Below are 72,089 nucleotides of genomic sequence, written 5' to 3'. Positions count from 1 at the left end.
TCACTCTGCACATGTGCAGATGGACTCCTGGGTCATAAACCCGGAAGTCCACGGCGCAGGGCAGATCACAAAAGAAAAGCTCTTTTGGAAAAGCTGTCCTTTGCTGTACTGATCGCATATGTTAGTTCATATGTGATCAGTACAAATGCGAAGCATGGCGGAAAGTGGCGCACTGTTAGTGCATCCCGCCCAGTAAGTGAAATGCTAATAATGTTAAAGTTTATCATGCAAACACAAAGGGCTAACTAACTCCGTATGTCATGTATGCAGCTGTTGGAAAAGTGATATAACAGCACTTTGGAAGAGCTGAGAGTGTGACAGTGTGTGTATGAAGCCAGTCCCTCAGCCCCAGAACCTGTGTAATTTAAGAGTGTCCCAGTTTTATGGGCTCATGTGACAGTGTGTGGCCCTGCCAAAGATCAAACCTAGGCAAAACCCTAATTCTGGTCAAACTACATCACCATAATAAAACTTTGTGGAGCTAGGTACAAAAATCTGTCCATGCATAAAGGACAAACAGACACACTTTCTCGCTTATTATATAGATAAAATGCAGTAGGTAAAATGTGAGCGGGATTAGTCATGCTAGTATAGTCCCATTACATTAAGGGAATGATCAGACCAGAACAATGCACCTCTCAGTAGACAAATATCTTGTGCATGCTCGACCACTGGTACAAGATGCTCACTGATAATGATGACAATCGGAAGCCAGTTCTGATTGGCTCAGCATGCCTTCATCCCTCCCTGTGTTACTATATAAATTATGAGTGTGGCTGCTGAGGCATATTCGCAATATTTAATTGCATTCAGGTGCATAGTGTGGCAAAGTATCAGGGATGTATATAGCAGGCACAGCGTCAGGGATCTCATGTGAGAGTACACCATACTTGCCAACTTCACGGTACTCCTCTTCGGGAGAACCCGGAGATTCTGCTAATATCTTCAGGGGTCAAGGCCAGGCTTTAGACATTATTAGACCCCGCCCATAACAGAAAAAGGCTGCGATTTGCAGGTCCGCTAGGAGGGGGCGGAGCTAAATGACGTGATTCGTGTAATGTTAGTCCCGCACTCTCCCTACTGCCCCGTGAAATATCCCCATCCTGCCCACTTCACAAGGAAGTGGGCGAGATGCGGGAGATCTCCTGAAAAATCAGGAGCCTCCCGCAACTTCTGGGAGAGTAGGCAAGTATGGAGTGTATTCATTACATATAGCAAGCTTGCCTATTGTTTGTTACTCAAATCATAGTATTTCTAATTGGTGTGTGTGTGGGCTCCTATGTACAAGCCCTAGTGTAAGAACAAAAAAATACAAATACTCATGGGGCTTTGACAGGGGTGACAGATCCACCCCCATGCACACCTGTGAGATCTGTAGGAGCCGTGCTCACTGTTACTATGGTAGTTAAGCTTTTGAGCTCTCTATAAAATCTGTTGGTAGAGATACTGGCTGTCTAATCATGTCACCAGCGGAAGCACTAATCTGCTCTATGGGTAGATACTTACTTATGTATATCTACTGTATATCAGTAAAATATTAGCCATGCTAGTGTAAGATTTCTTAAACTAACCAATAGCAATGTATAAAGGGTTTTTAGTTTTTTATATAAGTGAATGGGTATACTCACATATTTTTGTATCTATAGCATAAATACATGCATGTTTTTATCCTTGTGAGCGTAAAATATAGCCGATTTACATGTATTATAAGTGTGCTTTAACCAGTGGCATCCCTCCCCGTGGTGACACCCGGTGCCGTGTGGGTTGTAGTGCGCTTTGCCGCATGCCTGCAAAAAGAGGATGTAGCCTCGTGGACAGTGGCATGGCCTTGCAACCCAAAATCTGTCTTAGTCATTCCGGTGGACCACTCTGTGTGCAGTGCTGGCTCCCTCACTGTGTAAGGAGCCTAGTGCTGCACATAATTTTAGAATGTAAGCTCTTATGAGCAGGGCCCTCTACCCTCTTGTGCTTCTCCCTACTTTAGTTTCATCTACTTCTTACTCACCACTAGGGCACCTAACACTTGGTTGCTTATGCTCTGTTGCTTATCTGGGTGTTATGGTCGCTAATGTAGCAATGTATATTATCCATGTCCTGGTCCTGTAGTATATTGTTCTGTAAGTCGCTTGTCTACAACTTGTTTATGTACTTTGTAAGGCGCTGCAGAACATTTGTGGCGCCATATAAATAAATGATAATAGTAATGCCACAGTGCAGCACCCGGCTCCTGTCACTGAGGTGACACCCGGGTGAGGCCCGCACCCCCTTGTGACGCCACTGCTTTAACCCATTTCAATGCTGCAAACGAGTGTGACTCATTCACGACATATACATCAAAAGTGCTAAGGATGAGTTCCAATTGTCCTTAGCACTAATGGAGTAATAAAAAACATACTTTTCAGTTAGGGGAGGGTCTTAGCACTGCACTGTATGAAAAATATGCTGAGAGGATGAGGAAAGGCAATAAAAGTGCCTGCTATCCCTTATACTGACACCCACATACTCCAGGGGCACTCTCATTTGTATGAGGTGCACCTAGTATAGTTTGTTTCTGTTAATCATGTTTGGCCAGCAGTGTTTTCAGATATGTTGTTTTTATTAGATCTCAAAATGTATCTGTGTGTGTGTGTATACTGTACATATATATATATATATATATATATATATATACACAGTGCATCCGGAAAATATTCACAGCGCGTCACTTTTTCCACATTTTGTTGTGTTACAGCCTTATTCCAAAATGGAGTAAATTAATTTCAAAATTCTACACACAATACCCCATAATGATGTGTAAAAAGTTTATTTGAGATTTTTGCAAATTTAATTTAAAAAAACCCCTACGAAATCACATGTACATAAGGTGATTCCCAGTGCTTCCGCAAATGTTAGTCCGTGTGCACGTTCCTCTCCTATCTGTCCTTTACTATACCTGAGAGTCTCTGGGGGTAGCAATCTTCTCCCTGTTCCACGGGTTGCTTTCTCCTTCCGGGTCTCAGCTTACCTGCGGCGTTTGAGATATTACGTCGGCAGCCGGGTACAGTGCGGGTTTAGCGGTGGAGGGGGGTGCTCAGCGTGACTCCAATCTCTCCTGTTTCTCCAACGTGTTTCGGACCTCGCTGGGTCCTTTGTCAAGGACGCAATAGGGCTGTCTTTTGGCTCTATTTATACTGCTCTTTATTAAACAATTGTGTTAAAACAGGAAGTCCAAAACCTGAACTTCCTTCTCTTTTTGGTGGCAGCCACGTGTTCCCAAAAAATATAAAATCCATTTGGAAAAATCAAAAGGTATATGTTTTTCTTAAAAGATATTTTGCAATTTGTATAATTGATTAGTCCGCTGCTCATTCTACAATTTAGTGTATATGTGTGGAATTTAAAATATATAATATATAGTTCTAAAATCGATAAATTAGTCTATAAAGAATATGTATATATATATATATATATATATATATGGTGTAAGGGAATTTTTTATCTAAAAAATTAATAGGAAGGATAGGAATAAAAATATTCTTATAATATTATAAAAAGCTTTCAGCTCAATATTGATATTAAGCCCAAGTTTTTAGGGCAAAAATCCATTTTGTGTCGGTTTTCTTTAGTAAGGTTGTTATATTCTCGCCCCTCCAATTGGGGTTGACTTTCTGGATGCCTAAAAGTATGGGAAATAACCAGGGACGTGCAGTCAGGGTAGGCAGAGCCATCCCCTGTCATGCTCCTGAGGTTTTATATAAAAATGATTAGAATAATACAAAATATGAGACATGGTAAGAACTTACCTTTGTTATCTCTATTTCTACGAAGTCCATAGGGTTCCACAGGATACCTTGGGGGTATAGGTGATGACGTCAGGAATCGGGCACCATAGAGTTAAGTTTCAGCCTCCCAGGATGCACTAGGGTCCCCCTCCTATACCACGCCCCCGAGCCTAGGCATCTCAGTTACGTACCAAGCCATAGGCCGGAGGAGGAGAAGGAAGAGAGAGAAAAAAGATCTGGACACACACAAGAATCACATTCTCACCAGAGGATGGGCTTTGCACTGGTCACGGAAAAAACGGTGACCAGAGCAAAGCCCATCTGCAGCACAGGTGCGACAGGGCGGGAGTCCTGTGGAACCCTATGGACTTCGTAGAAATAGAGATAACAAAGGTAAGTTCTTACCATATCTCATATTTTCTACATCAGGGTCCATAGGGTATCCACAGGATACCTTGGGGATGTCCCAAAGCAGTATCCTTCAAGGGTGGGGATGCTCCTTTGGTGAAAGGAGAATCCGCCGCCCGAATGAAGCATCCTGAGAGGCAAAGCTGTCAAACGCATAATACCTCACAAAGGTATGAACAGAGGACCACGTGGCAGCCTTGCAGATCTGGACTGCCGAGGCACCACGTCGGGCTGCCCACGAAGGACCCACAGACCTAGTGGAATGAGCCCTCACAGAGGAAGGAACCGGAAGGCCTTCATGAAGATATGCTTCTGAAATGGCCATAGGAATCCAGCCTGCCAAAGTCGGCTTTGAAGCAGGCCAACCCTTTTTACGGAAGCCATAGAGGACAAACAAGGCATCCGACTTCCTAAACGAAGAAGTGCGGTCAACATAAATCCTTAAGGCCCGCACAACATCCAAAGTGGCCTCACCAACGGAAAGGTCAGGTGAGTTAAAAGCCGGCACAACGATTTCCTCGTTGATGTGGAAACTCGAAACAACTTTGGGAAGGAAACCAGGACGAGTGCGCAGCACCGCCCTGTTCCTATGAAAAATCAGAAAAGGGGGTCTACAAGAGAGAGCCCCTAAGTCAGAAACACGTCTGGCCGAAGCAATGGCCAGAAGGAAAATTTTAGCTGTCAGCAATTTAAGGTCCACTGAGCCCAGTGGTTCAAACGGCGGTCCCTGGAGAGCCCTCAGGACCACAACTAAATCCCAAGGCGCCAATGGTGGAACAAAAGGTGGCTGAATTCGGAGAACACCTTGCATAAAGGTGCGCACATCAGGGATTGCAGCAATCCTACGATGGAACCAGACGGACAGGGCAGACACCTGTACCTTCAGAGAAGCAAGGCGAAGCCCATGGTCTAGTCCCGCCTATAGAAAAGACAACTCTCTAGACAGACGGAACTCCCGAGGTGCATAACCTCTCGGCCGACACCACTGGAAGAACGTATGCCACACACGATGGTATATTCTTGCAGAAGAAGGCTTCCGAGCTCATAGCATAGTCCGTACTACAGAGCTGGAAAACCCCCTGGACCTTAACATGGCCGTCTCAACAGCCACGCCGTCAAAGACAGCTGAGTCAGGTCCGGGTGAAGACAAGGACCCTGTGACAGAAGGTCCGGTCGTAGCGGCAACCGCAGAGGAATGTCCACGGACAGACCCTGAAGGTCTGAGAACCAGTGCCGCCTGGGCCACGAGGGAGCTATCAACAGGAGCGTCCCTCCTTCCTGTTTGAATTTCCGGATTACCCGTGGAAGAAGGGAAAACGGAGGAAAGAGATAAGCAAACCGGAACGTCCACTGGACGGACAGAGCATCCACCAGAGACGCCATTTTGTCTCTTGTGCGAGACCCATACACCGGCAACTTGTTGTTGTGCCGTGACGCCATGAGGTCGATCTCTGGAAGACCCCACCTGTCCACCAGAAGTTGAAAGACGTCCTGGTGCAAAGACCATTCCCCCGGATGAACGTCCTGGCGACTGAGAAAGTCTGCCTCCCAGTTGAGAACTCCCGGGATGAATACTGCTGATATGGCCGGGAGATTGCGCTCCGCCCAGACCAGGATGCGGGACACCTCTACGAGTGCCGCCCGACTTCGGGTTCCTCCTTGATGATTTATGTAGGCCACGGTGGTGGCGTTGTCCGACTGGACCTGCACGGCGTGACCTTGGAGAACCCGCTGTGCCTGCTGGAGAGCATTGAAAATGGATCGGAGTTCCAAGATGTTTATCAGAAGCTCCTTTTCCGCCTGAGTCCATCTGCCCTGGAACAAGTGTGGACCAGTGACAGCTCCCAAGCCCCGAAGGCTGGCGTCCGTTGTCAACAGGACCCAATTCGCCACCCAGAAAGGATGACCCCTGTCGAGATGGGTCATCTGCAACCACCAGGCTAAGGACAGGTGATCCTCCGGAGTGAGCACCATCATCTGGGATTTTAGACTCTGAGGCAGTCCATTCCATTTGGACAGGATCAATTGCTGCAGAGGTCTGGAGTGAAACTGGGCATATTCCACCATGTCGAAGACCGACACCATGGAGCCCAGTAACCTCATCGCCGAGTGCAGAGACACACGGCGATTCTGCAGACAACTGCGCACCCTCAACTGCAAGGCAGAGATCTTTTCCCCCGTCACAAAGATCCTTTGCTGTCCAGAGTCCAATAAGGCTCCGAGGTGCAGAATCCTCTGAGACGGGATCAGGGTGGACTTCTGCCAGTTTATCAACCACCCGTGCCGTTGTAGTACCGCAATGGTCAGGTCCAAGTAGCGTAGAAGGAGCTCTGGAGATCCTGCCACCAACAGAAGGTCATCCAAGTACAGCAACATGCGGACTCCCTGCAGCCGCAGGGAAGCCGCCATGACCGCCATCACCTTGGTGAATACACGTGGTGCTGTCGCCAGCCCAAAAGGTAACGCCCGGAACTGAAAGTGGTCATTGCGGATTGAAAACCTGAGGAACTGTTGATGGCGCAAAAGAATAGGGACATGCAGGTAAGCGTCCTGTATGTCCAACGACACCATGTAATCCCCAGGTTCCAGCGCCAGAATGATGGACTGTAGGGTCTCCATCCGAAACCTCGGCACCCGCAAAGACTTGTTGAGTGCTTTGAGGTTGAGGATCGGACGATACGACCCATTGGGTTTCTGCACCAAAAACAGATTGGAATAGAAACCCTGGCCCCTCTGGGAGAATGGAACAGGCACTATAACTCCAGCCTGGAGCATAGTGTGCAAAACCATCCGCAGTTCCATGGCTTTGTTCCGGTCTGATGGAAGACCCGTGGTGAAGTATCGAGACAGGGGCCTGTGCCGAAAGGAGAGGGTGTACCCGTGAGAAACCACCTCAAGAACCCAAGTGTCTGTCGTGGTAACCGACCAACACTGGGCAAACTGCAGCAGGCGGCCTCCAACTTTGGAATCCCCCAAAGGGAGGCCCGGACCGTCTGGTACTCCAAGCCTGTTTCCGGGGCTTGGACGATTTTTTGGGGCCAGCCTGTTTTGAAAAAGACTACGTCTTAGGCCTACCCTGGGCCCTGTAAAGCCGAAAGGACGACGTACCTGAACCGGAAGGAACTACAGCAGACGGAAGACATGCCGATTTGGCTGCCGCCAGCATGGCTACGATTTTGTCCAGATCCGGACCAAAGAGGACTTCTCCATTGAAAGGCAAAGCTTCCAAGCCCTTCTTGGAATCAGCGTCCGCCTTCCAAGATCGCAACCATAAGGTGCGATGAGCAGCTACAGCCGCCGAAGAAATCCGAGATGCCAGGATCCTGATATCCAAGGTCGCCTCATTGATATAAGTGGCCGAGTCCCGGAGATTGCCTATCAACTCGGTCTGTTCAGCCGAACAGTCGGAATCGAGAGACGCCTCCAAACTATCAGCCCAGCGCTCCATAGCCCTGGCTACCCAACAAATGGCCATAGCCGGCCTAGCTGCCCCCCCCCCGCAAGGGAATAAACAGACTTTAGGCAGATCCGTAGCATCCTTCAAGGAAGACATGGAGGGCATGGGCAATGTGGCACTTCGGACTAGGCGTGTCACATGAGAATCCACCTGTGGAGGAGATTCCCACTTAGAAAAATAATTATCCGCAAACGGATAAGCCACCGCCAAACGCCTCTGAGGCTGATACCGTTTGCCCGGATGTTTCCACGCCTCCTCCACTAACTGACCCGAAAGAGGAAACACTGTGGCGTCACCCTTAATATCCTGAAAAAAGGCATATTTAGATTTTGACACCGGAGGATTTTCAACCTCAATCACTAAAGCTGTGCGGACTGCCCGAATAAGTCCAGGAATATAAACCATGGACCTAGCGTCCGACTCTTTAGTACGGAGAGGTTCCTGGTCCGAAAGATCCAGAATCTCCCCATCATCAGACGTCACGTCATCATCCTCATAAGGAATGGACAGAGACGCCACCGACCGCTTATGTGGTTGCAACACAGACTCCCCTTGTAACACGTCTGACAAATGCTGCACAGAACTTGTCAGAGAATTAACCCACGCACGCTCCTGAGAGACTTGGGGAGGGGAAATAGGGAGACTGTGTGGTACCATCAAATGTCTTGGGAAACCCTGCATGGGTGACGACACCACTGACTGCTGGGACAAGCCCATCTGTGAGAACGCAGGCTGCGGAGCTAACTGGCCCACGAGGGTCGTAAGCGCTTTGGCAAAACAAGCCCAGGGCGGCTCCTGTACCGGGGCTGTGACAGTAATTGGCCGCGCCAATAAATAACACTGCCCTCCGCGCTACCCTCCCCCTCCGCTATTGGTACCTTACACGTAGTACACATAGGCTGGAGGGGAAAGTCACTCTCAGACATGATGGTAAGTATGTGACCCCTCTCACTGATACTTGTAGTATAGTGAGAGACCACCCTGCAATCACCGCACCGCAAGGGCTTTAGCAGAAAAAGATCAGGGACAGTGAAAAGGCTGACAGTAGAAAATGAAAGTACAGGCAGCAGCGCTAGCAGAAGTCACATACAATGTAAAGAAAATCAATTCCTGCACTAACAGCGTTGATAATCAACTACACAGACACGGAGCCTGGTAGGACACAGCGCTGCATACACAGACCTGAACCAAACGGAGGAGAGGTATGCCGGGGGACCCAGACGGCGATGCCACCGCTCCCAAGCTTCCAGCAGGGTTCACCATGCATCTTGTAAAGATGGCCACCGAGGAGCATAGAGGCCGGCCTGGGGGAGGAGCGCTCCCACAGGGCCAGTCAGCACAGTGCAGAGAGGGCTGTGTGCAGCGGGGGAGGCGCCGACTGTGTACAGGGAAGGCGCGCTCCCCTGGCATGCAATTAACCCCTGGGACGCTGCAGCGCTACCGCTCAGCCGCGGTCCGCTGTCCCAGGGGGGTAGTGGAAACGCAGGTTAGGTACCTGGCTCCACGCTGCAGCCAGTCCCCAGGAAGCCCCCTGCCTGGGGACTCTGGGCCATGTTTCAGCAGGGTCCCACCGCGGGACCCAGCTGCTTACCTGCTACCCCCTTGGATCCGGCCATGGTCCCAAACTTCTGGGGTCACCGCTAGCTGTGACCCCAGATGCTTACCAGCATCCCCGGATCGGTACCGGCGTTCTGGTACCGGCGGGGGTGTAGGGAAGACAGCATGGACGTCAGGACTGACTGTCCATGCTGTACTTCCAGATGTGCAGCCGCAGCTGCATTGAAGAAACTTCAGGGGCTATTCTTAGCCCCCCTTTAACAGGTGCATCCGACTCCGGCCGGGCACCAAACGAAACTGAGATGCCTTGGCTCGGGGGCGGGGTATAGGAGGGGGACCCTAGTGCATCCTGGGAGGCTGAAACTTAACTGTATGGTGCCCGATGCCTGACGTCATCACCTATACCCCCAAGGTATCCTGTGGATACCCTATGGACCCTGATGTAGAAAGAAGATATATAAACATATTCTTTGTTTATTGTAATCATTTTTATAGTTAACACTGACCATCTTTGTGGAGCTCCCTGGGACTGCTGGGAGACAAGAGATGAGGCAGCAACAGCTCAGCCTCGCTTCTGTATAGTCAGTCACTGCTTGCAGAGCTGGGGGTAGGTCCACACCATGGGCAGTAAGCTGCACAGAAAGGGAGCTAATAGAGGCATGCTTCTGAGTATGGGGCCGTGTCTTGAGTACTGATGGACACCTTGGATGTGTCATGTGACCAGGAAGTGCACTGCTGTGTTTAGAGATCGGAGCTCAGCAGCAAGAGAAGACACAGTAATGCAGGTAGGAGAATCAATGGACACTGAAGCTTAGTGTAGTGAGGGGACAGTTACAGTGAGTAGGGGGAGAGACAGGCTCCCAGCACTCAGACCCATCTTCATGTGTGCCTCCCCAGCTATTGACCTCACCGCATGTCACTGGAAATAACAGAAGTGTTTGGAGATTGTATCTGTGTGTTATGCCAGGATTCTCTGGAAATAACATCAGTGACATTAACAGAGTGTACAGTATCTAATGCTTCTACAAATTAGGTAAGGTCTCTAATGGAAAGTGTATCTTACCAATTCTGAAAGTTAGGTAGGAACATATATTTGAAAAATAGACAATATAGGGGCGATTCTTTTGTCGGGTGCCTTAACTAATGGGCTCCCAACGGTGCTAAACCTGGTGCTGTCAGGCGCACACATGCAGCATTGGCGCCCGAACAGAGCAACAATTGAATTGCGCTGTCGTGTGCCTATTAGTTAAAAGAGTTGAATCGCCCCCTATGGGTCTGATACTGATACGTCTTTTTGCATAGGTCTAGAGCAGTGAGCCCCAACCTCGGTCCTCAAGGCACACTAACAGTCCTGGTTTTAGTTATATCCGTGCTTCAGCACAGGTGGTTATATCAAAATAACTGAGGTACTAATCAAGTCACCTGTGCTCAAATATGGCTATTCTTAAAATCTGGACTGTTAGTGTGCCTTGAGGACCATGGTTTGGAACCCCTGGTCTAGATCACAGGTTCTCAAACTAGGTCCTCAGGACCCCACACAATGCATGTTTTCCAGGTCTCCTGACAATCACAAGTGAAATAATTAGCTCCACCTGTGGATCTTTCAAAATGTGTCAGTGAGTAATGAGTACACCTGTGCACCTGCTGGGTGACCTGGAAAATGTGACCTCTGTGGGGTCCTGAGGGCCGAGTTTGAGAACCACTGGTCTAGAGCATACTTGCCTACATTTTTAATGAGATGCAGCTTGCTACTTCTCAGAGCGGGGGCGTTTTTTTGAAGTAACACAATGTCAGCAGCCAGACGCTTAAAACATTGGAGAGCCATCGGCAGCTCATTAGGGGAGTCTAAACCATTTGCATTTAAAGATTCTTAGCGGTGGAAGGACATTTTTCAGATTATACAAAGAAGTGGTGAGCTAAAGTGAGATTTAGAAGCTCTGGAGAGCGAGAACATATTTACATGTGTTAAGAAAACCTTGCCTTATTCCACAATTAGTCACCTGGTGGCGCTGGTAGGCTTTTCACTGTATACTGCAATGGTTCTCAAACTTTCTTAATATACGGCGTCCTAGAGTATCAGATTTTTGTCACGGCACCCCTAGGCAAAAAAGATTCTTATTGAGAAATTCTGCAACAATGATTAGTAAAATTGTGCTTACCTGCCATGCTTAGGTTCATTTATGTGGTGATGGACAGGGTTGCGACTCTGTTTCTCCACATATTTTTTCACTGCCAGCCACCAGAACTGGTTTTGCCTGTCACACTGACCATAAATATTTAATTTGGTCCTGGACAACCACCCTGTGGCATCTCTGCAAGTGCCCCATGACACCCCATGGTGCCACAGCACCCAGTTTGGTAATCAGTGGTACTCTACACTGGCATAAGAAAATAAACTGTAAAGCTTGGAGATTACAGAAAAAAGATTAGTTATTTCCAAGTAGATGTATATTTAGAGACAGGGAAACAAGAACAGGTAGAAATAGCATGCTGCAGGCGAGAGGAAGGATGTGATATATAATTCCAGTTGCACAGTTGTAGTTGGCTACAGGGCCGCTGCAAGGTTTCCGGGCGCCTTAGGCAACATTTCACCAACCGCCCATGCTCCCTCCAATTCATAATATACCATGAATCAGTCTCCCCAGTTTATAATATTCCACACAGCAGTGTCCCAAATTCATAATATTCTATATAAAATTTGCCACACAGCAGCACACCAACATCATAATGTACGGATAACACTGCAAATTCATAAAATGCCACATAGCGCTGTGCCACAAATTCATTACATGCCACTCAGCCATGAATTAAATTTTTTGTATGGACTCAACGGCGCCCTCTTGTGGCCGACACCCCTAGGCGGCTGCCTAATGGTAGCACCGGCCATGGTTGGCTGTGAAGCAGCTGAGATACCGTCTCAGAAGAGCAGGAAATGTAGGCAGTTGCAGCTGAGGAATCAGAAAGAAGCAGAAACTGGTGGAGTTGGCACCCAAACCCCACTGCCTCCCATAGTTTGTGTTCTGCTAGAGCATTTATGAGGTCCCATTTACAGCACCCAGCCAGCCGATTCACTCCTCATCTCACCGCTGGTGAAGGGCAGTGGATCCAATCAGTCCTTTGGGAGTCGCGGGGTTGAAATCAAAGGCGTGGCATCCAGGCTTGGTTTAGGCTGCAGTCAGAGGTGGAAGCAGGAGTTCCTCAGAGATTGATGGATTGCGGGAGGAGAATAGGCGGTAGGCAGTCCCTGATGAAGTAGCAGGCATTTGGAGTGCGGTGAAATCATACTAAAAAAGCTTTATCAAAGGGCTGGCAGTAGGAGACGAGGAGAGATGCGTTACTGGTCAAACCATGCACTCCCTATAAATATATATTGTATCTCTTTGTCATCATTGCTTCTCTTTATTTCACGAGTTACTGTATATATTGACAATTGCCAAGGTTATGTCAATGCCCCATTTATACCCAATAAACACTCATGTACCTTTATTACTATGTCATTCATAGGACCATGGCTAATATCCCTGCAACACTAACACCATCATCACACTGGTTAAGAGAAATAACTTAATTGCAACTAAACCATACTTGGTTAAAGAGGATATAATTATACACAAAAGGGGGGAATTCAATTGTATGTATGCGGCGCAGCTACCGGATTGTACTGCTGGGCACAAGTGCCGTGGGCGCCCATTACTTATTGTGGATTTCTTTCCCAAATGCATCAGGATTAGTAGTGGTGTAAAGGGGCCAAACCCATGCTACTGGGTGAGCTGGTAGTTTGGGCACCCAAAAGCCAGACTTTGGATTTCTGCTAACCACCTCAGGATGGTGCGAGTAGAAATAATGAGCGCCCGTGGCACTAACAGTTGAATAGCTCCCGTCACTTTAGACGGGGATATAAAGATGTTCAATTTTCAAACAGGAGGTGTAGCAAGATAACAAAGGAGACATGAAATGTGAATATTCCAGGTTAAAAGAGATGAACAGCATGGATCTCAAAGAAGAAAGTAGAGCTCATATATTGTATATGTTGGCAGTTCCACATAGGTTAGTTATGTGGTGTTTCATACTGAATATATTTAATAAAGGATAAATATAATTTACTGCGTCCCTGCTCTGATGGATTACCAGCAATGCAGTTTAGGCTCCAACCTAGGCCCCAGGTAACTCTAAGGGCCTGAATTTCTGAGCTTTGCTGCTGTTTCAACTTTTTGATGAAGCGCAAAAGATGTTTGAAACAAAAACATTTAGTTGACATCTTGTGCTACACCTATCCTATGGAATTCTCTCTCTCACTACCAATCTCCAAGCTTATAAATGCTCCTTCAAAACATAGTTCCTCACATGAGTATATATCCTGACCTCAAAATATTTCCACTCACTCATCTGATCGATCAAAACTTCTCACCCACAATGTAATTTACATTATACACTGTTACATGGGGATGCAGTCAGGAAGCTGACGGTCGAAATGCCGACCGCTGGCTTCCCGACTGTCTAATCCCGGCAGGGGTCTAATGACAGGTTAGGGGCTCCCGGGGATGACTGAGGGTTAGGCACCCCCCCGGGAGGGTTAGGCTAGGGGAAGGGGGGGTTAGGCACCCCCGGGGGGAGGTTAGGCACCCCCCTGGGAGACTTAGGTTTGGACTGCGGGGAAGGCGGGGGTTAGGTTTAGGCACTTACAGGTGGGGTTAGGCACTTGAGGGGGAGGTTAGGCACCCCTAAGGGAGGGTTAGGTTAGCAAATAGAGAAAATATTCACCTGTCGGGATCTTCACTGCCGGTACTCCAGCATCGGGATTCGAATCGCCGGGCGTTTCATACCGATCCCGTTACACGTACCCTCACCTGACCTGATATTTCTCTCCCTTTTCCTTGGATTGTTTGACCTTTTCACACAACTCCGTATTTGTGTAAATGTTAAAATCGTTTACATTTTTAGGTGGCATATTAATAAAAACATATTTATTTTTATGGGCTACCCACAGATGCCAATTGTCCCAGGATGTATCTATGAGAGCAGCAGCATATATCTGATGCAATCGTCCATATTAAGATGCAAAAGCAGCCTCCTTTCTATGGGGCCTGCTAAAATTCAGGATCTACCAAGCTTGAGATTGGGCCCCCGTAGTTAACGTTATTGTAGCCAAAGAGCTACATACCACAAAAGTTACCGGGAGAAGCAGAGCCGTAACTAGATTTTTTGGTACTCTGGGCCAGAAAGAGCATTTTTCAAATAGGGACATAAGATATGCACCCAAAAAAGGGGCGTGACCTCATGGGGAAGGGAAGGGGCATGACCAGTCTGATTTGTCCCACACAATGATGAAGGGGTAACAATCCCGTGGTACCACTGTTATCCAGGCGTCACTTCCAAATACAGTGTGAATCCAATGGCTGCAGTAATGATACTAAATAATTATGCTGTAATACCAGGTCTAGATGTAGGAGAGAGCTGGTGAAGCTGCTCCTGCAGCCGGATATATCTATAGAACAACCATGCACAAGCCTGGAGCTGGCAGTGTAGGTCACCGACTGAAGGTACAGAAAGAGTGTTACTTGCAGCAAATATCAGCGGCTGGAAGATCCGTGTATGTACCCTGCGCCGGCAGCTGAACTCACTGGCAAGGATAATTGAGGTGTGCTGGTAAAACCTGGGTCAAGAATCGTGGCTGTGTTCAGGGCTGCCATCAGAAATTGTCGGGCAGAGTATCCTGCCCCATCCCAGCCTGTTGGATGCAATCCTTTTATACCACATTCAGGTACTTAACTTGAGAACTCCGTGTCATTCAGGCCTGATTCATCACGCACACACTCCGCCGATTGTTGCGTTCTGTGCATACATCACAGTGCGCGTACCAGCCAGATATCAGGACTGCAATCACTGCAGTGACTATGCAGACCCATCGCAGAGTGATTGACAGGAAGTGCCGTTTTTGAGGTGACAGGGGTAGTCGGTGAAACGCAGTCATGCCAGTGCGTTTGAAAGCCGTTGCTGGGACGATGCCATACACAGCTTGGGCTTTCACTGCGTGCGATGAGGTTAGCAATTCGAGTAAGGTTAGACCTTGTGCAAGTGTGCGTGAGGCTGCAATGGTACTCGATGTTATCAATGTTTTTGCAGTCTTGCAACGTATTACGGATGTAAGGTAAGGTGGGCGTCCTTATGTTGCGCTGCGATGGCATAGTGATCACAGTGGATCAGCATATCATCGCAGTGAGACTGCCCAGAACTTGAACCCAGCACCTCTCACATTGACAGGCAGGAAGGCTCCTGTATGTACAGGAGAATATGTGCACCCTCAGTCACATACTTGGGGAGGTTTTCAGATGTTGCTTGGAGAGGTTAGATGGAGGGGGAGTCAGCCAGGGAAGAGATAGGGGTGATCAGGAGACACCAGGGATAAAAGAAAGAAAAGCTACAAGTGAGCATGATTATAAACAGAATTTGCCAGGCGCTGCCAAACAGCCCCCACTGCCCTACGCCATGCCACATGTCGCACCACCCTAGTTATGGCCCTGTGGAGAGGGATCTGTAGGTTTCGTCCCAGGCACTCTCTGTGCACAGAAGCACTGCCGTGCCACTTTACTATTACACATCGCAGGATATGAACTATGGTAAATGCTGGCAATCCTTAAATTGGGTTGGGTACGGGATGCCGACAGTCAGAATCCCGACACTACCCTAACCCTTACCCCTCCCTCCCCGATGCCTAAACCTAACCTCCCCCTAGTGCCTAAACCCCTCCCTGCACCCTACACCTAACTCTCCCCCTAGTGCCTAACCCTCCCCTAACAACCGATACTTACCTCCGGGATGCTGGCGGTCGGGATACTGATGCAGTCGCTGACTACATCCTCTTCATTTCTTATTGCCAATAATTAATATACCCTTTAATGTCTTTGTAGACTGTACTTTAGTGCCTGAGTGCGCACAGTACTTACAGCAAACATCTTTATGAATGTGTACGCTTAACTAATGTTCCACTATCCCTGTAAATGCCAATGCACTCTGGGCCTGATTCAGAGCCGCTCGTAAGCGGCCGCTCGTTCGCTCCGAGCGATGTTCGCATATCTGCGCATGCGTCGTAATGCGCATGCGCCAACCAGTCAGTGCGATCGGAAATCGAGTGCTCGCCAAATGGCGAGTGCCTGCTAATTTGAGTGACAGGATGAGGCGTTTGTGGGTGGTAACAGGGGAAGGTGCTTGAAAACGGGGAGTGGAGATCCGAACGCAGGCGTGCCAAACGGTCAAAACGGGCATTTTAAGGGTGTGCATAATTAACAAAGCAGCATCATCGACCACGTCACTTGGTTGTCTCTTAGCCTGACCTGCTCGCATGATTGCGGTAGGAAAGTCCTACCACAAGCACTGCGAGCAGTTCAGACGCCTTTTTCGATGTACCCGATTAATCAAATAAATAGCGGAGATGACGTAGGATGCGAGCGACCAGGGGGCGTCTTTACAAAATAGCGAGCGCATGTTTCGTTCCCTCGATCAGACATAGAGGCGTCAACAGACTGCAAAGAGCTCAATTTAAATAGCCGGCCCCTTTTTCTGAACGAGCGAGCGCAAATAGCGTCCGGCTCTGAATCAGGCCCTCTCTCCCCATCTCACAATCAGTAGCTGTTGTGCACTGTACTTGTTCCAGCGCATAAAGTGTTAAACCAAAGCTGATAGAGGGAAGTATTTTAAAAGAAAACCCAATAAGCCATTAGTAGTAACTGATCCTGATATCTCTCTTACCCTGCATGAGAAATTGTGCAGACTGTGCGTTATTCATTCCATCGTGATCATAACAGGAAACCCATAATGTAGTGTACAGAATGAATAATACATGCAAGGGTAATATATGGGGCTGATTTGTGTAGTGTTGTAGCCCTTGGCTATGCATTATTAACCATTAAAACTCCATAGCTGTCAGATCTGTGCAGTCACCGCAGGCAGAGGACCTGTCAGAGGGAGGAACACAAACAGGTACATAAACACAGAGAGCAGCACCTCTCCCCTCGTTCCCCTGCAGCAGCAGCAGCAGCAGGATTTACAGGAAGAGTGGAGGGAGGCGCTGCCAGGGAGGTTGGGATAGTGGCCAATCAGCATCCAAAATACAAACTTCAGCCTCTAGGGCATTGCAGATCAGCCAATGGCAGAAAGGCTTTCTTTTTTTTTTATCCAGGAAGAGGCTCTGCTCTGGGTGGATGTTCCCTTGTCATTGTTTAGGCAGCAGGCCGGGTACAGTGAAGGCAGAGAGAGTCCCACTGTGTGCATGCATCAGCAGACAGACACTGACAGCCATGGCACAGCAGCAGCAAGGGCCGGTCTAAGGGCAACACTCGGGGAAGGGAAGAGGATCCTCTGCTCTCTGTATGCCTCTGTTTTATCAGGTAACCTGGGCAAGGACAACTAGTAACTGGGCTCCTCTAGGATAATGATCTGTACTTCAACTTGGTCAATGCACTTCCTGGCAGGCTATCAGTAAAGTCAGGTTATAACCCATGTCTGATACTGGTGTGGGGGGGTGGGGGTTCGTGATTTAGAAAAAAAATATTTTTTCTTACTATTATGTTTATCGTGTTATAATCTTATTTCAGTATTGTAGTTTATTCAACTCCAAACAGATCGGAATCCTCTCTATCAGGCACACAAAAGTTTTTATCTTTATTTATTTTACATAAATCAGATCTTCTCATCATAACATGCATGCTGAGGGAGAATACCATTATTCATCAAGGTCACATGGGCTGGCACTGAGCTCCCTACAATGCTGACCTTTGATCCCCTACATAATTATACCCCTTTCAGACATACAACCTGGGAAATTTCCTGCTCAGACCCGGGAATTTCTGTTGTGCAAATTACCGGGTATTTGGTCAAGACCCCCCTTTCACACTACAGCGTCTACCCAGGAAATTCCCAGGTAGACCCCTTTCAGACATAAGCAGGGTTTTTTTAGTTTTTAATATTACCTGCCTCTCCGACTGCCGCTGATGATGTCATCATCATGCAGCAAGCAGCCAACCAATCACTACAGGCATTTTATTTTATTATAAATTATTTAAATGTGCCCTGGTGGTCCAGCGGGAGTGCGGGCGGCCCGCTGTAGCAGAGACCCGCTGGCGGGTGTCCCCGGCATCCGGCGCTGGGGGTGGTGAGCAGCAGCGCAGAGCGTCCTATAGGATGCTCTGCGCTGCCAACTCAAAGCAGCAGCGCTGAACGTCCGTGCTGCCAACTCAAAGCAGCAGCGCTGGGCGTCCTATAGGACGCTCTGCGCTGCCAAATCAATGTAAAAGCTGCTTGGTGCAGCCCGGGAGTAGTAAATTCCCGGGTAGCACCATTCAGACATAAGCAGGGTAATTTCCCGGGACTTAAGTCCCGGGAAATTCCCTGGTCGATTGAAGGGTCGGCTACCCGAGAACGTGTTCCCAGGTAAGTACCTTGCAGACATACGCGGCAACCCAGGAATTTGACTGAGGCAGGCCAAATTCCCGGGATTCTGGGCATGTCTGAAAGGGGTATTAGTCATTGCTAGTAACTGCGGGGTGTATGCTGTAGTGTAGTACACGAGGAATAACTATCTCTAATTATGCTATGGTGCGTCTGTCTGTACACTAGCACTAATAGTGTGTTATGTAGAATTGGTCTGAAAAATACTCGTCAAAATTGTTTAAATTACAATAGCTTACAATCACCATTAAGTGCCATTGTAAAATATTTTGTTTTACTACTGCATTGATCTTTTTTTTATTTTTTATTAAGGTTTATATTTTAGAACGTGTAAGCCTGTTAAAGTTGAATGAAAAACACGTTTGATTTCTTATTGTTTTACTTAAGGGTGATGCAAAACCTGAAACAATTGTTGTACATACCATTAAATTCCCCTGTCAAACAAATAGGGCCTGAGTGTACATAGGGCCTGCCTCAGTAGCAGACGCAAATGCAACTGCAAATGACTACGGATCGCAGTTGCTAAAACATGCTAATGCCGGCCAAAGCACAGTCGACATAAAGACGCCCACTGCTGCCTTCTCAGATCTATCCAATGCCGCTCTTCTGCGTGACCATCGGCGTACATCGGCAGTCACGCAGCATTTACAATACAAGAAGTTTGACCAGCCGCAGACACTGCAAGTTTCCCCGCACGTAGAGAGCTGTCATGCTGCGTATGCAATCTCAGTGGCTAATTTATACACGCCCATGAAACGAACGTCATTCATACGGCCAGGCAATCCTGCGTTTTTCCGACCACCTCCCGTCACTACCCCCAAAGGTTGACAGCCTGTCACTCACTTTGCTATGGATTCCTGTGTGCTTCCGTAATCGCAATGCAATTGCTGCGCATGTGCAGTGCGGCTTATTCGCAAGCGCGATGGCAAATAATAAATCGCCCGATCTGCGTCTGTAATCACCGTTGCATTCACTGCTGAATCAGGCCCATAGTGTTTGGCTGAATGAACAGTCGTGTTTCCAAACCCTTGATGGTTTGTGCCATCGTTCATACAGAAGTCTTAAGGTTATTTAAACAGATGGTAATCATTATTCCCTCGCAGCGCTTTTGTGATGTCATGTGTCTTTTTTTTTTTTTTTTCTTTCCTGCACAAATGCACCCACCCATATTAATAGGAGATGCATGGATCTCTTTGTCAAGATGGCGGCAATTACCATTTAGCATCTTGTGATGGGTAGGAGCTGGGTGAATCGTGGGATTCCTAGGTAAATACAGTCTTGTGTATTTTTTCTTTGCATGATGAGCTCTTTAACATTCAGGGGACGTAGATGGCACACTTATCAGGCTGGTCCTGGTTAGTGGGCGGCCCACGCGCCTCTCTCATCCTACAAAAACATAATTTTATTCTGGATTTGTTCCTTGACAGAAATAGTCCCGTTTGTGCATCTGCGTTTTTGTAAACTAGCTTCATTCTGTTTATACATTATCATTGGCACTTACATCTACTCCATTCTAAGTCCATGAGATATGACTATATAATACCCCTTTTACACCGGAGCTAAAACCCGGGTTTTTGAAGGGTTAACCCGGGCAGCTCCCTGGTGTAAAAGGGGAGAGGGTTGGATCGCCGGGTCGAGTGACCCGGCAATCCAACCCAGGTAACTAGCAGGGTTATACACGGGCGTAGCCCGTGAAACCCTGCTATGAGAACAGCGCACTCCGGGTCACGATGACCTGGAGTGCACTGCTAGCCGGCCGATTGGTCCGGCTTCAGTGGCGCTTGGAGATGACGTCATCTCCAAGCGTCCACTTTCACTCCGCAAAAGCCGGGTCTATGCAGACCCGACTGCGGTGTGAGCGGCGCTTACTCGGGAATATCCCGAGTCAGCGCCGGCAAAATTCCGGGTCTGATCCGGATAGGAACTTTGTTCCAACTCCGGATCAGACCCGGAATTTAGGTGTAAAAGGGGTATAATAGGCGTTCCCCCAGCATCCGCCTGTGTTGTAACCCTGGCTCCACGCCTATGAGATAATTCTCACATGTGTACATGCAGCTGACGCCCAATAACACTCATTTCATTACAGCCAGGAAAATGCTTTTTGCTGGAAGCAGAGGGGCGTCAGGTGTGCAGCCATTGGAAGCTTTTCACTGATAGAGGGAAACTGCTGAGATGCGCAAAGATGTGTGCGTTCGCTGCGGTGCATGCGCAGTTTTGGAATAAAATAGAATAAAAGGGCTGGTCACTATGGCCAGAAAGTGCACATGGGCTGGTAGATATGTCCTGTATAGCAGAGCAGTGGTGAATGGGTGGGGGGTTTGCTGTGGTCTAACGTTTCAAATGCACTAGGCGTCCCCCAGTTGTCCGGTGCTCCAAAGTTGGGGGGGGGGAACGTTTATTTTATTTATTGTTATATGGTATTAGCCATAGATCTCAAGGACCAGCACATTTAATTGTAAACTACATAAACTTAACAGGGTTAGACATTTTTCATTATCCTTTCGAGCCTGATAGCCTCAGGAAAACATTATTTGAGGACTTTCTTGTGATTGTGGAATGATGTGCCAGAGCTAGAACTTGTGTGCTGACAAAGTCACATTTATACTAACAGTGCTGGCCTAATCAGGCCTGATTTGTTGCATAATGAATTGAAATATCTGACCCCCTACTAGACAGTTGAGTTTTTTGATTGCATGCTTGATTACCTAGCACACAAACAACTGGAATATGTGCCAAACCTTTGGTGCTATTTTTGTCTCCGATCCCCCTCAGTATAAACTAGTACAGTCCTGAAAAAGATATTATCAAATTCACTGTGAAATATATTCCAGATAATCAGACAGGGGGCACGTGCTTTTGACATCCCTCTGTAAATAGCGTGATAGGCCTTGCATTATATAGCTGGTGGTCAAACACTTAGGGGGCGATTCAGTTGTTTGTAGCTCCCGTCTAAAGTTATTCAATGGTTTGTGCGAGCGTCATCTTTCTCCAGCGAGAATGATTGGGATAAGCTGCATTCTGTAGCGTACTAAGGGCCTGATTCAGAGCCGCTCGCTCTGAATCAGGGCGGCCGCTATTTTTTTTATTAAAAAAAAGACTGCCTCCTGGCCGCTCGCATAGCTGTGGGTGACCATCCACAACTTTTGCGAGCAGCCAGGTGATGGTCGCGACCATCGGGCTTGCTACGAGACCCTTGTGGTAGGGTCTCGTTCCCGCAAGCCCCAGCGAGCTTCCTGATCTAATAGAGCAGGAAGCTCACTACTAACATCACTAGTGATGTCAGTAGGGCCGCCCCAAAAAAACGGCAGGCGTTCCTTTGGGAATGCCTCCGTTTAGCCAGCCACCCCCCCTCACCGCCTACAAAACACAGCGCGCGCGCAGTGCCCCACCATCGACCCGCTTGTGCCGGGCTCTAAGTGCTGGGCGCGCTGCTGTTACGGTGGGACCAGCCGCATAGCCCTACTTTACACGCATTTCTGCTAGCACCTCAGTAAATCCATTGTGAAGGGGAAGGAAAGACCTCATAAGGGACATATATTTTGGGATCATTTTATTATTCATCATTGTGACGTCCCTGTTTTATGCTCACTAGGAAAGCAACTTCCAATTCTGATGTCCATTAATAAACCAAGCATATTATTTAACAAAAAGTAGAACTAGTAAAGTAGTAAGTGATGCAACCCATGGCATCCAATCAAGCAATAGCTTTCCTCAGCCTTACTACACTAGGCTGCTAGAACGCTGATATCTGTTTGGTTGCTACATTATTGATTATTTTTATATATAATGTCTTTATTCTAAAAGACCTGCCTCACTTGAAAGTGGTTTTGTGAGTGACTGCTGAGGCCATGTTGCTGGGGCTTTATGTTATTTATCACCACTCTCTAGAGATACTTGTGTGCCTTGTTTTTCAGATGCCGCAGATGACCCCTAGGGCTCTTGGAAGAGGAATTCAAGAGAACTTGACTAAAATGACCGGTGGAACTCACCGCTTCATCCGTGTTCTTTGTGTCTGATACCTTGAGAAGAAGCCGATTATTGGTTCAAGCGAAGTATAGAGGGCAAAATAACATGTATTTAACATTCTCCAGAAAGTCAGTGTCTCAGAAACTGAGCATTTTGCTACTTGCCTTCGGTTTCATTTGGGGACTGATGTTGCTACGCTACACGTTTCAGTATCCCAGGCACCAGAGCAGCACTGAGCTCCGAGAGCAGATCTTAGACCTCAGCAGAAGATATGTGAAAGCCTTGTCTGAAGAGAATAAAGATAGTGGAAATGGAGGCTCCATGGCAGGATACGGTAAGCTATACAGATTTATATATTGTTTAAAGGGCCACTAGTCCTTAAGGGATCTACTATGAAGATTATCTCGTAGCCTTTTTATGCGGTACAAACAGATTTCCCCAAATCTTGCTGCACTTTTTGTAGGTTACTTCACTAACAGTTTTCGTGCGTTTTCACGTTTCTTGTATTAGAATAGTGCGAAAAACGGGAGAGCGCATAGACGAAAGACGCGAAAAGATTGCACCAAAACCCAAAAGTGTGTGAAAACTTCACTGACGTTAAGTTTTCGCTTTATCGTGTCTAATTGGATATGGCCCAATGTCTTCCTCTGAATTAAACAAATGAATTAAACTTTCCAAATAAAAAAAAAATGTGAGATTGTTCCTTTTAATCTCAGTGTGCCACCGCTATAATGTGTGGTTGTTTATTTTCTGTGTGTGTGTCACACGGAATGATGTGTGGACTTCTATATGTGTGATAAGATGTCCTTACATACTGGATAATATTTTAATATACGTTTTTGGACCTTTTTTGTAGTTGAGGCTTCAGCCTAAAAAAAAACAAAAAGTTTTTTTTTTTTTTATTATTATTATTTTATTAACTTGAAGTCCATTTTTGTGCCGTTACACAATCTGCGCACAGCAGCATGGTCTCCTCTGCAATAATGGAATGAGCCTGTCACGGATTGCTGACAGGTTGCACCAGATAGGAGAGCCGGGAATCATTTGTATAACAAATACAATGAAGCCATTTAGGAATGCAGTAATGCTACTTTTGAACACGAATCAGGTTTTACCAGCTAATATATTAGTATACACCTTCCCCACTCCCCCAGCGGTTCCATACTCTAGTCAGAAGCCCTGCTCCAGAAAAACATAACTTTGCCACTCTGCACCTGTCGCACATTTGGGCCATCAGCTGACAGTCCTCATTGCCCATCTCCAGTCTCTAAACCTGTTTGTTATGGTTGGCCACTTCTGGACTAAAATTAGGGATTAAATAGTGGGTGTACTATTTGCCGCTTTCAAGTTTTTGAATGTTCCGATTTCTATTTAATGAAGATGTTGCCTGTTGTTTTGATGGCCCACCTGAGGTATAATGAGTATTCTGTTCATACTTTGTTCAGTCTGGACTGTGCAGAGTACAACAAGCCCCTAAAGGTGCATACACACACAACGATTTTTTGAACGATTATCGTTAAACGATATCGTTTAACGATAATCGTTTGTAAAAATCGTTCACTTTCTGAGTCAAACGATGAACGATTTTGTTCACGTTTGTAGTTCAGTCAGACTTGTCAACTCAACGATTTTCAGTAAGGGAATATGAAAAATCGTTTGTAGTTCTAGAAAATCGTTCATTACATTTAAATGAACATAGTAAATTAACAACTTTAGTAAACGATTTTAGTTCATTTAGCAGAGAGTGACACCCCAGGCAGGAAAGAGGAACTGCACGGGTTGTGACAGGTGCAGTGTGCTAGAATGAACACTGTATGTATGTGGGTCTTGATGGTCACTTATAGGTGAAGTAGGTAGTACTAATTGGTTACTGTTCTGTTTACATTTGTGCAAGTCTGTATCTGCATATAATTTATGTTTTTGTTCTACTTGCAAACAGCTGATCTGAAGAGGACAATTGCGGTTCTTTTAGACGACATCCTGCAACGCCTGGGGAAACTAGAGAACAAAATTGACTATTTTGTAGTAAACGGATCGTCCAGTAACAGTACTAACGGCACCACCGGGAATCTGGTTCCACTAACCACAAGTAAACGCGTCCAGGCCTCTGGAAAGAGATGATCACAGGAAAGCAACACAAGTACTCTGAGTTTCCAAAATGGCTCCACCACCACCACTCCAGCTGTAGGAATGGATGTACGCTGTTTTTACTAGGATGAAAAATTCCTGTAATATCGGGTGTTACAAACTTGTCAAGAATTATTGGCCATTTTTTTTTTAAATGATAGAGTATGTTTTTTACATGTGTGAATTATATTATTCTGTTTTGATTTGTTATGGATAATTATCTTTAGTACTGTAAAGTGACAAAAACAAACTATTTTGATCCTGTCGTAAAGAAAACAAAAACAGTATACTTGTAGTATATTCTATTTTGCTATAAGGAAAAGTATGTTTTAAGCTTAGGTTTTTGAAAGTGTGACCCAAAGAATGTATTTATTTGCACTATTTGTTAAAGCGTAACCATAGATTTACTGTATTGTTTATTTATGTTATAGCTCACGTGACAAAAAGGGACTACATTTTAAAGGAGCACTCTAAATTAGACGCAGTTTAACTTGGTGGACTCTTTCTGTGGGCGAGACTTGGCTCATTCAGCTGGTTAATGCTTAACTAGCAGAATGTCTTCCAGCTTGGGGTGTGACACTGTGAACTAAGCTCTCTGCTTGCAGCTTACTGTCGGTCAGTGTGATACGGTTTTGCTGAAGCTGTCCTGCAGGAAGCCCTTTTAGCATGCAGCTCCCGAGGGTCCACGAGGGGGAAGGAGCAGTTTGTTAGAACTTTAACATTTAACTTGGAGTGCGTCTTTATTCCTCTTTTCCAGAGACTACTGTACTTCTAAAAGTAGATGGCGGCAGCTTAGCTTAGTGCTGTAAGTCGCAGCCCCTAAGGAACAATTATTTAATCAATGCATGCAGTTTAAAAGTGTATTGGTTTATAGTTTGCACAGGTAACCACACTATGCATTGTAAAGAGGTTAATGTACCCCCAGTCTAAATAAAAGGATATTTATAGCCACCATGGAGTCCAAAAAGGCTCAGATTTAGTGCTGGACACAGGCCATGGAATGCAGAAATTAATTTCTTACCTGTGTCTTCCTAAATAAATATAAACTTCTACACAGTAAAATAATTGTGCCTCTTATATACTTGATTACAGGGACATTGCTGTGTAAAAAGTTTTTATGTTGCCTTGCCTGATATGTACTCGATCAGTATTCCACAAATTCGGACCTCCGGGTCCAGGCTTGAGCACAGCTGTTTGAATTGGTACCTCAGTAATTTTAATTTAATCTCCTGTGCCAAGCATGGATATCCTTAAAACCAGGACTGCTAGGGGGAATTGAGGATGGAGTTGAAGACATACTGTACTAGATGGATAACAACTGATGGGCTATGTACAAAAGCAGTTGTGGAAGGAGCACTGTATTTCAACTCTTATTTGTCTCTGTACATCACCCCATACAGAGCAACTGAGAGGTAACATGGTAAGTAGTTGAATTTGTATTGTGCACTGCGCAAACATAAGCTGTATTCTGTTTGCTTTTTTTTGTTTTTTTTTAACCACATTAGTACATAATGGCTTATTTCTGTTGCATTAATGTGCACAATATGTACTGAACCAAAGTTTGTGAAGGGGCCTTAAATGTAGTAGTGTGTGAGATGATCCCAGCGAGTCTGACCGGACTCTCTTGTTCTCTAACGTAATCTCCTTACTTTTTAGTGTGGTCAGTTTTAAAAACTGTTATTTAAAGTTAATTATTATATATATATATATATATATATATATATATATATATATATTTTTTTTTTATTCTATTCATTTGAATGAATTTGGATCTGATGCGGAGTTGGATGGAAATGGGGTGTACGTTCTGCCATATTGGGTGCATGGAATAAATGTGTATATTCATTACAGCTCGGTTACATCTCTTCAGTCCAAAGTGAAGATGTGATCAAAATGCATATGACACTGTCTTGCCCATAGCTGTGCGCACTTAGGGCTCGATTCAGACACGTACGCTCGTTCCCAGCGTGTGCAAATTCGGCTAAGTGACGGCAAGGCATAAGCACGTCCGCTATGTCTTGGTGTGTATGCAGATGCCCACCAGCCAGTCTTAAGACGCCCACTTGCGCACGTCATCTCCAGGAAGTGTGTGCAACCATCGGTACATCGAGGACCATCGGATGCATTCGCAGTGCTTGAGGTTGACTATACCCTACTGCGAGCACTTCAGTGTAAAATTCAACCAGGTGACGTGTACTATGACGCTGCCTGCTAATTATGCGCGCCTCTGAAACGGCGTTAAGATGCTCAGACACGCCTGCGTTCGCACCTCCACACCCCTGTTTTTAATGGCCTGCCCCTGTCACCACCCACAAATGGCTTTTCCTGTCACTCATTCAGCTGGGCTGTCTAAGCTCGGCCAGGTAACGCTTCCCGATCGCTCTCACTAGTTCGCACACTGCGATGCATGCGCACAATGCAAACCATCGGCAGCTACGAGCGTACGCTTCCTAGCGACTGGGTCTGAATCAGGTCCTTAGTTCTGGGCCATGTGCAGTGCGAAAACATGGAAGATATGCTCCACAAACAGGCGTATTTCCAACCCCTCATTAGCCCCTGTGTGTACAGGCCCCCTTGTTTCTCTACACAGTCTTCGCAAAGCAGGTGGCGCTCTCTCTCGGTTATAAATCTTGTGCCATTACTTGCCCATTGAAAAGCTGGCTACACATGGTGAAATTGTTTTGTTTCCCTGATATCTCAGCGAATGAGATTCCAAAATGAGCCAAATGATAATTTGAGAAAAAAGTGATGGGCCCATTATTAAAGGTGGTGGTAAATGACGACAGATGTATCAAGCCTTGGAGAGAGATAAAGCAGAGGAGATGCCTACAGCAATCGGCCGACCCCCTCATCAGACCGGAACCGCCAAATCCATTGGCTGGAAATGCCGACCGACGGCCATCGATGGTTGCAGATCCGTCAGGGAATCTGTGAAATTCTCAATGCTATGTTAAAAAGGCACGATTTGCTGATCACGATCACATTTAGATCGTGATCGGCAAATTAGTGAAATCCAACATATTGGATTTCACTGATTGGCCGATCCCCAGACATAGGGGTGAGCCAAAGACTGATGCTAGATAAATGACGATTATAAGATGATTGGTTACTTTGCACAACTTTTCCACTTTATTTCTCTACAAGTCTTGTAACATCGTCCACATTGATGACCGCTATCAGCTTTTTTGTGTAGTTCTACATCTCTAGAGAGATATCTGCTAAGTACGTGTCACACAGCTGACTCTCATCCTATGTAACCAGCGATGGGTGTCCCTGACTGTACAGATTGCTCATTGTGTAGCCTCCATTTGGCTACAGACCGCGATATTTGTGAAAATGCAGCCACCCATTTCTTTACAGAGTGGTTTAGGACAAGTCCTTGGGACAGGGGCTGCAGTGGCCTCTTGTTGCCACCATGATAGCGCATCCACTTGTTAAACCAACATTCACTACACTTGATATTTCTAATGGTGAGCACACACTGGGCGATATCTTGGCTGCTCAAATGATTAGCCAATATATCTGCTGGTCGTCGGCCAATGTTCACAGACGATATGTTGGTGAACAGCGTAGGTCACAGACATATCGCGTTGGCTGTGCTGCACAGCCGATGGACAGATATGTCTGCAGACCGCCTGTACACACACTCAGCGGCAGCCGATGGGAGGGGGGGCGGCCCCACCCTCGACCCGCCTCCCTGCCAGCAGGACCTGCGGCAGCCAGATATATGATGGCAGTTCAGTGTGTATGAATGATCATCATCTAAAGATATATCTGCAGATCACTCGTTCTGCATATATATCTTTCAGGTGTGTACCCACCTTAACAGTCATGTAGAGATTTACCAATCTGATTATTTCCAAGGAGGGTATGCCTCATCCCCAAAATATATACTGTAACATAAAACTATATCAAAATACTACAACCAGCAAATGGATTAATAGGTTATATATTGCATTAAATAAAAATTGATGTGAAGCTGCTGTACTGAAGTAGGTATTATAATAGTAATCTGGTTTGTATAGATCACAGGTTCTCAAACTCTGGGCCTGATTCAGACCCGCTCGTGAGCGCTCGCAAGTGGGTCGATGGTGCCCTAGTGCACATGCGCACGACGGAGGGAGCTCCGTCGTGCGCATGCGCGCGACCCGGGGAGCGACGGGGAAGCCGTCGATGTTGATTGACAGCACGCCCCCTTTGGTGGGTGTTGCTGCCAGACTGAGGCGTTTCCATGGGAACGCCTACCGTCTGGGTCCGGCCCCACTGACATCACTAGTGATGTCAGTGGGAGTGATTTTGGTTCTGATAGAGCAAAAATCACTCCAGGGCTTGCAGTCACCGAGACTCTACCGCAGGGTCTCGTCGCAAGCCCAATGGTCGCGATGGTCTTGACCATCGTGACCATCATCATGGACGCTCGCATAAGCTGTGGGTGGTAACCCACAGCTATGCGAGCGTCCAAGAGGCCGCTCCAAGTTTAGGTAGGAGGGCCCTGATTCAGAGCGAGCACTCTGGTCAGAGCATCCGGCTCTGAATCAGGCCCTCTGTCCTCAAGATCCCAAACAGTGCATGTTTTGCAGATCTCCTCACAGAATCACAAGTGAAATAATTATCTTCACCTGCGGCTCTTTTCAAATGTCTCATACCCCTTTCACATTTAAGCCTAAAACACAGGTTTTTAGCGCATGAACGTGCATCAACCTGGATCTGGCGTAAGTCTGAAAGGTGCAACCCAGGTTGATCGTCCCGGGTCCGCGACCCTGCTCGCTAGCAGGGTTTTTCCCAGGACTTGCAACCCGGGTTGACGACCCGGCTTGAGTGTGAAAGGTGCGACCTGGATCTTGATGACCCGAGTCATGCCTAAAACAAACTGATTGGGGCCGGGGACAGTGTTGCTTGGAGATTAGATCATCTCCAAGCTCCCACTGAATGCCGAAAGACCCGAGTCACTGCAAGACCCAGGTCTGCTGTGAAGGGGTCATCACCCATATACCCCTTTTCCACCAAAATTCCGGGTCTGACCCGGAGTTGGAACAGAGTTCCTAACCGGATCAGACCCGGAATTTAGCCGGCACCAGCTCGGGATATTCCTGAGTCGGCGCTGCTCACACCGGAATGGGGTCTGCATAGAGCCAGCTTTTAGCTCCGGTGTAAAAGGGGTATTAGTGTGCAAGGGGTAGCCCGGTTTTAACCCATGCTTGGTGTCCCGGGTCCGAGCTGGGTTGAAGCCGGGACTTTAAATCTGAAAGTTGTATCTGTGAGTAGTGAATACATTGGTGCACCTGCTGGATGACTTGGAAAACGTGAACTGTTCGGGGTCCTGAGGACAGAGTTTGAGAACCACTTGTATAGATCAAGCAGTCAAATTTCTATGTGAACCCTCAATACATGCTCAAAACTATCTAAAAACCAAGTGATGGTAAATGAGTTAGGTGGTTGTTATGTTCTGGGTTGTTTGTGGACCCGGGGTGGTAGCAGGAGCGATCACAGAAGCGGGTTTGAATAAAAAACGAGGGGCCTGATTCAGACCCACTCGCGAGCGGCTGTCCGCTCGCAAGTGGGTCGATGTTATGGACTGAGCATGCGCACGACGGAGGGAGCTCCGTCGTGCGCATGTGCCAGACGCGACGAGCGAAGGAAAGTCCTTCGCTCGTTGTGTCCGATCAAAGGGGGCGTGCTGTCAATGTTGATTGACAGCACGCCCCCTTTGGTAGGCGTTCCGGGGGCGTGCCTCCCTGACGGGGGCGTTCCCACGGGAACGCCTCCCGTCAAAAGCCGGCCCACTGACATCACTAGTGATGTCAGTGGGAGTGATTTTGGCTCTGATAGAGCCAAAATCACTCCGGAGCTTGCGGTTGAAAACCTCAACCGCAGGCTCCGGCTCGCAATTTCGATGGTCGCGATGGTCACGACCATCGCGGCCATCAAAATGCACGCTCGTATAGCCTGTGGGTGGTGACCCACAGCTATACGAGCGTCCAGGAGGACGCTCCATTTTCATGGAGCCCGGCCCTCATTCAGAGCGTGCGCTCTGCTCAGAGCGTACGGCTCTGAATGAGGGCCTAGGTTTTTTAATATGTGCTTGAGTAGACAAACTATGGCAGTAAATAAAAGTCCAGGAATATGTAAATGTGAACAAGAGTTCTCTGGTGGGAGCAATGGTTTAATGTCCAGGTAGAAACAATTAGAGCTGTGCAGGTAGTGAGACTGAAAATGATCAGGCAGGTATGCAGGTAGTGATGCAGGAAATAATAAGCCAGGTATGCAGGTAGTGAACTAAGGCAAATGAGCAGGATGTCAGCAGGCTCAGGCACTCAGGTATGGGCAATGGTGATGGGAGGAAGCAGGGTAGTCCAGCGGAAGCTAGGAGCTGACAGGCAGACTTGGCAGACAGCGAATTCACAGGAATAGGATAAGCACAGAGAACTCCCTCTCAGCTAGGCTGAGATACACGTTGCACTGGTAATGCAAGGGAGCTCTGAACTCCCTTAAATCCCCAGTGCTCAGCCGTGACTGGTCAGAGAGGAGCATGTGACACAACAGGATAGGGCAACTAGGTCACCTGACCGGAGACAAGATGGTGGTGCCCATGCCAGAACGGAACAGAAGCACCACCAGGCCCAACCAGACCAGAGGGACAGTATGCCCACACGGAACAACGCACAGCCAATGCTCCCCACCAGGCACCATTGCCACTGCCAGACGCCCCTCGCCATAGCGTCCTCACAGGTATTACCCGTCGACTACCATGCCGAGAAACCCTGGTCGTGACAGTACCCCCCCCTTTATGGGTGGCGTCAGGACACCTTCTAGGCTTTACAGGGTGAGCCAAGTGAACTTTGTTGACAGGACTGTAAGCGTGGACATCCTCAGCTTTGGCCCAACAGGAACTGGAAACTGAAAACCCCTCCTGGGGTACGAGACTTGAGGCCCCTTCCTGGGGTGCTAGATTTGAAAACCCCTCCTGGGGAACAAAACTTGAAACATCCTCTCGAGGTATGGGGCTGAAAACCCCATCCTGGGGCTGGACACTCAGAAATCCCTTAAGGGGCTGAGACTCTGGAGACATCCTTTGATGTTGAGACCTTAGAGACATCCTCTGGGGTTGAGGCTTTGGAGTCACCACTCCTGGGGCTACAAAGGACTTCCCAACAGACGGTTGTAGTTGTATAGCTGTCAAAACTTTTGCCCCAAGCATGGGTGTATTCCGTAGTGTTTCTAGACCGCTATCGGGATAATGACTGTGACAAGGCATCAGTCTTCTGAAGGCAAGACACTTGACATTCCACACTCCATGACTGAACCTGCATAGTGTTCCAATCAATTCTGGGGTTGTGCTTACACAGCCACGGGTATCCGAGTATAACTTCATGGGAAGTCTTGGGTATAATGAAGAAACTGATATGTTCAACATGGAGGTCTCCAACACGAACTAAAACAGGTTGAGTTCTCTTAGACACAGTTCCATTACAAAGAGATTTCCCATCAATGGAGATCCAGGAGACAGAATGATCCAAGGAGCTGCAGGGAATTTGTAATTTATCTGCCAACCGAGATGACATGAAATTCCCCGCTGCCTCGGAGTCCAAAAGGGCAGACACAAACACAGGGCTAGAATTAATGTGTAAGGCTATGGACAACACAGAGTCAATACGTTTAGAGGATGGAAGAATTGCTCCTAGCTGAGTGCACCCAGATCTAGCTAGAAACGGGATGCTCCCCGGCTTGCGGGTACAGGAAGCCACTAGGTGGCCCGAGTCTCTACAGTATAGACAAAGGTTCTCTTTAAAGCGTCTCTGTTGTTCTTCATTAGAGAGATGGGTATAATTTACCTGCATGGGTTTTTCCTCGGAAAGGGAGGGAGTAGGACGGGTAGGGGAAGGGAAATGCTTAGCTCTGTGTTTTTCATCTTGGCGCTCTCTAAAGCGTATATAAACTTTATTACAAAGGGAAATGAGATCACTAAGACTAGAGGGTAATTCACGAGTCACTAGATCATCCTTTAAACGATCTGATAGACCTTGCCAAAAGGCTAATGTCAAGGCTTCTTCGTTCCACTTGAGTTCAGATGCCAAAGTCTGAAACTGAATGACGTACTGGCTGACAGGACGGGTCCCTTGTTTTAACTTCATAATACTGGAGGAAGCAGAGGAAGTTCTTCCAGGCTCGTCGAAAATCCTCCTGAATGTTGCTAGGAACTCTGGGTAATTGTCCAGAAGCGGATCTGAACGCTCCCAGAGCGGAGAAACCCATTCTAGGGCGGAGCCGGATAACAAGGACACAATGTAAGCCACTTTGGTTCTAGAAGCAGGAAAATTAGAGGGTTGCAAAGTAAAGTACATTGCACTGATTGAGAAATCCACGACACAGTTTTGGAGTACCATCAAACTTATCAGGTGTGGGAAGATGCAAAAGAGGAGTAGATACAGATGAAGAAATCACAGGAGTGGGGACAGGAGTAGCTGCAAGCACACTAGGAGCCGTTGAAGTAGCTTGTATAGTATCCAGGCGGCGTGCAATGTCTTGCACAAACTGTGCCATCTGTCGCTGTATAGTCTCCACACTCTACAAGCGAGTTGCTATGCTACGAATTAAATCCTGTTGTTTAGTCATCTCTTGCAGGAACCGAGCCACTTGGTGCTGCATAGCCTCCAGGCCTTCCAAACAGCCAGCGATACTTCAGAAAAAATCCGCTCCAGACTCCTGTTCCGTGGCCGGATCCATGGGGCCAGTGCAAACTGTTATGTTCTGGGTTGTTTGTGGACCCGGGGTGGTAGCAGGAGCGATCACAGAAGCTGGTTTGAATAATAAACTAGGTTTTTTAATATGTGCTTGAGTAGACATAAACTATGGCAGTAAATAAAAGTCCAGGAATATATAAATGTGAACAAGAGTTCTGTGGTGGGAGCAATGGATTAATGTCCAGGTAGAAACAATTAGAGCTGTCCAGGTGTGCAGGTAGTGAGACTGAAAATGATCAAGCAGGTATGCAGGTAGTGATGCAGGAAATAATAAGCCAGGTATGCAGGTAGTGAACTAAGGCAAATGAGCAGGATGTCAGCAGGCTCAGGCACTCAGGTATGTGCAAGGGTGATAGAGGAAGGGGGGTAGTCCAGCGGAAGCTAGGAGCTGACAGGCAGACTGGCAGACAGCGAATTCACAGGAACAGGATAAGCACAGAGAACTCCCTCTCAGCTAGGCTGAGATACACGTTGCACTGGCAATGCAAGGGAGCTCTGAACTCCCTTAAATCCCCAGTGCTCAGCCGTGACTGGTCAGAGAGTAGCATGTGACACAACAGGATAGGGCAACTAGGTCACCTGACCGGAGACAAGATGGCGGCGCCCATGCCGGAACGGAACAGAAGCACCACCAGGCCTAACCAGACCAGAGGGACAGTATGCCCACACGGAACCACGCACAGCCAATGCTCCCCACCAGGCACCAGTGACACCGCCAGATGCCCCTCGCCATAGCGTCCTCACATGTATTACCCGTCGACTACCATGCCGAGAAACCCTGGTCGTGACAGTGGTCCACAGTGAACACTATTGCCCTGAAACAGTGGGACGTTGTTTGAGCAATGAGGGTGGCTGTAATGGTTAGCATTACTGCCTCACAGAACTGAGGTCCTGGATTCGATTCACCATGACCCTAACTATCATACTAGGACACCCACTACTTACAGTCAGGTGCATAAATATTGGGACATTGACAGAATTTTCATATTTTGGCCTCTATTCACCACCACAATGGCATTGAAATGAAACAAACAAGATGTGCTTTAACTGCAGACTTTCAGATTTAATTTGAGGGTAATTACATCCAAATCAGGTGACCGGTGTAGGAATTACAACGGTTTCTATATTTGCCTCCCACTTTTTAAGGGGCCAAAAGTAATGGGACTATCAACTCAAAAGCTATTTTATGGACAGGTGTGAGCTATTCCCTCGTTATTTCATTATCAATTAAGCAGGTAAAAGGTCTGAAGTTGATTCTAGGTGTGACATTTGCATTTGGAATCTGTTGCTGTCGAATCTCAATATGAGATCCAAAGAGCTGTCACTATCAGTGAAGCAAGCCATCATTAGGCTGAAAAATCATAACAAACCCATCAAAGAGATAGCAAAAACATTAGGTGTGGCCAAATCAACTGTTTGGAACATTCTTAAAAAGAAAGAACGCACCGGAGAGCTCAGCAACACCAAAAGACCCGGAAGACCACGGAAAACAACTGTGGTGGATGACAGAAGAATTATTTCCCTGGTGAAGAAAAACCCCTTCACAACAGTTGGCCAAATCAAGAACACTCTCCAGGAGATAGGTGTATATGTGTCAAAGTCAACAATCAAGAGAAGACTTCACAAGAGTGGATATAGATGGTTCACCACAAGATGTAAACCATTGGTGAGCCTCAAAAACAGGAAGACCAGATTAGAGTTTGCCAAACAACATCTAAAAAAGCCATTACAGTTCTGGAACAACATCTTATGGACAGATGAGACAAAGATCAACTTGTACTAGAGTGATGGGAAGAGAAGAGTATGGAGAAGGAATGGAACTGCTCATGGTACAAAACATACCACCTCATCAGTGAAGCATGGTGGTGGTAGTGTCCTGGCGTGGGCATGTATGGCTGCCAATGGAACTGGTTCCCTTGTATTTATTGATGATGTGACTGCTGACAAAAGCAGCAGAATGAATTCTGAAGTGTTTCGGGCAATATTATCTGCTCATATTCAGTCAAATGCTTCAGAACTCATTGGACGGCGCTTCACAGTGCACATGGACAATAACTCGAAGCATACTGCAAAAGCAACCAAAGACTTTTTTAAGGCTAAACAGCGGAATGTTATGCAATGGCCAAGTCAATCCCCTGACCTGAATCTGATTGAGCATGCATTTCACTTGATGAAGACAAAACTGAAGGGAAAATGCCCCAAGAACAAGCAGGAACTGAAGACATTTGCAGTAGAGGCCTGGCAGATCATCACCAGGGATGAAACCCAGCGTCTGGTGATGTCTATGAGTTCCAGACTTCAGGCTGTAATTGTCTGCAAAGGATTTGCAACAAAGTATTAAAAAGTGAAAGTTAGATTTAGGATTGTTTAGTTTGACCCATTACTTTTGGCCCCTTAAAAAGTGGGAGGCACATATAGAAACCGTTGTAATTCCTACACCGTTCACCTGATTTGGATGTAATTACCCTCAAATTAAATCTGAAAGTCTGCAGTTAAAGCACATCTTGTTTGTTTAATTTCAAAGCCATTGTGGTGAATAGAGGCCAAAATATGAACATTCTGTCAATGTTCCAATATTTCTGCACCGGACTGTATATTCCCAAAACTTAAGGGGCCCATACATCAGGCGACAGATTGCCCGATCTTCCGATTGCATCGGAAATGCAGATATGGCGGTCATCGATGTTTGCCGATCCATCAGAGGATCGGTGAAATTCTATTTGTTAAAAGACACCGATTTGCAAATTACGATCATATATCGATTGTGAAATCAGTGAAATACAACATGTTATCCTCTGACACTGGCTCTAGGGCTTGCCGAATTGTGACAATCAGTCGCTGGTGTATGGGGGTCTTTAGACTGCTGCATTTGGGACTAAAAATAAGCGTTAGGTGGATGTTACAGAATGAAGAAACTTCAAGACACACAAGTTTTACATTTCAAATTATCACTAGGAACTATTTAGCTACATAATATTTACTCTGTACAATTACAAAACTCCCATTGCATTTAAATACTAAAAAAATTAGATCTTTCAGTACAAGAAAATATGCTGAATCTTTATATCCGAACTACACAGTGGGAGTCCATAGCTAGAGTATCATAACAAAAAGTGACATCCTGCATACAAGTGGCATGAACATTTGCCCATAACTAGCAAAGCTTAACTAAGGGTGTGCAACCTCTGCCGTCACACAGCGCCCTGGGGGCGGCAGGGTTTACTGCCGTCCTGTTTCAGCGCTGACACCTAGGTAATAAGAACAAGCACTAAGCTTTGCATATAGCAATAAGAGAAGTGGCACTGAGCAGTTATTCTTACAGAGAGTGTCGGCCTCTCCGTTGCACCAGGGATCCCAGAGGAGCAGTGTTAACTCTTTTATTTTTTTTTTGGTGTGCCAAGACTCATGGATGGTACTTGGACAGAAGAGGACCTTTTCCAAGGATTTGTGAGTAATACATTGGTCAACGAGGGATGTGGTCGTGTGTTTTTTAAAATATTACCACATTTGGTGTGTGAGTCCTGTGTGTTCTTTTTACTTTTGCCAGAAGGCCCTCTTGCCCGGGCATTCTGGCACTTATGTTTTTCCAAGTGCCCTCATTCCCTGTCATCTTTGCTGGGATCAGTAGTCCACTGGTAAAGCACATAGCCTATCCACACATCTACTGCCGCTCTCTCTCAGAGCCCATCCACACATCTGCTGCCACACTCTGAGCCCACCCACACATCTGCTCCTCAGAGCCCGTCAACACATCTGCTGCCGCCGTCCACACATTTGCTGCCGCTCTCAGAGCCCGTCCACACATCTGCTCCTCAGAGCCCGTCCACACATCTGCTCCTCAGAGCTCGTCCACACACCTGCTGCCTCACTCTGAGCCTGTCCACACATCTGCTCCTCAGAGCTCGTCCACACACCTGCTCCTCAGAGCCCGTCCACACATCTGCTGCCGCCGTCCACACATTTGCTGCCACCGTCCACACATTTGCTGCCGCTCTCAGAGCTCGTTCTCACATCTCCTCAGAGCTCGTCCACACACCTGCTGCCTCACTCTGAGCTCGCCCACACATCTGCTCCTCAGAGCCCATCCACACATTTGCTGCCGCTCTCAGAGCCCGTCCACACATCTGCTCCTCAGAGCTCGTCCACACACCTGCTGCCTCACTCTGAGCCTGCCCACACATCTGCTCCTCAAAGCTCGTCCTCACATCTGCTCCTCAGAGCTCGTACACACACCTGCTGCCTCACTCTGAGCCTGCCCACACATCTGCTCCTCAGAGCTCGTCCTCACATCTGCTCCTCAGAGCTTGTCCACACACCTGCTGCCTCACTCTGAGCCTGCCCACACATCTGCTCCTCAGAGCTCGTCCTCACATCTGCTCCTCAGAGCTCGTACACACACCTGCTGCCTCACTCTGAGCCTGCCCACACATCTGCTCCTCAAAGCTCGTCCTCACATCTGCTCCTCAGAGCTCGTACACACAACTGCTGCCTCACTCTGAGCCTGCCCACACATCTGCTCCTCAAAGCTCGTCCTCACATCTGCTCCTCAGAGCTCGTACACACACCTGCTGCCTCACTCTGAGCCTGCCCACACATCTGCTCCTCAGAGCTCGTCCTCACATCTGCTCCTCAGAGCTCATCCACACACCTGCTGCCTCACTCTGAGCCTGCCCACACATCTGCTCCTCAGAGCCCGTCCACACATCTGCTGCCGCCATCCACACATTTGCTGCCGTTCTCAGATCTCGTTCTCACATCTGCTCCTCAGAGCTCGTCCACACACCTGCTGCCTCACTCTGCTCCTCAGAGCCCGTCCACACATCTGCTGCCGCCGATAAACACACATTTGCTGCCGATCTCAGCGCTCGTTCTCACATCTGCTCCTCAGAGCCCATCCTCACATCTGCTCCTCAGAGCCCATCCACACATCTGCTCCTCAGAGCTCGTCCTCACATCTGCTCCTCAGAGCTCGTCCACACACCTGCTGCCTCACTCTGAGCCTGCCCACACATCTGCTCCTCAGAGCTCGTCCTCACATCTGTTCCTCAGAGCTCGTACACACACCTGCTGCCTCACTCTGAGCCTGCCCACACATCTGCTCCTCAGAGCTCGTCCTCACATCTGCTCCTCAGAGCCCATCCACACATCTGCTCCTCTGAGCCCATCCACACATCTGCTCCTCTGAGCCCATCCACACATCTGTTCCTCAGAGCTCGTCCTCACATCTGATCCTCAGAGCTCGTCCTCACATCTGATCCTCAGAGCTCGTCCTCACATCGGCTCCTCAGAGCTCGTCCACACACCTGCTGCCTCACTCTGAGCCTGCCCACACATCTGCTCCTCAGAGCCCGTCCACACATCTGCTGCCGCTGTCCACACATTTGCTGCCGCTCTCAGAGCCCGTCCACACATCTGCTCTCTCAGAGCCCGGCCATACACCTGCTGCCGCTCTCTCAGAGCCCGGCCATACACCTGCTGCTGCTCCCTCAGAGACAATCTACACAACTACTTGCTGCACTCTCATAGCCCATCCACATTTCTATTGCTCTTTCAAACGTGGCAGATAACTAGTAACTGTGTGCATGTTAAGAGATAGGCTCCCATATTTACACAATGTACAATACTTCTCTTTTCCTACTGGACAAATCTTTATTTTGGAGACTTGGATCTTAAGTATTAGGATTACACCTATTTGTATCAACAGGATATGTTGGTCTTCAAAATAATGAAATTAATGTAATCAATATTTAGTTATATCTACAATGGGAAATGAGCAGTTGCCAAACTGTGTTTTAATGTTCTAAGACACACAATCATTCATACCCTTCCCCGTCTCTGGTTTTAGGCCCTATGCCAATATCATATACTGCCAACACAGATACTTTTAGACAAACGTGGGCTTTAGAAAGCATTCTAGAAAAAAGAAAAATATTGAAAGCAATTTTTGAAAATGGCAGCGTCCTCTTACATATAATTACAGACACACCTGTGGGGTATAGAATAGTGCAGCATGATAGATTAGAACTATATTTATAATACTGACCTATTTCATACTGTTCCAAATTCAAGTGTATCAGTAGATAAAAGTTGTTTCCAATACACCGACAGTATAAAAAATAATCCGTTAGTACAATAAATCCCAATATATAGTATTGAGAAACGTGTCTGGAAGGTATGGACCTGATTCAGAGGCGCACGCTATTGCTGCCATGACTACATCTTTTGCTGCAGCGCAACTGAGTCTTTATACTAATGCCATGGCTGATAGGATTTGTAGAGTCGCTGTGCGTATGAAGATGCACCATCGGTCACACCATCAGATATTGCACCAGCCCCATGGAGGCGCAGAATCACCGTCTAAACATAGAAGCCAAAGTCAGTGCAACTGCAGCAAAAGACAGTCGCTAACCGCGACACGTCCAACCCCGTTACCACCTAGTAACGCCCAACGATATCGCCTCTCTGCATCCAAATTTGTTCTGTCGGGACGCATGCTCAATGTGACTCGAGTGAATACACAGACTGAAAACATTTGTTGCTAGTAAAAGTGGCAGATATCTTGACGGAGCATAGAGGGGCGTACTAAGAATCCTGAAATCACTGGAAACCATTGTGAAATGTAATAATATTGTAATGCAAATTTGCTGCATATGCTACTCAACTAAGGGTGTTCTGAGGACGGTTGATGCTAGATTCAAGTGAACAGAAGGACCTCAGACATCACAACCAGGGTGTGTTACCACTTTTACTATCCACATGGACATAGGGCCTCATTCAGCACGGATCGCAAGTCTGCAATCGCACGCATCCACACGCAAAATTATGCAAGTGAATGCGATTGCAGCACTATACCATGACGCCCATTTCCCATTACGGGTGTAGTAGGTATTACCGCCGGCCGCATGGCTGGCGGTTCAAATCCCGACAGCGGCAGCCCGGCAAGGGTGAAGATCCCGATCGTCTCTAAGGTAAGTATCGCTAACCTAATTCTACCCCCTAACCCTCCCTTAGGGGTGCCTAACCCCCCCAAGTGCCTAACCCCCCCTCTAAGTGCCTAAACCTAACCCCCCTTCCCCACTGCCTAAACCTAAGTCTCCCGGGTGGGGGTGCCTAACCCTAACCCCCCTTCCCCTAGCCTGAACCTAACCCTCCCGGGGGGGGGGGTGCCTAGCCCTAAGTCCCCCCGAGAGCCCTAAACCTAACCCCCTTTGCGGCTGTCCGCGCCCGGCTTACCTTTGCTCGGTATGTTGGGCGTCGGTCTTCCGGCGTATGGTTAATGACAGGCGTCGAGTTTTCGACGCCTGTCATTAGTACCACGCCGGGATTAGAGAGTCTGGAAGCTGGCGGTCAGCATTTAGACTGTTGGCTTCCAGACTACATCCCCTCATTACATACATCCGCAAGTCACCAAACACATCAGTAACATCGAGAACATCGGTCCCATACGCACAGTTGTGGTTGAGCTGACCCTGACTCACAAACTCCAAAACTTCCTGTCTAGACCTCTGGCTTAATTATGCACGCCCCTGTAACTGCATTCAAACACAGAGGCACGTCTGCGTTCCTTCGACCACACTCCACCCCCAAACGGTACTTCCTGTCACTCTGCGTAATCGCTGAATTCGCAATCGCATCGGCCAGCTTTTGCACATGCGTAGAACGCAAGCATCGACCGGGTGCGTGGGTCTGCAGACTTGCGATCCAAGCTGAATGAGGCCCATAGTGTGGGAATAGTAACCTTGGCGAGCGTACACTTTGGTCCCCATGTCCTGAACTTTACTCCTCTCATTGATGTCGTAGGTCACATGGTTATGTCATGTCAGAGGTCCTGTAGCCATCGCCGTAGCTGGACGGCAGTGCGCCCTGTGCAGCACTGCCGCCCCTCTCCTCCCCCTGAGCGCTTACCTTTCCTTCCAAGGGGAGGAGGGAGGGCAAGATCCTGTGCCGACGCTCTTGTGCGCCACGCACCACTGCCGGAGGTCTCTCTCCCTGCAGACCTCCGGTGCCGCTGGAGGATTCCGCCCTGTGCGGAGGCACCGGCCGCACCACCCTCCCTACGGCCCTGCCTGTAGCCCACTTCATTTTACCTAACCCCGTCCAATTAGGGGGCCATTGATGGTTCAACCATCGTTAGTTTCTTCCCTATATATAAAAAAAAACAAACTAACGATGACTAACCCGTTAATGGCCAGTCCTGTATTATTATAACATCAGTAGATAAGTGGATGGAAGTGAAGGAGTAAATACAGCATTTTTTTTCCTTTTCACCTTACAATAGTCTCTTTCGCCACATTGTGGCTACATCTTGTAATTGCACCACAATACAACTCTAGGTAATGCCTTTCCATATACTTATTATATGTAAAGTACAATTTAAAATAGGAAGTTGAATAACAAAATAACTTAAACATATTACAGTTGTAGATTTCTAGTTTTCTAAGGACATTGGCTTTCTGCTGCTCAGTGTGTCTCCATATAAAAGCAGCTTGCTGATGTGACCTCTGCCAGGCGGTAGGAAACTAGGAGCCCTGCAGCTGTTAAGTGTTGATCCCGTTCGCCGGGCTTTTGTAGTGGTTCCTAGCGCGAAGGGAATATAAGCTCTACCCTTTTTACTTCGACCCCCCACATACCCACACCACCTGGCGAGACACAATTGCTTTAGCGCCACCTTGTGGCCGCCCGGTTGGCAATGTCCACACCTAGCAGCGGCAGGTTGTGGTTCCAGGAGCCGCCCACATGTGCAGCCAGCCAGAGCCTCCCTTCCGTGCCTCCTCCCTCAGCCTCACTGCAGCTACATGACTGGGAGAGACATGGAGAGACTGCACTTTCTGGGGGCTGCTGCTGCCGGGGCCATAGATGACTACCTGGAGTACAGGAGGTCAGTCACACTGCAGCATATAAGGGTCCATAACACCCACAGCAGCATAACAGGGGTTCTAGGGTCCTATAAAGTATATAGTTAACTGACTTCATCTGTTGCTAAGATACCTGGAGGAAACACAGTCGGTGTGGTCAGTGTAAACATTTAGTTAATGCATTTTTTTTTATTTCTGCTAAGATTCCTTAGCTCTAAAGCTGGGTATACACTGACAGATATATTGGCCGATTAATTGATCGGCCAATATATCGGGTGCCCGTCTGCCAGTGTGTATAACGTTCACAGACCTATCGTGTCGTCTGTGCTGCACGGCCGATGGCCATTGGCAAGTGTGTACAGCGGCAGCCGCGGGGAGGGGGTTGCGGCTGCCTGGAAGATGATGTTCGTTCATTGTATATGAACGACCATCATCTACTGGGGATGCAGTCAGGAACAGGGCTGCCGAGAGGGGGTCAGGTACAAATTGCCCGGGCTTGCTGGAGGGGCCCGGTGGGGGCCCAGGTCCAGCACCGCTCCCCCCCCTCTTACATAACACAGCAGCCCAGCACACGTTGCTGTGTGCTGGGCTGCCCTGGAGACTGCTCGCAGCTACTAAGAAGCAGCCACAGCAGTCTCCTACAGTATGCCTGTGGGGGGAGTGATGAAGTTGATTGCGCCCCCCACTGATTATGCATCGGGCTGAGGGGGCTCACTGCGCCCCCTCTCGCCAGCGCGCAGCGCCGCTTCGCGGCACTGCAAAACATTTTTTTCAATTTTACGTAAGGGGGCTGTGGCCTCGTCTCCCGCGATTAGGCCACACTCCCTTTTTTACCGGGGCCCCATGCGGCTCTTGACGGGCCTGGTCAAGAAGCCGACAGTCTAAATGCCGACTGCCGGCTTCCCGACTGTCTAATCCCGGCAGCGGTCTAATGACAGGCATCGAGATCCCGATGCCTGTAATTTTACCTACGCCGGAAGGGTTAGGGTTAGGCACCCCTGATGGAAGGGGGAGGTTAGGTTTAGGCTGTGGCTATAGGCACTTAGTTTTTTGTTTGGTGCGCAGGATCGGTGCACCTTGTTAGACAGGGGCCTGCTCAGGTTAGCAGCACTAGGTATCCTAACGGCTGCTCCAGTGAGGAAACTGGTGGTTTCTGCGGGTGCCAGTGGAGTTTGACTAGACGCTGGGCCCGAGACTGCAGTTGGAAGACACGGGGACACAGGTAAGGTGGTTCCCTGCTTCAGTGCCTCTGGCAGTGGAGACCTGCTGTAGGTTTCTGTAGTGGGGACCCGGGGACGACTGCTTCTCCCACTAGACGACCGGGGATATAAATCTGGCGCCGGGGACAGTGGCGGCTGCCATGTAAAAGGCCAGCGCACAAGGTGGATTGATACAGCCTAGGGGAGGTAGGCTCTCCCCGGCAGCCCCTCCCCCAGCCCAGACACCGAGCCAGAGGTGAGGTTTTCGCATGTATGGGTTGCTCCTCCCTGCCTCCCTTGTATATGAGACGCCCAGAGACCACTTTCAGGTGCTCTACTGTAGCGGCGAATCTCAAGAGGTTAGGTCAGTCTCCCTGTATACCTCGCCTTTGGTGGCCAGGTTATACAGATCTCTATATCCTACTAAGCGTTTGTGCTTTTTGTAGTTGACTAAGAGCCTATTGCAAATATGCATTGTATGTGACTTATGATATTTTTGCTATGTGTTATACTGCCTTCTTTATTCCTGAATAACTGTCAGTTATCCTCCCAGCTCCTGTGCAGGAACCACCCTGGGTGTCTTCCTTGTCTCAGGTTACGGCACAGGTTGTGGACTGTATACCTACACCCACTCCGACCCCTACTATTGGGTACCCACAGCAGCTACGGTCTGCTATGTTTATGCCTCCTATGCATCTTTCCTGGGTGGATGTTTATGCCCACTCACATCAGAGTTTGGCTCCATCTTCTGCTGCATTTCAGCAAATGCTGCAAGCAGGTGCTAAAGCCAGAAGGCGGTCTGTTTCTTCTTATCAGTCCATCCAGCCTGTAGATTCTGACATGTCTTCAGAAGAGTTTCAAGAGTTACAGGGCTCCTCTCAGGAGTCTCTCTCAGGAGAAGAGGACCATCCGGCAACAGTGGATGTCCCCTCCTTGATTAGAGTGGTAAAAACTATTTTAAACATAGATGATGAAGAGCCAGCACCTAGGAAGGCTTCGGTGTTCAAACGCCAGAGTTTCCCAAATCTGAGCAACTCTCGGAACTTATGGGGGAAGCATGGAGTTTTCCTGATCTACGGTTCCATGTTACAAAGAAAGTACCAGCTTTATACCCCCTCCCACCTGGCGAATGTGCTAATTGGGAAGTTCTGCCTACTGTGGATGCTCATGTGGCACATTTGGTTAAAAGCACCATGTTGCCTATACCATCTGCATCCTCCCTTAAGGATCCCACAGATAGGAGACTTGAGGCCTGTCTCAAGTCGGTATTTTCACTGTCGGGAGCTATTACCTGCACGGCAATGGCTTCGGCCTGGGTGTCTAAGGACATTGAAGAATGGACAGGGGCACTGGAAAATACTCTTCCAGGGAGCAGTTGACAATTATCTCCTATATTCGGGATGCGGTCTCCTATTTGGGTGAGGCGGCATTAGACACCAGTATTCTGGCTTCTAAGGCATCATCTACCTCACCTGTAGCTCGTAGAGCCCTGTGGTTAAGGGCCTGGAAAGCAGATGCAGGATCCAAGAGTGCTCTGGAAACCCTGCTGTTTGCTGGAGGCATACTGTTTGGCACAGAATTGGATAAGATTGTGGCTACTCTGGCAGCTTTTAAAGCGGCTGGCCTGCCTTTGATGACTGCTCCTAAGTCTAGGCAGTTGTCATTTCGGGCCTTTCGACCACAGGGGAAAGCGAAAGGACAGTCTTCCTGTAGACCATCCAGTTCTCGTAGGATTAGTAGGCTGCAAACTAAGAGATCTTGGGCGATCAGACGTCCGGCTTCAAAGTCGGACGACAAACCCTTGGCCTGATGGGGCGGGCCTCCTCCTGGGGAATCCCAGGGTGGGAGGCTGACTTCTATAATTTTCGGATGCCTGGCATCCGACAACAGACGCCTGGGTCCGAGAAGTGGTCTCTCGCAGGTACACCCTGACTTTCTGGAAGGTTCCTCTGCAAAGGTTTTTTTGTACAGCTTCTCCTTCGGTGTCTGCAACATCCTGTGGGACCACATCATGTATGGCTGCACCCATTTGTGAGTGGGTCTAGCATGTGAGATGCACCCACTCACAGGAGCATGGCATAGCACCCAGCAGCTGGAACTAAAGTAGTCACTACTGTATTAGGATGGCGGGACAGTCCCATAATAGCTTCATTTCTTGTCAGGCTGTATATAGATGCTAAAATGTAACACACAAATTAAAGTGCTTCTACTTTACTTTGTACATCTCTCATGTAAATAACACAAACAATCTATTTTCTATCATAGAGATAGATGTATGAAGGACTTAATTTTTACATAACATCAGGTCATGTTATACACACACATTCCGCAGCACATATCCTAACCCACTGCTCCATGCTCCTTCCTCACTATCTACCCCTCTGTGTCGCCCCTGTCTGTCTGCCCTTCCCCTTTAGAATGTAAGCTCTCACGAGCAGGGCCCTCATCCTCACGTGCTTCTCCTCCCCCTACTTATAGTATAATTTACTCCTAACTCCCCACAATGGCACCTAACACCTGGTTGCTCATGTCCTGCTGCTTGTGTTTTGCAGCTGAGTTTATAACCTTGTCCTTGTCCTGCATTGTTTTGTATTACTATTAACTGTTTTTCTTGTGTGCTCATTTATGTACTGTGTAAGGCGCTGCGGAACCTTTGTGGCGCCATATAAATAAAGGATAATAATAATAATACCAGGGCCTTAGCCATTCAGCAGGCCATACGTTCCCTTCTGGGTTCGTTGGTGATAATCCCAGTTCCTTTGGATCATAAAGGAAGGGGTTATTATTCCAATTGATTTTTGATCCAGAAGCCCAATGGGTCCCACCGGCTTATTCTGAATTTGAAGGGCCTCAACAGATTTATCCAGGTGCCCAAGTTCCGTATGGAAACTCTTCGGTCAATTGTTCTGGCAATGGAACCGGGGGATTTTATGGTGTCCCTGGACATTCAGGATGCATATATCTGCATGAGCCAATTACGCCAACTGACCAAAGGTTTCTGCTGTTTACTGTTCTGCAGCAACATTTCCAATTTCAGGCACTGCCTTTTGGTTTGTCAATGGTCCTGTGAGTCTTTACAAAGAAAATGGCAGTAATGACAGCCTACCTCAGGTGTCAGGGAGTCAGAATACTGCCATACTTGGACGACCTCCTGATAATGGCACAGTCTCCAGTTGTGTAACAACATTATCTCAGACGGACAATTGCCTGCCTACAGAGGCTCGGCTGGATCATCAATTGGAAAAAATCGACTCTTTCTCTAGTACAACAGAAGGTGCATTTAGGTGCACTCCTGGATTCTCTGGCACAGAGGATATTTCTGCCAGGAGACAAGATTTTGGACCTCCGCAATCAGAGGGTGTCTATCTCCTCAGCGATGCAGGTTCTGGGGTCCATTGTGTCCACCTTCGACATGGTGGAATATGCTCAGTTCCACTCCAGACCACTGCAACAGCTGATTCTCTCCCGGTGGAGCGGGTAGTACCAGTTAATACGGTCACAGACTATCTATCTCTCTCTAGAGGTTCGGCTTTCCCTTTCATGGTGGCTGCAGACATTTCGTCTGGACAAAGGTCGCCCCTTCTGGATCCCAAATTGGATGCTCCTCACTACGGATGCCAGCCTGCGCGGATGGGGCGCAGTGACAGGTTGTCATACTTTTCAGGGAAGATGGACGACCAAGGAGGGTTAATCTATCCATAAACATCTTGGAACTTCATGCAGTATACAGGGTGCTCATTTAGGCACAGAATATACTAAAGGGCAGGCCTGTCCAGATTCAGTCCGACATCCAACCACAGTAGCCTACCTCAATCATCAGGGAGGCACGCAAAGTCGGGCAGCTATGGGGGAAGTGACAAACATTCTGGTCTAGGCAGAATGCCATCTTCCAGCAATCTCTGCTGTATTCATACCAGGAATCCTCAACTGGAAAGCGGACTTCCTAAGTCATCAGGATATACACGCCAGGGAATAGGCTCTTTATCCAGATGTCTTTCAGATTCTAGTGGACAGATGGGGACTACAGGGGTACACCTCATGGCCTCAGGCCACAACCACAAGGTCCCCAGGGATGGGTCCAGAACCAGTGATCACTCAGCCAATTTTGTGGATGCTCTAGCAGTGAAGTGGGACTTCAAGCTAGCGTATCTCTTTCCTACAATCGCCCTCCTCCCAAGGGTCATCAGGAAATTCAAGCAGGAGGGCGGCACAGTAATTCTGATAGCCCCTGCTTGGCCCACACGCTATTGGTTCACTGACCTTCAGAGTATCTTTTGCTTCTCTCCAGGCTGGGTTAGACCTGGGTCTCCACCTGGCCACCCTGAGAGTTCATGTAGCTGCACTATCAGTTTGGTTTCAGCGAAGGATCGCCACTCTGCCTGATGTTAGAACGTTTTTTCAGGGTGTTTTAGGGTTCAGCTTCCCTTTGTCCCTCCGGTAGCTCTGTGGGATTTGTCTTTGGTTCTCAGGGCTCTACAGGCTCCCCCATTTGAACCCTTGAAATCAGTAGACCTCAAGTGGTTGACAGCAAAGACAGTTTTTCTTCTTGCTATCTCCTCTGCCCGCAGGGTCTCTGATTTGGCGGCCCTTTTTTGTCGCTCTCCCTTTTTGATTTTTCACCAGGATAGAGTTGTTCTTCGTACCAGGGCAGGTTACCTTCCTAAGGTAGTATCCCGTTTTAATGTAAATGAAGAAATAGTGGTTCCAGTCTTCAGACCTCTCTGGATGTGGTACGCGCCCTACGTATCTACGTTGATCGTATCAACTCCTTTAGGGAATCGGATTCTCTTTTTGTGTTGTATGGCTATCATAAGTGAGGCTGGCCAGCTAACAAACAGACTCTGGCTAGATGGCTTCGTATGACGATTTCTCAGGCTTGTATAAAAATATTTTTTGGGGGTGGTCTGGGCACAGGTTTATGCACGATAGATCCGTGAGACTTAGAAAAATCGTTAACCGGAAATTAAACGTCTACTATAATAACATTTTTCAAGAGACGAAACACAATTCTGTATGTGTACCGGTGGTGCTCCCCTGGAGTCAATATAATTGAATACACAAAATAAGGAGGAGAAAGAAGACTCTATTGTGGGGGCACACTATACTGACATAGTGTGCCCCCACAATAGAGTCTTCTTTCTCCTCCTTATTTTGTGATTTCTCAGGCTTACATACAGGCTTACATACAGGCTGATCTTTCTGTTCCAAACATAGTGACAGCACATTCTACTCGATCTGTGGAACCGTAGTGGGCGTTTTGTCATGGTGCCTCTGCTGGACAATTGTGCAAGACAGCCACGTGGTCTTCCGTCCACACTTTTTCAAATTTTACGCATTTGATACTTTTGCCTCACAGGATGCTTCCTTTGGGTGCCGGATTCTCCTTTCTGCTAAACATGAGTGTCCCCACCCTTAAGGGAACTGCTTTGGGACATCCCGAAGGTAATTCCTGTGGACCCTATGGAAACGAAGAAGAAAATAAGAGTTATGGTATAACATACCTTTTGTTAACTCTTTTTCTTCGAGGTCCCTAGGGTCCACAGGGCACCCACCCTAACGCACCTGGTTGTTATTGGGTAATTTTTTTTCTTTTGTATTTCAATGATTTACTCTTCTTAGGCTGAGTGTTTCTGGTATACATTGTCCTTCCTTCTCCTCTTTCCTTCTCCTGCCTTGGGCTTGGTTACAAACTAAGTGCCTGTAGCCAGGGGTGGGGTATATATGGAGGAAGACCCAGTGCATCCTGGGAGCTAAAGCTTGTAACTGTTTGGTGCCTGGATCACTCCAACCACATACCACAAGGTAATTAGGTAATTCCTGTGGACCATATGGACCTCGAAGAAAAAGAGTTAACAAAGGTATGTTATACCATAACTCTTATTTTCCCGCCAAAAGCGGGACAGTTGGGAGGTGTGTGTCTGGTATCAGTGTAACAATTTCCTAAGGCGCTGGCGAGCACTCTTGCACTTCCTTATTTTTATTACGCCTACAGTGTACACTACTGTGTTGTCATTCTCCATACATATTTGAGCATTGGATCTCACATATTTGGTCTGAGACTGTTATTTGAAAAGGTTGGAAGAGTGATCCGCCTTTTTGCCATCGCCGATTACAACGGACACCACTTTTTGGGTGAAAGGATGTAATTAACCATCTGATGAGCCATTGGAAACAAGCATGTGGCAACCATCACAGGCATGAAATGAAAAATGCATTTCCATTGAATTGGGAACATCGATGGTTGCCAACCCTTAATTTCTGCAAGCCATCCCTAGTTACAGTTATGCAGACAAGCTACACTGCAGGGTTTATTTATTATAAGTTGTCGCTAGTGGAAAGGTGTAAGGGGTATATCAGTACTGTAGAGGGCGCATCAGAGCATGCGCTTGCTCTGCACATCAGGACTGCACGCTTGACCCATGTGTCCACATTTTCGGTTGATGTGTGTGTGGAGATGGAGTTTGAGAAGGTGCAGGGACCCTACCTGTTTGGCCCCACATTTTCTGATGCCAGTCTTGCTAAAGGGCCCCCACAGCTCTTCAGCCTATGGGCCACCACAGTTATTAATTGGGCCCTGAAAGGAGTAAACCAAAAGGCTCTGGAAACCACAGTGTTAAATTCTTCTCACAAACCAGTTGCGAAACCAGTTCCACCGTTTTAAGACGTATGGCTTACGGGCCACATTGTCATCCATTTTAAAAGGCTTAATGCAGTGATTCCCAAACTGTGAGCCGTGGTACCATGGGGTGCCTCGGGACACTTGCAGGGGTTGCCTCAGCTTGGTGGCCCAGCACCAAATCAAATTATTTATGGCCAATGTAATGTAAATATGTTGACAAAGCATTGATTAAGCGAGACAGCGAAACGCGCATCAGGAGACACAGTACACGCAGACTAGCGTGTACAATGTGTTTTTAATATGTTAAACCACCCTAATTATACAGTATACATGACGAATGTGATGGGTGTCTGTCAGACACTTAGGCAGTGCTAATGGGCGTATGTGACCTGTAAAGCTGCTGGATAACGTGCTGCATTGTATAACTCTACTCGTATACCATAGGGCTATGAGATGCATAAGGTTTGAATCCCGGACAGTGCTTAAACTTAATATGAAGGAAATTTTCATTACTGAACTACCTCACTGAATGTTATGTGAGACGATATATTTATCAGCATTACACGTGATAAAAAGTAGCATATTTTGTAACAGCCAAGCTATGCTATATATGTCCGTTGACCAATGTGCAACATTGTATCAGTTTACTCGTATGCCATAGAGCAATGAGATGCACAGTGTTTGGATCCCGGATAATGTTTAAACCTAGTATGAAGGAAATTTTCACTGTTGAACTATCTCACTGAATGTTATATAAGATGATACATTTACAAGCATTGGTGTGATAAAAAGCAGAAATTTTGTAACAGCTATGCTATGACATGTCCGTTGATTGATCAGGGGTATCCTCACTACTGCACCTGACTAACGGGGAATCGTAATTATTTATTGTATGAATGGAACACACTAATGACATCCTATAGATTGTAAGCTTGCGAGCAGGGCCTTCCTACCTATATATCTGTCTGTTATTACCCAGCTTTGTTCTATTAATGCTTACAATTGTAAAGCGCAACGGAATATGCTGCGCTATATAAGAAACTGTTAATAAATAAAATAAATAAATCTATTCCTAGAACAAAGAACAATGAGATGTATTGTGACTAGACAAATGAGATAGACCTATATACATCCTGAGGGATAGTTGTTCCGGCATCTGAACGAGATTTCTCTTTGTGGAATGTCAAGAGACTGTACTAACAAACAATTATTAAGATAATCTTTGTCATGAGATGTGCCGCGATAATCATCCAATAGATTAAGTAAAGGCATGTATCGATTCCAATATGAGGTGTATGAGCCATAATAACTTGCAGGCATTTCATTGCAGCACACTCTAGTTATAAACAATAGACATTCTAGCGACTGTGTACCAGTGGGATCTGCTGTGATTCCTAATTTAACAACAGATTTGGATTCTGAAAGATATATATCAGCGATATAATATTATAACCCTACAAGATAACCAGTATGCCTTTGGAACACTAGGACATATGGGATCTGCTGTGATTCCTAATAAATCACTGATATTAAATATGGAAAGACTGAATAAGCTGATGATATAATACAATCCTGTCTGATATATTCATATATGAGTGATGCACTAATAGGAGTTGGCTGCTGAGATATGTCTAACAATAATGTAATCTACATACACCCCTTAATAATTTGATATCAATGTGGGATATGTTATAAGCCTCTAAGAGGTGTCATATGATAAATATAGAGGAGACTTATTAATTTGTCTCTGAACGGCAATAGTCCCTTGAATATGCATTAATAGATACATATCAATGCTCATCACACCATATTCGTGGTTGTGATAGCTTTTGTAGTCCATTTCACAGTCTCATTAGTAGCAGAGAGGATCATATATACAGACCTTTGATAGATTATAGCTAGTAACGAATTACGGAGCTATATAGTATGATGCACTAATAGCCCTCAGGTCTAAAGACATCCATCTCACGCTCTATTACTTGCCAATACAAAGTATTGTGTGGTGGTATAGATACTTCGCTGACCTTATTTTAAAAGGATTTATTAAAAGTTATATTTCAATGTGGATTTACAGTGATGTCACTAATAATATAATTACGCTAAAAAATACAATTAATATCTATACATTATAATTGTTTTTGAGTTCCCCGACACAGGAATACTTTTTTCTTTTTGACATGGCTTGAATATTTATCAGAAGTTTGTCCTTAGTTCCTCCTCTGCTACAGGTAATAAGGAGGATGAGCAATTAATGTTGTTAGGGGTGTGTGAACCAGAAGATGCCTGAAAGGGCATGTAGTCGGCATCCTGGCGCGGGATGCCGATGGTCTAAATACTGACACCAAAACCGTGACAGCGTTGGGATCCCAGCACCAGTATCCCGACCGCTGGCATCCCGACAGTAAGTATTGGCAGTTAGGAGAGGGTTGGGGTGCGAGGTTAGCCTCAGGCACTTGGGGAAGGGTTAGGGTTAGGCATCGGGGAGGGAGGGTTAGGTTTAGGGTGTGGGGAGGGGGAGGTTAGGTTTAGGTACCGGGGAGGTAGGGTTTAGGGTGCGGGGTACTGTTTGCTCTCAGGCGCTAAAGAACAGTCTAAAAAGACATTAAAGGGCATATTTATTAATCATTGGCAATAAGAAATTAAGGGGATGTAGGCAGCATCCCGGCGTGCGGGATGCTGATGGTCAAAATACCGGCGCCGGAATCCCTACAGTATCAGGATGCTGGCTTCAGTATCCCGACCGCCGGCATTCCGAATCTAAGTATTGGGGTTTAGGGTTAGGCACCCGGGGGGAGGGTTAGGGTGCGGGGAGGGGGAGGTTAGGCTTATGCACAAGGGGGGAGGTTAGGTTTAGGCACGGGATGGAGGGCTAGGGTAGTGGTTAGGGTTAGTGATAACTGTGATAGGATCACTGGTAAAGTGGTCTGTGGCAGGTACATTTATCCCAGATTCCTGTCCTATGTGTAGAAAATCCCCAGGAGAAAGTCTGCAGTGTAGCAGGCTTGAGTCTCGGCTTTTTGAAAAGCCGGTTTGGGACCTGGGGGTTGTGGGTGAGAGGAGAGGGAGGGCTCCACCCACGGCCACTCCAGGTTTTGGTTCTCGCAGCCTGGTAACAGGCTTGTTAGGGTTTCCACCTGAGAGTGGCCAATATAAGCCTAGTGTGTTTAGGGCTGGGTGTCTCACCTGGGAGAGCAGGCAGGGAGTTTGCTCAGAGACACTTGGAAACCTAACTGTGAGTGTTGTGCTGTGCCTTTGTTGCTGGCGAGGGCATTAGGCCCTGCCAGGTTCTTGTAGTGAGGGAAGTCACCTGTGAAGTTAGTGCCCCGACAGGGCTAGGATTTATGTTTATGTTTTCTTTATGTTATTTCTGACATTGTACAAATAAAGACTGGCGCCGACCAGCTTGTACTCACATCCAGACTGGTGTGCTGCTTCCCTGCTGCTGTGGGTGTGTGTAAGAAAGGAGTCCTTCTACCCAGGAGAGGGAACCCCTAATCTGACTGTGTCACATAACATACTTACCTACGGGTGTCGGCTTTCTGACTGTTCGGATGCCGCTGTCGGTATTCTGACCAGCGGCATCCTGACTGCCGGCAATCCTTACCCAACGCGCCTGAAAGTCCTACAAGGAACAAGTCAGTTCAGGAAGGTGAAGGACAGAATATGGTCCCACCAGCATAGAAAACGTCTCTAGTCAGACAGCTGTCCGGCCTTCTAGCTGTGCTGTGTCCTGGCGGGAAAATCATACCTGATTCCTCTGAAGATGGATTCTATTCAAGCAGTAGCTGCTGCATTGGGTATGATAGCATATTTCTGCAGGGGACTCTAAGTGGCCACTTATAGCAATATACCTTCCTCTTGTAAAGCATTACAGACTAGACACACAGCCAGCGCATGAGGCTCTCCAAGCAACCACAGGGCAATATCAGGTCAGCTTATTAGGATGCTGTGATTTTCTGACCAGACTACCAATGTTCTAATGCAGTGATACACTGTCTGTATATCGCGAAAGTGACGGGGGAACATCAGAGTGCTGGGTTTTGACCACGGAACCGTTATGGTTTGCTAGGGCAACGGTGTTACCCAGTCACTTTCATAATATGCTGATGGTTTGCTGTCAGAAGAAAAGCGATAGAAGAGATGAGTTTGTTTTTTTATTGGGGTGCACATCGAACCCCAATAGTATGAGTTAGAATATCAATTGTTAGAAAACTTTTAAACTAATTGTTAATGTTTGCAAAAGGTGTGATTTATATTTGAAAAAAGTGATTAAAGATTCACAAATGATCTCCTTGTTATCACTATGTAAACGATCAAATCACTTGATTAGGATTCAATAGTGTTCCGTGGCACCATTTTCCAATAAGGGGTAAATGTAAGCAGTAAGGACATTTCGTGCTCCTATTAAGTGTACCAGTAATTCCATGTTCTCTCTTTTCTTTTGACTGTGCACTATTGTAAGTTTACAGGCCACACGTCTACCAAATAACAAGTTAATCTTTGTGGTAATAGGGGATAAGGGCTCTTTCTTTTAGAAACTGCTTTTTTGGTCAGAAAATGGTGGCATTCTAAATGCCCATCTTACGCTGCTGCCTCCTCCTCTCAAAACGGGATGTAGTCAGAATTCCGACGCTCGGGAAGACATCTGATGAAATCCCGGCGTCTAAATCCCGACCTGGAACTAAAGATACAGTAGGCCTCTAAATCCCGATGCCTATCTTTAGCCAGACACCGGAATCCCGACAGATGGCTTCCCAAATGAAGGTAAGCGGGAATGTTAGGTTTAGGCACCCCGGGGGGATTTAGGGTTAAGCTAGGGGAATGGGGGGTTAGGCACCACCGGGGGGGGGGGGGGGGAAGGTTAGGGCTATGCAAACCCCGGGAGGGTTAGGTTTAGGCACCCACTGGGGGACCTAGGGTTAGGCACCACCAGGGGAGGGTTAGGGCTAGAAGGGGGGAGAAGGGTGGGGTTAGCCTACTTGCCTACCCCGTCGGGATTCTGCGGCTTCGGGCTTTCAGCATCTGCATTTCACCCGGCCGCTATACAGCCGCCGGGATTTCATACCCAATCGCTCAAAACATTTCTTTATGTCAGTGGTAGACAATAAGTGGCTCTCCAGCTGCTGTAGAACTATACATTCCAGCATTCCCTGCTACAGTTTTGCTATAACTGTTGCAGGGCATGCTGGGATGTGTAGTTCAACACCCCTGCTATATGTGATGCATAAAGCTTTACTGGGGAATATTGCACTATGTGACCACATTGTAAAACACTTAACAGTGTCCTTATGGTCTGAACTATTTGAAGGAAAGTAATAATACACAATGACATATATCGTCTTCTGTACCTGGTAGACAAAACAATAAAGTTGTTTAGCTTTTGCATGTTTATTTTTTTGTTTGTTTCTCGGGGCATCAGTAATGTATACTGCAGCTGATAATATTTCCTCAGCACCTTATGCAGAAGTTAAGGAATATTCTGTTTTAGTAGATTATACCTGTCCTATTGGGGAAGGGACAGCCAAACCACACGATGGACTGTTGTTTGGACTGAAGGAAATCAAAATGACTTCGCTTGTAACAAAAATAAAAACATTACACTTATCCGTTGAAATGCATTCATCCGGACAAAATGCCATAGTTTGAGCATTTAGCTGGAACTAGTTACTTATATATGCTATTTATAAAAAAAAAAAAAAAAAAAAAAAAACATTTACAGAATTAGATATTAGTTTGCAGCGGATTAGCTCCAGTGATATACCTGTAATAAAGCATCTCCGGATATTATCTGTTTGGCAGGATTGTTGGAGAAGACGATGGAGGTAAGCTTTTTAGCCCAGAAGAATACGAGGAATATAAGAAAACAGTGCTTCCAATGAGAATTCAGAATCGACTGTTTGTCAGCTGGAGATCACCAACAGGAATGGACTGTAAGCTTGTGGGCCCAGAGACGCCTTGCTTTTGTACTCACAGGTAAATGCAGTATAGTGACATCTGTACCATAAACATCCTTACACTCTTCACAATATTCCATTCATAATACAAGCTTTTTTCTCTCACCATATATATATATGGCTCTGGAAAAGCTTAATGCTGCCCATCCACTACACGACATAGAAACGACAGCACGATTACAACATTTTAATCGTCCTGTTGTTTCTATGTCTGTGATGGGCTTACACTGAACGTTCAGTGTAGGCACATCCATCCCCGTACATGCTGGGACTGACGTGATCGTCGGGTTGTACAGCATATACGGGCGATGATAGATGTCAAAAATGACCAGCGGGCACGCGCATCGCTGGTCGTTTTTGACATTATACTGCCAGATTTGCAGGCGATTACCAAGCGATTGAGCGATAACGATGGTCGTTATCGCTCAATCGCTAGGTTTAATCGCCTAGTGGATGGGCAGCATTAGGAAAACACTTATCAGTCGCACTAATAGTTGTGTTTGTATATGAATGTCATCTACACTTCCCGTGGTGTCCATAATCTGTTTCAGTAGCTGGAGTTTGGTGCTTGACTACTACAAAATATGGCATTGGGCAGAGAGGATACAGAGTAAAGCTTTCTCTGCACTCACTGCCTTTTTATTATGCCCACTTAAAGAATGTGATTTGAACGTGTTAGGCATTTATGATGCACGTAGAAGTAATAATTGCTCAAGCACAAATATGGTCATTTTCGTTGCATGGCCTGAGGGTGTAATTTTTACGCACAGTTGTGGTGCTAAAAACACAGGATAACTAATGAAAAATAATTTGCGCAAGCTATTGTAAAACTTACAGTACATTCGGTGGAATGTATCAATGTCATTTTGAGGCAAAACCTCCCCCCAAAAATTGCAGTTTTCAGAGGTTTCACAGCATCTATATATATTCCCATATGCAATATTAGAGGCTATATCTGATGAGGTCCTGTGGCACACCAGTCCCCATAAGTGTCAGGATGCAGCCTGGGATCGGCAGCTATAGTGTTCACTCTAGGTCCGGCGCCAGACAGAACGCCGGACCTAGAGAAAGGGCACCTCTGCGCTTGTGCCCAAAAAGGGGGGGTGGCCAATTAAAAGAGGCGTGTCTTTATGATGCGTCCCCTTTTTGTCACTCTGTGGTCTCTGTGAATGGATGCCGGGCGCATGCGCCGGCATCCATTCAGTGGCGGTGACCACTGCACTGCCGTTTTCTCCACCCGCGACACGGGCATCCCTGAGCTCAGGTGTTCAGTTGCCGGGGGTGGAGGTGAGTGGTGGGCTGAATATTTTCCCGGGGTCTCCTAAGGCTTCTGTGCGTGCAAACTGGTTCCCGTGGTGGCGGGCGTGGACGCAGCCATGTTGGGTTCGTGTCATCTGACTAGTCTCTCCCAATGGTAGTCCTGCGGTCACTCAGCTGATCTTCTGATCCATTGACCAACTACCTAAAGGTATTTAGTCTGACTCCAGGAACAGGAAGCTGCTGTTCAACTTTGCTTTGATTACTAGCTGTTACTGCTTTCCAAGTCTTCCCTACCAGTGTTATTTCCTAGTGTCTTGACTCGCTCCTAGCTTTACACTGTTTATTTCCAGTGACTCTTAGGATCAGACTCTTCCAGTGATTTCTTCAATACTTGTTTCCCTACTGAAACTACAGCACTAATCAGCATCTAATTCTCCTGTGTATATGTCAGCACCTGTTTCTGTGCTGAGACTCCAGTTTAACAACTTCTGCACCAGCATGCGTACTCAGCACAGCATCTGTGTACTGATTCCAAGTGTCATTCTCCGGTGCCTGTGTCTGCATCTGAATCACCAGCATGTGCACTCAGTACCCTATTCTGCGTCGGGATCCCAAGTGCCTTCAGTACCCTATCCTGCATCTGGATCCCAAGTGCCCTCAGGACCCTATCCTGCGTCTGGATCACAAGTGCACTTAGTACCCTATTTTGTGTCTGGATCCCAAGTGCCCTCAGTATCCTGTCCTGCGTCTGGATCACAAGTGCACTCAATACACACTCTCTAGTCTTTGTGATATTTCCTGATTTCACCTCTGTGTCTACATACCCTGTGTTTCTCAGAGCAAGTCCGCATCTGGATCCCCAGTGTTTCATTTAGTTCTCCACATCTGTATCTCCAGTGTTACCCAGAGCAAGGCTGTATCTCGATCTCCGGTGTTTCAAAGTACATTCTGTATCTGGACTTACTATATCTTTTCCATTGCAAGTCAGCCTCCGGACCTCCCGTGTTTCCCCGAGCAAACCAGCGTCTGGATCATTTCCAGTAACTTCCAGTACCTTCTCATTTCTAGTGTTTCCCAGTGTCATTACATTTCTAGTATTTCCAGTGCTATCTCATTCTATTATTGTTTCCTGGTCTTCCTGCTACTCCCAGGTACCTATCCAGAGAGCTGTGACCTGCTCACTTGGTGTGGAAAAACCCAAATCCCAATAGGAGGGTCACTGGTGAAGACCACCAAGTGGGTTAGACTCCGCGCCTCTGGGCAGGTCTATCTAAACTTGGGTTTGGCCATAATAGGAAGACTTAATCACTGTCACACTCTCAGTTTTTTCCTAGCCACCCCAACCCCCCCCCGCTATTTAGTCCTCTATTGAGGAATTCCCTGAGCCGTTCGTGATAATAAGATTCTATAGCCGCATGTTATAAACTCCAGAAAGCATAACTTTTCGGAGCTTGTGAGAAGATGGCGTTGCCTACAGAAGTCTATGGGCTATTCGCGAAAATCCACTGAGAAGGATCTCTGAGGACAGAGTTTGGGAAATTCTGCTTTAGAGCCTAACGGGGGGAATTCAATTAGCCCCGATTATTTTTTGGGGGGCGAAAAAACCCTATATTTTAGCTTCGTGCATCTAAAGTAAAGCCTGTTTTTTGCAACCAAAATTATCTGTTTAGCGAATACACATACAATCCCGAAAATAGGCTAATTATTGGGGATTTTTTTGGAGCCTACTGAGCTCCCGAAAATAAAACAACCGTTAAGTGCTGCCGGCGACCGCGCTTTGGGGCTAATTGGATAGCCCTGGGGGATCAATTAGTGTGCAGTAATTTGCCACAGCTAATTTACTCCACCCCCAAACCTGTGCGCACATATTACATTTGCCTACCTGTAGAGTAACATTGTTTTACAATTGTGCAAAATGGGACCTAACTTTGAATGAAACACTATAAAGCTAACAAGTTTGTTGTAATAATAACTCAACAGTCCTACCCCAGATTTACAGGAACCACATAACATTACTTTGTTGTCAGAGGTTCCTGCTCTAACCACTGTTTAACTGTCTGTGGCTGTCAAATGTTTTAAGGGCTAATAGTCTCAATGCCAGAACCTTCGCCTTTTATTATATATATTGTATATATATTGTGCCCATTCTATTATCTGCTAATTTCTTAATAAACATGAGAAAGAAAATGTGAAGTTAATATTCAAGGGCAGATGGGGTAAAGGTTACAATGAGCAAGAATCATAAATTGTTCTTCCATGGTAAAGCATTTGCCCTGTTTAATACCTTTTAATAAACATTAAAGAGATATTTTTGTTTTATTTTCTGGTGATGAAAAAAAGAACTAGTGAAGCTGGCTCAGTTTTTCTTACTACAAGTCAAATGAAGAATAAATATGAATATAACAAGATATTCTCACACTCATGCTGTGTAAGCTTAACCAGTTATGTATTTATTCCTGCAAAGGAATACCTGTATAATGACTGTACATCCGACATCTGTGTATATTATCTAGCAAGCGGCGGACATCAGTTCTCAACGGAATGTTCTGTACGCGGTTTCTGATGCACAATGATTGAATTGATCTATTCTATCAACTTTTTCTTTTTTAGGTATAAACAACATAAGACAGATTTTAAAGAGCTGCCGAAGGATCGTCCCATTCACCTGCCTTGTAAAGTCAGCAAGTGCCAGTGCAAGTCGTATCACTATGTCCCTCTTAATGGATCCCAGCCGATTCGCTGCAGGTGTAAGCACTTTGCTGATGACCACACCGTGGCAGGATCCTACCACTGTACCAAGTGTAAGAGTGATCTTCCTCCTTCTCGTTCCTTCTTTTTTACAATTTCTTAGCTTTGTTCCATCACCTTTTATGTTACTGCTCTCTCATATCAATTTGTATTATTTTACATAAAAGTACTTCTAGTAACATTACCAGATGTTCTACATTGTGCTCCAGAAATACATTTTGTGGCCCCTTTGTTAGGGCCACCTTTTTAGTGCTAAGTATGATCCCTCTTGCACACAGAACAGCGTAAATTTTTCCTGGCATGGATTGAACAAGGTTCTGGAAACATTCCTTAGAGATTCTGGTTAATGTTGACCTTATAGAATGAGTTGCTGCAGGTTTATTAGTTCCACATTCCGATTGCAAATCTCCTATTCCACCACATGCCAAAGGAACTCTCTGGGATTGAGATCTAGGGGTGGATTTACTTCCGCTTCTAAAACAGACAAGTGGAAGTGATGCCCATATCAAAATCAGATTCTAGATTGCAATAGAGAAATGATCGCTAAAATCTGATTGGTTGCTTATAGTCAACACCTCCACTTTACATTTTTAGAAGCTTGAGTAAATCTAAGCCCTAGTTACTCTGGAGCACTAGGTACTTTGTTGCAAAGGAATTAATATATAATCGCAGATCAAGCATAATGATGCATGGCGCAAGACACTCCTATTGGACCTGCTACTTTTATTTCTAAATTTTGCATTTTACATTGTACTAGATACTTAGGGGTATATTTACTAAAGAGCGGGTTTTTAGAAGTAGAGAAGTTGCCCATGGCAACCAATCAGATTCTACTTAACATTTATCTAGCACATTCTAGAAGATAATAGTTACAATGTGATTGGTTGCTATGGGCAACATCTCCACGTCTAAAAACCCACACTTTAGTAAATATACCCCTTAGGATTAGTATTTTTGAAGAAAAGGAATTGCCTTGTGACTTGCTTAGAAATTAGGTACATCTTTGGAACAACAGAAATTAACAAAAGACTGAGCTAGATGGAATTGTTTTACAGTATGTGTTAGTATATATTATATAAGCAGCCTTTCTAGCAGTTGCGCATTAGAGAGCTGCAGCCTCAACCGCCTCCCTCCCCTCACAGTTCTCACTGGCTGCCTGCTAGATACAGCCACTTTTCCCCCAGCCAGCTCTGTCCATGTCTGGAGCCTGCTGCTCCCTTCTCATGCCCCCCTCTCCACCTTCTAGATGGGAAAAGACACAGACATTAGAATGGGAACAGAGGTTAAAGAGAGAAGAGGGGGCGTATATTGTATATCGGTCACTAAAATGTGCTCTATATTGTATATCACTAAGATTCTTTCTGCATTGCATATTGGTTACTAGAATGCTCTCAGTATTATATAGCGATCACTATGATGCTCTGTATTGTATAGCGGTCACTATTATGCTCTCAATATTTTATGGCGGTCACTACGATGCCCTCTGTATTGTGAAGTGGTCGCGGGAAATGCTCTTTGTATTATTTATTTTTCTTTGTATTGTGTGTTAACATAGGGGCAACAATGCCTCTACTGTATACTTGGTGCATTTTATAATTTTTTGTTATTTGTACACTTATACGTGTTTTGGTGTCTTGTCATTACCTCGATGCCCCCTAGGAATCAGGCACAATTCATCCCACATTTCTTTTCCCTGCTTTCCAGGACTTGCACTTTACCTTGTTAATATGGAGTCCTTTGTAAGTCCATAGCTTTATAGATAATTATGTATTAAAAGTTATATTTTAATTACCGCCTTAATTGCTACAAGAATGCCCTCTATAAGAGTCTTGGCTTCTTTTGCTCTTTAACATATACACCTTCACAATTTTCCAACAGTCGCTTTACGCTCCCGGTATATATACTGTACCATCAACTATGAACATCCTGATTAATTTGCTTCTCTCCCACTACAGGCTCCAATTGTTCAGGATTCCACAGCTCCTTTACCTGTGGCTGTACCCAGCCAGCCTACGCTCATGAAACTGTTGTAGAAACAAAGGAAGAACGTCTAGCTCAGGGAAAGCCTGTTGGACACAATGTCCCATATGCTGCTATGGGAGGTTTGACTGGCTTCAGCTCTCTTTCTGAAGGGTATATGAGACTTGATGAAAGTGGTGTAGGTAAGTGTCAACCTAATTGTGACTAGGATAAACACTCCAGCGGAAATGTACTGCAGCATTATTTTATAGAATCTAATTTTATAATACATAAATTACGTCACATTATAAGTAAATGTATTAAAGATCTTAAGTAACATCCTGCCACACAAGACATAACACATTCCTTGTCAATAAAGCAAACAGATATTTTGTCTGCAAGGTTTGCCCTTGTGCTCCACGGGAGGTTTCTGTCCTCCCTGAGCTTGCCTTAGGACACCTGCGTTACGGTTTGATAGGTGTACCGCCCCTTAAAAAGTTACATATTCCCAAATGTCTGTGCTGTTGTTTTATACATGTTTATCATTAGCAGTAAAGCAATACAAGCATAAAGGTACAAATAACCAATAGCGTCACAGAACGCATAGTATAAAGAATCACATGTTGTTTAACAGTAATATTTCCCTGCTTATTGACTACAGCTTGTATGAAAATTTTTTACCAGCAGGAAAGGATATAGTAAAGAAGTACTAGGGGCCAGGGAAGGGGGAAGGGAGCTGTTGGTACTCTCAAAGTAATGTAGCCTGGATACAGCTAAACAAGTATATAGAACATTAGATAAAGTCATGTGAACAGCAGCATTAAATGCGAGAACTCAGTCGGAAAAGCAAATTGACAACCACTTATGCCGGTTTAATAAAGGATTTATAAGGGGGAGATTCTATGGATTCCAACCATTTAAGGAAATCCCTGGAATCTATCAGCTGCTGGCATAATTATATCATCCATTGCCATAAAAATCTGAACTTGTAAATCAACCAATCATGGATTAGGGGTGAGGGGATCTCCAGCACGATGGAAGTACTTAGAATGTTTTTTCCACATTTGTTTCCCAGAGGTTTAGGTACATCTCTGCTCCAAGCCTCTACAAAACGGTTTGTGGAACCAAATGAGACATTAATAAGTAACTTATGTAGGATGGAAATAACGTGTAGGTTCTGAGGAGGAGGGGTAACAAAGTGATTCAAATGGGATCTCTGTGGGCGCATTCAAATGGGATCTCTGTGGGCGCATTCAAATGGGATCTCTGTGGGCCCATTCAAATGGGATCTCTGTGGGCGCATTCAAATGGGATCTCTGTGGGCGCACTCTGAGACCAGACCAGCACCATGGAAGGAAGGTGTTCCCAGGTCATCTTTAGTTGCATCGTCCGGGGAAAGGTCTTTTGAAATGTTGCATAGTTTCATATAGAAATGATGGAATGCCACAGAGATCCTCCCCATCTAGATGGCAGGTCTTACTTTCCTCATCATTAATGGAATGAATGTAAGATAGGGGTCTCTGGACAACATCCTCCTCGGCTTATTTCCCTAAACAAAGTACCTATTCCTACACTTGGTTTTAGCTTCTCCTTGAACAAGCTGTTCAGGGCTGCCCATGCTTCCACCAACTCCTCGTAGATGGGTGTGGACCGGACACCGCACGTTATGACTTGTCTCTAGTTTTTGTTTTCAGCAATAAGGCTTCTGGTTTTGTTTTTTGTGTTTAAAACATTTGCAGAGTTTATTGACCTGTATTTCAATGTTTAATGTAATTCTTCCAGTATATAAAGCTCAGTAATTTAACCCTTATATACTGGGATGAAAATGCACCAGTCGCCTGTTCTCAGTGGAAGCAGCCATTTTGTTGAGAAGGCAGCCCATCAACGCACACAAGGAGAGGCAGCCATTGTATACAGTGGACCGCTATTCCTGAGTATATGTTCACTAGGAACCAATAACCACATGGAGGCACACACAATGTCACAGGTTCCTAATGAATTTGTAGGCGTTATTCTCATGAATATTGGTTTAGCTCATAAAATGGCTGCCTCGACTGTGTCCATTTTATCACAGCCAATAGACAGTAATAGCTTTGTTGCTGAGGAACATGCTACTTTTGTGATTTTAGGTGCTCCAAGTAGTCGTGTTTTGGAAACTCCTGATGATGGTGGATCCCATCCATTTCTAAGAGCATACGACCCTCCATCCGCAACAACAGTTACCGGTAATCAAGCAGCTTATACGTCATATAGTGCAATCTGCAGCCCTATTAAGTGGCTATTGTATTACATATACTTAAGGGTAAATTTATTAAGGTGAGTTTTTAGAAATGGAGATGTTGCCCATAGCAACCAATCAAATTCTAGCTATTATCTTCTAGAAGGTGCTAGTTAAATGTTAAGTACAATCTGATTGGATGCTATGGGCAACATCTCCTCTTCTAAAAACTCTCACCTTAGTAAATTTCCCCCGTAATGTCATAATTGATGTAGAAGAAACAGATTTAACGCCAATGACTGACTGATGTTAATCCAGTTAGGAAATAAATGAGAAAAACAGCAAAAAAACAGTGTCCTTGGTTAAATGGGTCATGTTGGCGAGCCTATGATAAATGGAGTATATGCCTAACATTACTAATGATGACAATGCTCTTATACTCAGAGCATTCCCTGATTAAAACACTAGATTTGTTAAGATATATATTTCACTTCTAATATTTTTTCTTTTCACAGTAATAACATGTTAGTCCATATGTATGAGTGGCCTTTCATTATTTGTATAAATATTTTTTTTATCTTTGTATTCAATTATGTATTAGTATACTTTTTGGTTTATTTACATTTTATTATTATTAATTAATTATTTATTTATATACTGAGAAAGAAAATCTTTAACTCAACTGTGTTGTTTGAAGTGCTTTCATCCATGGCAGGTTGTTGTATATATGAGTGAATGTGTTGTCAGGTGAATTTTGAGTATTCTAATGTCTGATGCTGGAGGATAGGGATGAAGCCCAGAAGATGTATATATTGTTTAAACATAAAGAGCCTAGCCCCTCCCCGAAGTGGTCATTTGCAAAAGTCGGTAATTATGCATCACAGTCCTCATATTAACCTAACAATATTTTGATGTGATATTATTCACAGGAATTAGGCAGTATAATCACTGGCTCCAGCAAAAACTGTCCCTGTTATTAGTTCACTATGTTTTAAGAACTGAAGATATTTGCACAATCTTTAGAATGGCAATTTCAGCGATTCCACATAATTTATGTAAAAAAAAATACTATTACTATTAATAATTACTAAGTAATAAAACACTTAACAGTAAAGACTACCCGCCTATAATCTTCAGACAAATATTGACAAAAAGTAATCTGCTCTAACTGTATTCTTATATACTTGCAGCTTCTACTAATCAAGTTTTTTTTTTTTTTTTTAAAGAACAAATGTCCAGATTGAAGACATCGGAAAAAGATGACATGGCTTTCTTTGAAAAGCGGTACCAGGAAAGGGTATGTTATTCATTACACCATGGGAAGTCAGATTTAGGGTACTTAATCACTGGCATTTCAATTATACATTTTAATGCATATAAATCTAAAATGCTAATAAAAATGCATCTCAAATGCAAAAGAGTTAGGGCCTCATTCAGAGGCAGTCGCAAAATGACCCGCTTGCGAGCGGGCCTGAATGAGACCCTTAGTTAGCACTTATTTATTTTACTTGTATTGAAAGGGGGAAATTCAAGACTATGTCGGTATTTGGGGGTCTGACTCTTGCACCACAAGTAAGTTGTAGTTGGCCATTATAAAATTCACCCAGGGCTCTGATCCATTGGCATTTACATGGGTGGTTGGAATATATATAATATGTAGTGTGTGTGCACATGCGTACATGCGTGCAAGGGAAGTACCATAATAATAGCAATGTTTTGTTCTCTTTGTCTATTAAAAACTATATGGGTATAGACTAATATATTGCTAGCCAGGGAAACACTTTTACTCATCCAAGTTATGGAGTAAAAGTTTGTCTAGTCAAATAATTTCCAAACAAATAAAACTGTCCTAAAAAAAAGTGTAATACTTAAAAATGACCACAAGATGACACTGTGTGTAATATATTGCCATCATTAAAAGCGTTCCCTAACGAAAAACTGTACAGGTACAGCTATGAAACCAAAGACCTACTACACATACTTTATTATACATTGTGGCCTAATTTCTGATTGAAACGATAGACAAATAGTTTCCTACTGTCCGGGAAGTACACATTTATACAGAATTGTTAGTGGTGTGTGTATATAGCTCCCTGTCCATTGGTGGTATGTGATGTAGGTGCATCCTCTTAGCACATACCTTTGGATCAGCCAATCTCAGGATAACTCTGTTCTCCCCATCTCTGGCTGTTGTGGGCATAAATTGAACAGGCGCCCCTGCTCATGCCGGCTTAATAACTAGCTAGTCAATGAGCTAATGAAAAAAGGTGTAGTAGCACAGTATATACAGTTCTTAAGAAAAATGGGACCCACTTTATTGATGAAATGCATGAAGTATTAATTGCATTAAAATAAATATAACAAAACTATGCAATCCTTTCACAGTTCTCGCTTAAATGCAGTGTCTCATACACAGATGGTCTCAAGAGCTGACACTCTTTCCTTTGGGACTGTTGCCTTTCCTCTCTAGGTCTACACTACCAGTTTGTATATTTCTCTTGCTATCACTCTCACGTTTGGCCATTTCAGGGCTACACTTTATACATATACCCTTGTTAGCTTTCTACCATACCTGGCTCCCCAACCCTCGCTAACCGATCAGATGTACTGTACTCTGCCCTGATCTGTCACAGTACCTCTCATGCTCCACTGGGCACTCAATGGATTCTGGATACTTAATCTCGGAACTCTAAGTCACTTTTCACTCAGTTGTTAGCTCACTCGGCATTCACTTGGTGCTGGAGCCTCCTGTAATTGTCAGCATAGCCCGTCTCACTACAGTGGAAAATAGTTTATCTAGCATTCCCCAGTACCCAGGACAGTCACCATCATGACAATCTAGAAGGGACATAAAATTAAAACGCATACTACCTCAGCATCCCCCTTGTGCATCTACATTCCAAATTCAAGAATTGAGCAATGTATCTTTATAAACCGCTGTGATTGGCTGATAAACTGCTGATACAGGAGTAGTGGGCAGTACAAACACCATTAGTACACATGGCTCTCACAGATGGTATCAAGAGCTGACACTTTTCATTGGCACTATCAGTTTTCCTCTCGACCTCTCACACTGCCAGTCCCTGTATGTTACCATTACTCTCTCTCTCCACTAGATGTCGGTTTGTAGCATTTCAGGTGCAGTCTTAGTAAATATGCATCAAAGAAAGCGTTACTTACAGGTTTTACTTTTTATTTTGCAACTGCTTTTATATTTATAATTATATATGTAGGCAGTTACAATATAGTGACGTTCTCATGTAATAAAACATAACTTTTATTCAATATACATTATTATCCGGCTTATAATACTTCAACATATAACATTGGACATACACACACATAACATGTGAGATAAGGCATGTGAGCCAGACTGGTAGGTTTCCTCATTTACTGCTCACTGCGATTCGAACATGGTAAACAACAGATGCCGAAGACTGGCAGGAAGTTCTATCTTTCTGATTACTATTATAGATTTACTTTAGTGCATTTCACAATCTTTTCCTAGAGAATCACTGTTGCTTGGCTATTGGTGCACAATGTCATTAATATTTTTGACTGCTTTATAACTGTGTGCTAGATGGTATGTGTTTGCTACATTTTGTGGGGCGCTCATGAAAACACCCAGTTAAACTGTTTGCGAAACCTATATGAAAGATGAATGAGAGTTTGAGTGGTGAAAAGTGATGAACTGCTTGTAGCTGCAACCAAGTCAGGCACATGTACAAGTGTAAGTGTGGCCATGAACAATATATCACAGATAAGGGTTCATAGATCTGCTTAAATCCGTATTCCATTTACATAAAACTTTAATTTATTGAAGTGAATAAGCCCTCCTTGTTCTTTGCCATTATAGCTGTATATCACTTAGGTCAGTGTTTCCTGAATCTGGTCCCCGCACACCCCAATCAGTCCATGTTTTCAGGATTTCTGTCTGTGGAAACACATAGGATAATTACTGGCCCATCCAAGTAGACTAATACTTGGTACAGACTGGCAGACATATCTGACGTTCAGCTGAACGGTCAATATATCGTGGGCGTGTCGGCCAGTGTGTACCAGCATTATGTCTGTGAACGACGTCATTCACAGACCTATCGCGTTGGCTGTGAAGCACACAAGCAGCTTTGCAATTCCGTCCTTGCAATTATGGTAAAGCAGCAGGAGGTGTCATGTCTCCTGCATGCATTACTGAACCGAGCTGCGTCCAAGGGCGCAGCATCGGATAATCTGCGATAGGGATGTGCAGGCTGGGATAGGTTCGAGTTTGCACGCTGAGTTCAGATTTTTCCCTCCAAAAAACGGAACTCAGAAAGAGGCTAAACGTCATCTTGCATGGACAAACATCATCATTCCTGGACAAAAGTCCAGGAATGATGATGTTTGTCCATGCAAGATGACGTTTAGCCTCTTTCTGAGTTCTGTTTTTTTGGAGGGAAAAATCCGAACTCGGCGTGCAAACTCGAACCTATCCGAGCCTGCACATCTCTAATCTGCGATCGGCCAGCTGAGTGACCCATGGAAATCTCTGTCAGCCGATGGAGATCCTGGCCTCTTCTCTACCCCCAACGGCGGCAACACGCCTCCATTTCGGGAAACGGAGGTCATCGCCGCCGCCCACAAACAGCAGACTGTCAATCACTGACAGTCTGCTGCCGGACTACGTGCGAACACGCAGGACCTGTACCGGCGCCTGCACAGATTCCCGATCGAATCTGCTTTCGTAGGCCCACTATACAGAAATATATTTACAGAATTAGCAATAAAAAGACCTGTTACATAGATGTAACACATTCAACTAACTAAATGATGGTTGTGTTGTTATAAATCTTTGGGATAGCTGTTTTATTGGGGGGTGGGAGGGAGCTAAATGAATTGTTCTCTTGATCACATCCTGATAATGATGTCATATGTTCTTTAGTTGCAGAAAGAAAAAGAATTAAGAAGACTGAATTCTAAACGTCCCAGCACTCAGCGGCCCTGAGGACAGGGATTTACCAGCAAGCAATTATTGTTTGTAACTACTGTATTGTTTTAAGTGTATTTGTTTATGAGTCTCTCTTAGAAAATAATCTGTTACAAATGTGCATACATTATTGTGCCCCCGTAGCTATGCTATTTAACCCCTTCGCTGCAGCGGTCAAGTGTAGCTCGTCATTCGTATATACCTTAAACCTGCAGATGATGAGTCCCACTTGTAATCTGCAGCAACGTGCCCCAGGGTAATTTACCACCTTTCCACCGGCATTAATGACCGGTGTGGAGTCCGGAGAATCTCTGGGGCGGGTCCCGGAGTAGTGACGTAGGCGCATGCTAACTTCAATTTGAATTTTTTTAAACTTTAAAAGTATTTCCAGAGATGGGGGAAGAGAATGTAAGCTCCCCTATCCTGGCACCTAGAGAGATGGGGCACCCTTGTTTGAAAGGAAAGATGTCACCAGACAATAACGGAAACAGTACACAGAAAATAACATTTCCTACAGACTGGAGGGTGGATCTAAAGCACATATCTTCCCCCATCTTGTGCCAAAAAGTGATCCCTCAGTCAGGGACAGGCTGCTGGCGTGCGTCCATAATACAGGCGTGGCCTCGTCTCACGGGGGCGTGCCGCGAGTCACAGGGGCCTGGCCTCGCGGAACGCCCGTCTTTCAGTATCCCCGGCCAAGCAGAGCGCCGGGAGGCGGAGCTGCTCGGACAGAGTTTGAAGCCGGACCAGCCCATCTGGCCCTCGGACATTCAGAAGTGCCAGATGGGCAGTCCGGCCCTGCCCTCAATTAATGCAGCAGGTTTAGTAAAAAGATAGTGAATTATTATTATTATTTAAAAAATATATATATTTTTTTTAAAAAGTATTTTCAATTAAACTGCAGATTTTTTTTTTTTCAAAACCTACACATAGAATCCTGCTTTTTACTATTTTGGTAAAGTGGATTATTGGCAAAACAAGAAACACAAAGTACATTTTTGTGGTGTTTAAAAGACAAAAAAAATCATGGATGCTTTTGGTTTCCTTTCTTGAAATATCAATACAAAACCCTCTTTTATGGACATTTGGGATACATTTTGATGTACATGTTAGAATAAGTAAAAAGACTAATGATATTTTATAAAAATACAAAGGCTTCTGAGAACAACAAGGTACAATTTGTGTGGGTAACGCATAAAAGAATCGTTGATATTGATGTTGGAATGTGACGCGTGCAAATGTGAAAAAATTACCTCAGCACAAGGGTGCAAAAAAACCCCAGCAATGAAATGGTTAATAATGCTTTCTTTTTGTCTGTATATAAAGCACAATTTCAGTACAAAGTGAACTGGCAATTTTTGTTTTTAAACACATTCTAAATTCCACTTTGTGTCTTGTTTCTTTATTAGTATTATTTTATTATTCTCTTTTATTTATATGGTACCACCAAGTGTCTATACCTCTGTACAGGGAAAATTACATATAAACAATGTATGTTCAAGCACACAATGCAAAGGGAAAAATCAAACTGTGAGCTATTTGGACAATAAAGGTGATATTTACGAAAGGTTGGGTTTGTTACTGTTTTCAACCCGCCTCCCAAACTGTCAGATCTACTGTTCTTGGGTTTGGAGTTCTCCAGAAATCGGAATCCACCCGAATTTCGTGAATCCGGGTAAATTCGACTTGCGGTTCTAATCTTCTGAGGAGATCCGGGGAAATCCAGATCGCGGTTCTGATCTTTTTGCAGTTCGGAATTCGGATTTTAAATCTGAATTTCGGGTTTTGGATTGCATAAATTACAAGATTTTAGCTGTTTTTAAAACTTTTTATCTATTTTTTATTTAAAAAATCTAGATCCAAAACCAAAATACTTGAGGGTGGTTTGCAAAACCAAATCCAGATCCAAAACCTTTAAGGAGATACAGATCCAAAACCAAAACACGGGGGTCGTCGTACATCCCTAGTTTGGAGTGGTAAATGTTATTCTTTCTACAGGACCCTACATGACACCTATTACATTGTTGTAATCCAGTAACCTATAGATAAGAGCTATAGGATCTATTTACTAAGCCTTGGATGGAGATAAAGTGAGAGATAAAGTCCCAACCAATCAGCTACTAACTGCCATGTCACAAGCTATGTTTGAAAAATGACAGGAGCTGATTGGCTGATACTTTATCTCCATCCAATGCTTAGTAAAGCCCTTTCCTGGGCTGAGTTGAGTAGGGAACCAGCTCCCTGAGTCAACTGTCTGCCTGCAGTGATAAAATATAAATCGGTAACTTCAAGGTGCGCAAACACCTGCTGCCTACCCGCTGTTCAAATGCTGAACACAAGATAGCGCTTGTAAAAAAAAGAAATACAAATGGATGCTCAGACTTAATACAGCATCTGAAAATATATATATATATCATTGATGGTGAAATTCTCTTGATAGTATCAGTTCATTAGAAGATCATCTGCAACACATGAAAAAAAACACATAAAAAATCCAATTCAAGTATAATCCCTGTAAAATAGTCTCTGAATAGGAACTATAGCTAAATCAATCCTTCGTGATCAACAATATAGCGTACTCCACTCACTATATAGCAGGTGGTATGAAAGCTCATAAAGGGATCTTTATCCGCCACAATATTCACCCAGTATTAGTGCAAAACAAGCAGTGGAGGGGCGTACCTGAACTCACATGTTAGCCAGCTTCAGTATACACGTAAAGGTTTCTTTTGATGATAAAAGTCTCTGGATACGATTCCTCACTTCCCGTGTATGTAGTGAATAGCTTAAATAAAGGGGATGGCAGCCGTATCAGAATAATTTTTTATTATATATATAAAATGCAAACAG

General features: G+C 45.7%; 2 protein-coding genes across 3 annotated transcripts; both read left to right on the top strand.

Annotated features, from left to right (window-relative positions):
- The first annotated feature begins 17,339 nt into the window (after nucleotides 1-17,339).
- Nucleotides 17,340-26,328, top strand: CCDC126 (coiled-coil domain containing 126). 2 transcript variants are annotated; one of them, XM_088457358.1, is made up of 3 exons: nucleotides 17,340-17,567; nucleotides 22,542-22,927; nucleotides 24,533-26,328. In XM_088457358.1, exons 2-3 carry the CDS (start codon nucleotides 22,699-22,701, stop codon nucleotides 24,712-24,714), a joined length of 411 nt encoding a protein of 136 aa, XP_088313484.1. In that variant the 5' UTR covers nucleotides 17,340-17,567; nucleotides 22,542-22,698; the 3' UTR covers nucleotides 24,715-26,328. The 2 variants fall into 2 exon arrangements, with proteins under 2 accessions (XP_088313484.1, XP_088313485.1); XM_088457359.1 differs by lacking the exon at nucleotides 17,340-17,567 and adding an exon at nucleotides 19,820-19,893.
- Nucleotides 26,329-42,110: 15,782 nt separating this feature from the next.
- FAM221A (family with sequence similarity 221 member A) lies at nucleotides 42,111-70,624 on the top strand. Its single transcript, XM_088457355.1, has 7 exons — nucleotides 42,111-42,339; nucleotides 55,934-56,107; nucleotides 59,959-60,149; nucleotides 62,052-62,258; nucleotides 64,185-64,280; nucleotides 65,500-65,570; nucleotides 69,195-70,624. Exons 1-7 carry the CDS (start codon nucleotides 42,257-42,259, stop codon nucleotides 69,255-69,257), a joined length of 885 nt encoding a protein of 294 aa, XP_088313481.1. The 5' UTR covers nucleotides 42,111-42,256; the 3' UTR covers nucleotides 69,258-70,624.
- Nucleotides 70,625-72,089: the final 1,465 nt, after the last annotated feature.

Source organism: Taudactylus pleione, unplaced genomic scaffold (assembly GCF_031769625.1).
Source record: "Taudactylus pleione unplaced genomic scaffold, aTauple2 ptg000758l, whole genome shotgun sequence".
NCBI lineage: Eukaryota > Metazoa > Chordata > Amphibia > Anura > Myobatrachidae > Taudactylus > Taudactylus pleione.
Note: the sequence above shows the minus strand (reverse complement) of the source record. Positions and strands in the feature narration are given on the sequence as shown.

What these genes read in the sequence shown, in the direction of transcription:
- FAM221A (XM_088457355.1), top strand. Translation starts at nt 42,257, where the DNA reads ATGACTGGGAGAGACATGGAGAGACTGCACTTTCTGGGGGCTGCTGCT. An exon ending in CCTTGCTTTTGTACTCACAG is followed by an intron (nt 56,108 to 59,958) that starts GTAAATGCAGTA and finishes TTTCTTTTTTAG; the next exon opens with GTATAAACAACATAAGACAG. An exon ending in ATCCGCAACAACAGTTACCG is followed by an intron (nt 64,281 to 65,499) that starts GTAATCAAGCAG and finishes TTTTTTTTAAAG; the next exon opens with AACAAATGTCCAGATTGAAG.
- CCDC126 (XM_088457358.1), top strand. Translation starts at nt 22,699, where the DNA reads ATGTATTTAACATTCTCCAGAAAGTCAGTGTCTCAGAAACTGAGCATT. An exon ending in AGGCTCCATGGCAGGATACG is followed by an intron (nt 22,928 to 24,532) that starts GTAAGCTATACA and finishes ACTTGCAAACAG; the next exon opens with CTGATCTGAAGAGGACAATT.